Here is a 55,991-nt window from a genome sequence, read left to right as displayed (position 1 = left end):
GTGCCAGAGCTGTATTCATGCCATGTGCACCACAGGCCTTAAGGCAATTTAAAGCAGGACTGGGTGAGCATTGAGATGTTAATCATGCAGCAATTTATGGTATTAAAAAAAAAAAAGTAAAAACTTTTACGCAATTTGATACTTAGCGGAAATACCTTGCAAAAATATTCATAGCTGCTGAAACCTTTCACAAAAACAACCACCAATGTGTGTTTGTTTTACTGGGATTTTGTGCAACAGAGCAACACAAAATAGCAGTAGTTTGTGTCAACATCCAGTGCAAACAAATGACTTCAGGACTCACCTAGAGCTGCCATCTTGCAACTTTTAGACGCATCCTTACTCCAAAGGGATCAAATGGCTGAATTTCCTCACCAGCAGTCATTCACCTCTGAATAGGCCTGGTAACCAGCCATCCAGGTGTGTTGGAGAAGGGATGCTTCTCTAAGTTGCAGGATGGTGGCGGACTTGACTTCAGCACTCCTGCTCTCCACAGTTTGCAGCAAACCATGTAGAGGGCTTGGGGACGATTTTCTTTAAGAAAATGGAAACTTATTAGTTAATAAGATGACTGGTTATCCAAAGATTTGCGTCTGAGGCAGAGGTTGACCGTATTGGATGGACCATGGCCCTAAGAGTTCAGTCAGAGCTGCAATGTAATTACATCAACCATTGTTCATCTGTAAGAATGGCAAAAAGGGATGTTTACAGATCCTCTTCATCCATTATTACTGAACTATTTTTACCTTTGCATGTGCAGATATGGTAGATATGCTTAAAAAAAAAATACAGGCAGCTCTACCTCCAGCAAAGAATGTTCTGCGCATTCTGAATACAATTGCATGCCACACTTTTCAGATTTTAAATCGTAAAAACTAAAGATTTTACCATTTGCAAGCTACGATTTTTTACAACACAAAAATAGGCTATATCTTACAAAAAAAATGTTTATTATCTTTTAAAATGTTTGTACACTCGGTATGACAATGTGCTTACACAATACTTACAGTAGAGTAGGGTGGAACTTACTTTTGTACATAGAAAAATAATGAGGAAAAAAAGAAAACGGCACCAACAATAAACAGAAAGAAAACATGTTTACCTCCCTGGCCAGTGAAAACATAAAAAAATAAAGAAAAACTGAGTTAGACAGGCTGAAGTGGGAACTGCATCAGGAGGACTGAGCTGGTGAGGATGGGTGGGCTCACTGTGCTCGTGGGCCCTTCACTCCTGCCTACAGCTTTGGTAATTATTTTTACACATTATTTACACTTTATTCAAGAAATGATAGTCCTTTTACAAAGTGTTTGCTCATTTAAAACATTCCCAAAAACTATTATTCAATATATTCACATATAAAGCAATGTACATATGTTGGAACTTTGTTTAATGCAATTTAATGGGCTGTGAGGAAATCGTGATCTAATGCTAAGAGAACAAACTTTTACTGTCAACAGTAAAAAAAAAATTAAAAAAATATGGGAAATTAATGAGTTCATGGAGCAAAGTCGACCAAACCAGGGGTCTTCAGTATGAGAACTATCTATTAAAAATACCCAAAGCACACAACATTTTTAGCAAATGTTAAAACTGCAATGCTACAAACTTCATTTTTTAGTATTCCTGTAAGAAGACGGTTGGGGAAGGAGCTGGACGAAGATGGGGGAAATAAAAACTGTTCCTCAGTTTAAACAGAACACCAATCAACGACTTTCAACCCTGTTTCAGGTTTTAAATTGATAAAAGATCAAGTAACTTCCGAGGTCCAACTCCTTCCCCAACCTGCTCGTCCTTGGCTGATCCCTCAGTGGACTGCAAGTAAAAGTTAATTTCCCAGTGAGGGCACATTGCTAGGAATTTCCGTTAGGATGCCACTCAAACCTCGGCCTGTTGGTGCATTCTTAAAACAAAAAGGAGGCTGCAGGCTTTTCTGGTGAAGTGAGCAGGGTTCGGACAGTGTGAGCTTGGACCTCGGCAGCCCAGATAAAAGCAGCACCAGATATTTAGTCAGTGGAAGTGGGGCTGACAAGAAAGAGTCAGGACTCCTCTGTCACTGATCCATTTTCAAACAGCGGAAAGCTCCACTGACTCTTTTTATCTCACTAAATACTTCAGATTTGAGGGCTGAAAGATTTTAAAAAGAGAGGGATCATCTCAGGAACATTTAATAGCGTGGGGAAAGGGGGGAGAAAACAAACAAAAAAAAAAAAAACAACAAAAAACTAAAAGTGAGGCAGTCAGTGAACACAGTCTCTGTAGCACCCCCTCTTGTCTCATCGCATTCAAGCAAGCCACCTGAAAAGGCTTGGATCGTGGAGCCTTCTGTGCGTTTCACGAAGCCAGGAGAGATTCTTGGGCAGCAGTGCAAATTCTTTTACATAAATACAAAAAAAACAAAAAAAAGGAAAAAAAACTACTTCACTGTCCAGGACATACACAAAGGAGTGAAAGGGAAGGCAAAACTGTGCTTCTCCAGTGTGAGCGAGCGCAGAGGCAAACGAAAGATCCGCGGCTCGGTCCGGTCAGTACACGTCCGTGTCCTCTTTGGGCCTGTACACAGAGCCGAACCTCTGCATGTACGTCTTGATGTACTCCTTAGTTTTGTGCTTCACATTCTCATTGCACTCGAGGTCTTCGGGGTTCTTGCAAGCTTTCAGCTCCTTGTTCATGACTCCGTGAGTTAGCTGTGACGTAAAGCAGAGATAGAACCGTTACGAATGTCTTCTGAAACAGGAATGCAGTAAATCACGACACGTAAATTATGACACGCAATTATAATGCAGTGTGGTAAAGCGGTTCGATCGTTAATCTCCTTGTAGATAGTTTGCTCTTTATAATTGGAGAAGACCAAATTCCTTTTGGATAAGCCAAACTTATCCATGTACTGCAAGCGTTTCCTCAAAGTGCTGGTATGTGTGAGTGGCCCATCCATGCGACCGCAAGGAGCCACGCAACTATTTGAGGACACGAGTGATAAGAGCCCTTTAAGAGAGTTCAAAGATACAGGATGGCAACATGTTTTACGTGTGGAATGGCTTCTCTCAAGGATGTGACATCGAGGGAGGTCAGCTATTAAACTGTGAATGAGAGAAGACTTGGGAAATGTTATTAGAAGCTTAACTTTAATTATGTTGTGACTAAACAGAGGCTAATGAAAGGAAGACACTGAAACACTAACAGCACAGAAACACATTACTTTTCAGGATTAAACCATTCTTAAGCGTTTTGAGACAGCAAGTTATTGCGAGGCGATGTGGAAAATAATGGACAATTTTTTCCCCCCCAAATTTCAATCCTTTTTTTTTAATGCTAGTTTCTTTTCTTAAAAAATAAATTAAAAATTCCAAAAGTGGCTTATTTCAGTGATCCATCCCTTCTTTGAGATGTACCAGGGAGTATTAGGGCCAGGCTGTGAGAATTTTTGTTTAATTCTACATTATACAGTCATATTAGCAAACAAAGATGCAATTTTACCAGAAAAAAATGCCTTAAAATTAGAAGAGAAAAAGTTGTTTTAATGAGTAAAAAAAGATTAGTTATCTGATATGACCAGCTCAGGCCGTGTGAAATACACACAGCTGTTTGCGGGATCGTTTCAAAGTTACTGATAATAATATGATGCTGATGTATGTAATTATATGTAAAACTTATTCCAAAGTATAACTTCACAAGTTGCTCAATATTCCTCATCTGAACATCTTGCATTGGATTTCTCATAAAATAATTACTTCATTCTCTTAATATTATTACTTTATTCTCATATTTTAAAATAACATCTTAGCCAGACCCTAATACTTCGTCTTATAGATGACCTGAATTGTCAAACAAGATGGCGGCCCTAGGCATGCTGACATCACCCTGAACCATGAAACCCCAACGAATGAATTGGTGAAAAACAACCTACTCAGACCTAGGCAACATTTCAAACTTTTCCAGACTGCATTAGAACTCTGCCAAAACACTGGTTTGCTTCTGCTTACCTTTCTAGCCAGGTGTTTGAAATCCTCTGTGTTGCTGATGCGTCCAGATTTGCAGTCCGGCTTCCGGTACGGATTCAGGCATTGCACAATGAACTGGGACATCTGGTTAACACACAAAAGGAATATAAGAATATCAGTCGGAAGCGCTGTAGCGGTAATGACGAGAATGTTAGCAAGGAAACTGAGACTTGGACTCACCTCTTTGCGAAATGTCTCTTTACTTTTTTTAGCCAATTCACTGGAAGTGTCTGCTTCAGCCGTCTTTGTGGAGAACTGTGAAAATCACAATCAACGAGGTTGGTGAAATAACAAAACTGTAGTTTGTCACATTTCATTGTATAACTATATCCATCTAGAATATATTTTCAGTGTTTAATAAGCCAAACCAAACAGCTGTTTAGCACCATTTATAAGTCAAGGTTCTTTCAACAGCTGTTTTAGATCAGGGATATCCGTTCACAATGAACCATCTGTGGCTCCAGCCTTTAAAAACAATAGCTTATTGAAATCACTCTGAACAAAACACAATCTACCAGGAGATTGAAACAGGTTCAATCCACAGTAGATTCTACAGTCTACTTTATATTTTATAAACAAGAGTTAATGAGGAAGCTTAGCTCTTACAGGGGACATGCTTTATTAACAGAATCAGCAAAAATCAAAGGAGATAAACAGCGGGACAAAAGAATAAATAGAAAGATGGACGGATGATTAAGGAAAGAGAGAGAATAGATCCGAAAATAAAGATATCACATACTCTGTCATTTTTCCACTTGGGTTCAGATCCAAAAATATATTTAAATTAATTTTGAGACTATGTGGGAGCCCTAGCGGCCTTCGAGTCCTGAATCTACACAGCAACGCTGTCTGACTGTATCATGAAACACTGTTTATGTTTTCATTATGCTCTGCTGGTTTTCCTCAATTTCTGACTGTGCCATTTCAAATGAGACAAAAAGGACACGGCGGCAGCGTGCTTCCTCCAAACTATAAGGCAAGAGGCCGCAAATAAATGAGAGCGAGACTTTCCAGATGGTTTCCACTACTGCCGGAGACGGGATGAAAACAAAGAGGGAAAACAAACTGTGTAGCGGAAGAGGAGATAAGCTCAGCCGCCCCCTCCTCTCCCCGGTCGGCCTTGAGGCTAAGGGAGGAGGTGGAGTGAGTGGGCACACTTGGAATTTCAGTCTCCATGTTGGTTATGTGAGGGGAAACTCATCAGCAAGTTTATAACAGTCAACTGGGAATGATGTGGTGTAGAAGGTTTTTTTTTCCCCTCTTCCTGGAGAGAAACAGCTGAAAGTAATCGCTGGTGCTGCATCTTTAATCACAAACACTATAATCACGCTCTGTGGCACTTGAGCAGAAAGTTCCTGGGACCCAAATGGAAAAGTGAAGCAGCGTCGTCACAAGTAATGCGGCGGATTTACTCTGAAGCTCACAAAATACCTTAGAGGGGTTCTCATCGTAGGTCGGTGTTCCCAGGTCCATCTCAGATTCATGGTCAACACTTGTGTTGTCACTGCTGCCTTCCCAGGTGGGGGGATCCCACTGCGTTTGCCTGAAGGCAAAATAACATCAAGATCAAGATGTGTGACGGGACTTTTCTCAAGGAACACAGATGTGATACACACACACCCCCCCACACGCACACACATCGCTACACCTACCTTGTGACAACATGGTAGTAGTAGATCTTGCCTTCAGGGTCCCGGGCTGCTTTCCAGTTGGGAGGTAGGACGATTGTTTTGGGTTTTGGGGGAGAGGGAGGAGGCAGGTCTATCACATTGTTGGGTACAATCATCTCCTGGTGAACAGAAAAAAATACATATGAGGAGAAATGCATTGCCAAAATCTCTTTAAAGGCTCAATAAACAGATATTTATTGAGCCTTAAAAAAAGCAAGGAAACAGGGCAATTTTTGCCTACATCTATTGTTTATTTTAAAATGCACTAAAAAGAGCAGCTTTGTCCTTTAATAAATTCTTCTAATATATAAGAATCAACCCATCAGTTTAATGGGATTTCTATGTAAGGTTCAGAACGTGGGAATGTTTCTCATATGGACAAGATTTAAAACCTTATTTACATTGTTGAGGGTCTTTCAACCTGCCAGCATTGACAAGCAAAGTACTGCCTGGAGGTGGTCTCTCCTAGTTTTTACAAAGCAGACAACTGTTTTCATTCTTTTCTCCTCACACGGCTCTTTGTCTTTCTCCTTCTTCTGTTTACTGAAAGGCCATAGCAACAGCCGAATCAGAATAACCTTTTATTTAAACAACTAAATGACCGGGTCAGATCTCGGCCACAGATCTAGTCTCACAGCTGTATTTCTACTTTAGGAGGCTTTAACAATAATGTTGCAACATATGTTTTATTTGTTTGTGATTAACGCCAAGCACAGTTTAATAATACACCGCAGCCATGCAACGGAAACATGAAAAATATACGACAGATATTAAAATAATTCAAATAAAATAAAAAGCTTAATATTTGCACGATCTCTTCGAAAAGGAATGGTTGGTTATATACTGCCCCCATGTGGTTATACTAGATATAGGACTTTTAAACGTTTAATACTAAAAAGAGAAACTGATCAATTTAATTCAAAGTAATAAGTAATTTGTATTACTTTTACAATTGAGAATGTAGCATTAATTTATTTATTACATTCATTCTATGGGAATGAAACCAACAAAGCATGCATTTGGCAATAATTTTTAGATTAAATGGGACATGAACTAAGTTGGCCTAAAATATATACTTGCTCTTAAAAGCCACACTTATCTTCAAATGGTCTTATTATCATAGCATAACACACTGAAAGTATGAAAAATTTACATTTCTAAAAATGTGAATGTTTAGTTTTATAATTGAGTAATGTTGCAGGGTTTCCCCCAGAGAACTTGCTAAGCCTGGTGGTAGTGTCTATAAATTCAAAACTAAGCAGAGTCGTCGTGGTTACCTGCTGAACAGTTTGGGATGTGACGATGGTGGTGACTGTGCCTCCTTGCTGCACCACCACGCCCTGCTGATGACCCGGATACACCGGCTGGCCATGCAGGTAGCTGGCTGTGGGCTCAGTGTAAGCCTGGAAACACACAGCAGTCTGACTTGACTGACACTCACAACGTGTCAGACTAGGTGGACTGAGCTGGTGCATTCAACTAAAACTAAAACTGAGCTGTGCAACATATTCAGGGCTTAAACGATCATTCAAATTTATTGTGAGGAGTTGATAATTGAAATAATGGTCAAATAATTTAGTAATCTATTAATCGTTATAGTATACAGATTCAGAAAACGATCATTTGCTAAAAGACACATTCAGAGCAGCACTTACTTCAAAAATGTACAAAAAATGTATACATTTTGCATTCAAGCTGAAAAACCTCTGTAAATGTTTTACCCAGAACTCCTCAAGTGTCAGAGTTTTAGCTTCACCTGGTTCCAACTGTGTAAAATTAAATCTCCTAAGTAACTTTTGCTATCCAATTAGTTGGTTAATCTAAAAATTATTAAACGGATTAGCCTGATAGTCTTGATGCTAAGTCAAGCACAACATTATAAGCTTTTCACATGTTGATGTTAGAAGTTTTTTCTATCTGCAGAATGCGTCCTTTCCTACAAATGATCAAGCCTTCACTAAATGAATGTTGTTCTGTTGCATTTTAGGCAATAAAATGTTTATTATTTAAAAAAGGAATTGAATTGTTTACTTATTTTTATTTTTGTTTTTCTAATCTTGCATAAATAGGCTGAAGTAGTTAAATAAAAACGTGCAAAATGTGCCAATTTTTTATCCAATTAAACCTCAGAATGACAAACTAAAATAAGTGTTAGTTAAATAAATACATTAGAATCTCAACAAGCAAAAGGATTACAAAACTAAGCTAAAAAGCTTAGAATATTTTCAAGCTCCAGTTCTAGAAAAGAAAAAAAACCTTTTTAACATAGTTATCTGTTGCAGATTTACACATTTTGGAATAAGAAAATATGCTTTTATTAAGGCAAATCAGAAAATCTCAGTGAAGTCCTGATCAGAACAGGCTCAGCATTGGGAGTTGTACCTGTATGACTGGAGCGTTGGCCTGAGGGTAGGCGGTGGGGATGCTGTAGATGGTCTGGCATGGCTGGCCCTGGTAATAGATGGCCGTCTGCGTCTGCGGCGGCCCTGGAGCCGCAGCGTACTGCTGTGCCGGCTGCGTCTGCACCGTCACTGTCTGCTGGGTGGCGGGGTCCCACAGAGTGGCGTAGCTCTGCTGACTCTGTGCTTGAGGAGCCTGAGGGGCCTGCACAGAAAGCACAGCGACCCCTCCCTCCTGGGTCGCTACGGCTGGTTGCGTGTACGGCTGTGGGTTAGCTGTGGTGAGGTTGGTGGTGGTGATGTGCTGGGAGACGTTGGAGACAGGAGTGGCCTGGGATGTGGAGGACGGAGAGGGAAGGCTGAGGTCTGAGGCAGGAGTCTGTTCGTAGCTGAGGCCCGGGTCAACAGCAGGGGTGGGCAGGAGGACTTTGCCAGCATTGGGGTTGGTGGGATCCACAAAGGTCTGTATGGGGTACCCGGGGGGGTAGGTGATGAAGCCGGGGCTGGAGGCATAGACTAGAGGGTCATAAGTTAGAGTCTGGAGCTGCTGCTGCTGTTGTTGCTGCTGCTGCTGCTGCTGAAGTTGCTGTTGCTTCTGGGCTTCCTGCTGAGCAACTTCCTGTTCAAACAGCTTTCTGCGCTCCTCTGTGGACAGTTTGTTGCGCTCTTTTCCTCCAGCTCCTCTCTGTGTCTTGCTGCTCGGCGTGTCAAACCTTAAAAATTCAAGAAAAACAGATGCTGTAAAGGTGCATCTCAATAAAATAGAATACCGCTGCAAAATTATTTTATGTAAAGTGGAACTTCTATAGTACAGAAACTTATTGCACACAAAGTGATAAAGTTCAAGCATTTCTTGAAATCTTGATGACTATGGCTCACAGCTAATGAAAACCCTACATTCTGTTTCTCATACTTCAGAGTATTACTAAGTATTGATGGAGAAAGATCTTTGATATTTTTAGCGGAACACTGCTAAGTCACCGGCCCATTGAGGACAAAATAAAAATGAGTTTGACATCCTTGATCTACACCATCACAAACGTGATTTTTGAATACGCCAGCTATTTTCTCTGATTATAGTGTTCTGTAGTTGTTGTGCTTGCTTAGGTTTTATTCGATATTGTGAAATGTACGTCATTGTGTAATAAGTAGGAAGCTAGATATCATTTCCATATTCAAAATAATTATAAAAAGAAAAATGAGCATAATGGTTTACCACTCTTCATTGCGCCGGCTGCTCCTCTCGTACGGTAAGGGGGGCGGAGACTGCGAGTGTCTTCTCCGTCGCTCAGAATTGCGAGGGGTTTTGTCTGCGGTTCGGTCCCGGTCCCGGTCCCGGTCCCGATCCCGATCCCGGTCTCGGCTCCGCTCTCGGTCCCGGTCCCTGTCCCCGTCCCTGTCTCTGTCTCTGTCTCTGTCGTAGTCTCTCTCTCTGTCACGCTCCCTTTCCTTCTCTCGCTCTCTTTCCCGTTCTCGACTGCCAGAGGTGGCGCGTGGCGTCAAAGCCAAGTCACGATCACGGCTGCGATCTGCAAGGAAAGTTTTATGTATTAAATCAAACTCAAAAATTCAGTGCCAACAAACCAGAAACATATTGCAATATCTCCTACCTCTTGCTTCCTTTTCCACTTGAGTCTTCTTTGGTATCCTGTAGACCTCCTGAACAGACAAGTTCATTTGATCTCTCAGGATGCAACATTTAAACATTTACACATAGTTGCCCAGCTCGACTTGTGAAAGGGATTCGGTCTTCACTAACCTTCAGATCCTTCCAGCTCTCCAGAAGTCTGGCCGCCATGCCACTGATGTCCAAAACACTGAGGTGGGGCTCCTGACTCCTCTCGCTCTCCACGTCCGACACGCCTTCCTCTTCATCCTGAGATGGCGTTCCTATCACCGACGGTTCCACCTGCACTAACGTCCCCTCGGCGGGGACCGGAGCCTCTGGGGTCTCGGAGTTCGGTGGAGCTTCTGCGGCAGATTCGCCAAGCTGGGGCTCGGTGCTCACCTCCTCCTCCGCTTCCTTTCGCGTCTCCTTCGTCTCTGGCGGCTGTTCGGTTAGAACATCTACAGGAACCGTTTGGCCGGACTGACTCTCTGGCTCCTCCACTTTAACAGAGGACAGTTCTTCTGATTCCACCTTTTCTAGCACTTTTTCACTTTCTGGGTTTTCTGCACTCGCCTGCGCCTCACATAGAACATTTGGAGTCTCAGCTTCATTTGTCGGACCCTCTTTTGTCTCCTTAATCTTCGAATCTAACTCGGTTTCATCTTTCATGTCCACATCCTGGGGCTGCTGCTGCTGACTGCTTGAGCTCGTTTCCGACTCGTCCTGTCTTAACAACTCTTTCCCAAACCCCTCCACGGATTCTTTTGTCGGCTCCACACCTTCGCTCAGGTGTTCTTCCTTCAAGCTTGCTTCGTCATGAGGGTCGGCGTTGTGGTTTTCAGCTTCCTCCTCCTCGTCTTCATCCTCCTTCCCGTCGGATGCCTTGCTAGCGTCAGACAGAGCGCTGTCCAGACTGTTCTCACTGATGATCTTGAGGCGCCTGTAAACGGCAGGTTTGGACGTGTCGCCGTCCAGCTCCGGAGCCATTTTAGCAGAGGAGCCATCGGGAGTGTTGAGAGGGGTTTGGACCCGGGACGTGTTCTCGCTGGAGTAGCCATCCATCTCAGCCTGCTGAGGGAGTGTTTTGATCTGAGCCCACCGCTGGATGAGGGTCAGGACTTTGCTCTCTTCAAGCATATTCTTCGTCGAGATGGGGAGCACAGCCAGGGTCTTCATGATCTGCAAGAAGAGATTATAGGCATGCAGTTTAGATTCAGCAAGGGGTTCATGCCTGACCACCATTTACGATGAATCGCAAAAGTATTTATGCTATTTTGTGACAATATAAAGCTTTCATGCGTCTTAATGAGATTTTTTTTGTCGTAGAAAAATCAAACGTAGTGCTTAGTACAGTACTGGGAGGAACATGGCTTTTAATTATTTTTACAGAAAATGTGATGGGTGGTTTCAATCCCTCTGAGTCCATACTATGAAGAAAGTCTTGCTGAGGTTACAGCAAGAAGCTTTGTACAAGTAGGGATTGAAATTTTTGCCCAATCTTCGATAAAAAGTAGCTCAAGCTCCGTCAGGCTGGACAGACAGCATCTGTGAATTTTCGTATTCAGCTTCTGATTTTCAATTGGACGTAAATCTACATTAATATGCTTTGATTTAACCATGTGGGTCAAACTTAGGCCAAATTGGGGCTGGTGTGTAATTGAATATATGCAAAATATTCCAAATGTTTATTAGAGCTGGCCTGAAGGCGGGCAAAACATGCAGAGCAAATACTACAAATCCCAGAATGCAACTGGTCCATTGCGACCTTAATCCTCTGTTGACATTCAATAGGAATATTATGCAACTGCAAGTCACAATGGATCCTTTACACCAACGTGTTCTCTGTTTACTAACTTGGAGACTAGCAAAAGTTGGTTACAGTGGGGCTGAATAAAATGTAAGCCACCCTTTCAGGGGGGTTTTTTGTAAAACATTTTGAGGGCCATTTATTCCTTTTTTCTTTCACTTCAAAAATATTCACTATTTCACAATAAAACACATTAAAGTTGATGGTTATAATATGAGAAAATGGGTAAATGTTTTGATGTACAAACACTTCTGCAGGTTACAAAAACCTTAACAAAAATGTATAATAAATCTCACCTCTAACTGCAGTTTGTTGTTATTAGCGCTGTTGCCTTTAGCTTCAGAGAGCTCCACCATAAAGATCCACAACAAGGACAAGCCGTGATGATCTAAGAACTGCTTCAGGCACGATGGATTCTGGGTGTCCTGTGCAGCAACAAAACACATGAAACACACTGGAAGGATTTCAGGGATGGGCACAAACAGCCCAAATGAAGCAGCATTGATGGTTCGTACTTGTATGAGCTTAAGGCAGAGGAGCTTCTGCTCCATGGTTTCCACTCGGACCATCAGTCTGCACAGAGACACCACCTGCTTCTCGTCGTACAGGCCTTCTCCATTCTCCAGTAATGCCTCCAGCTCCTCATCCACCTGTGAAAAAACAAACAAACATGTGGATCCACTGAACTATTGCTAAAATATTTTTCTTGGAGTGAACACACATATCTCCAAAAGGTACTGATAAGGTATTATTGGAGAAATGCCGCTGTTGCCTGCAAAAATAGTCGTGGCGCTTTAAGACTGACCGTGGTGAGAGCGTTCTTTCGGCTGCGGTCTTTCTTCATCTTCCCTCCAGCCGCTCGAACACTAACTCTGTTCTCACCACCAAGGAAGCCTCTGCAGCTGGGGGCCCCACAGAAGCATTTCTGTGCTTCTTTCCTGCACAGCAAGAAAGAAGCAAAGGTGAAGTCCTCTTAAATACTCTCTCTATAATGATGACTTAAAGTCTGCCACAAATGCAATTCAGGATAAAGGACAACTGGAGGAAAGTCTTACCCATATCTCTGAAACTGGTAATCGAACGTCAGTTCAGTTCCCGCAGTGACGGCCGTGGTGGTGAAGAACCCAACTCTGAGCTGGCCATTGACAGTCCACTAGAGAAACGTTTTTAAAATGAATACATTTTGGACAGCTAAACTTTTAGAAATAAACTGCCCAGAGTTGTTTTTGCTTTTGCTTCAGTACCTTTTGGGTTTCACAGTTCGGCTCACAGCTGTGGTTCATGAATCGCGAGCAGTTACCCTTCAATGTTGCGTCAATGATCTGCAGAGACGCAGCACGGCAACAGGAAGGTTACCATTTCATTCATTTAAGTGGTCATTTAAAATCTGTTACAGCCTCGCTCACCTCATTATTCTTTAGTGCCATGAAGTAGTAGTGGATGTTCTTGTTGCGAGCATATTCTTTCACCCTTGATTTGAACCCTTTGTGGTCCAACACCTCGCCGCAGTACTCCAGGACAAATGTGTTTCTGAGATTACAAAAAACCCAGAATGTTATAGTTCTAGTTGACTACAACCTTAACAACCAACAGCAAAGCATCTCATTAAATTATGACTCAACAAGAAAACTATATATTTTTGATACTATGCAAAATGAGACAGAGTTAAAAGAAAAATCTTCAGAGCTAAACAAAAAAAAAAATCTTGCACAGAATAATAATATCAAATAAAGACAACAGCTAAAACTCTTACGGAGCCAAGTCTCTAGCGGCACGCAGTCCCCAGCCTTTGTCTTCAGTGAGGATGACCTCGAAGTCCGCATGCTGCTTCATCTGAAAACGACGGTTAGAGCAATATGCTCCATTCAAGCACCGTGACGAGCTGTGAAAAAAGAAAACAATAAAAGTGATGTGAACATATGCACATTACATACTTTGAGTTGTTGCTTATGCATTAGGCAGCCGCTTTTATCCAAAACGACGTACAAATGCAAATTTAACTACAATTCAGTGCGAAGGCCTTCAGTCACCAGATTTACTTTTTCTTTTCAAGGAAGACAAATACCACATATTTAATAAAATAATGATTTGATTTAGTATGATTTCAACCAGCTTAGCAGTAGTAGCATCCACAGCACTATGTAGCTTAACAATTACATTAAAAACGAATTACCTAAAAATATTGAGGCACAATATCTGGACTGAAACTAATACAAAAATAATTCAATGCACCAAAATTGTGAGATTTCTGCAAATCCTTAAAATTTTTTCCTCAAGATATTAAAAAATATATATATACAACTCATTTTGACTCACTGGAAGCAAAACAGAGATTTCAAATGGTTTAAGGATGTTAAATATGAGACCAGCTTAAACAGAACTGACCTATTTCCTCAGCGACTCGCTTCTTTCTGAGGATTTCAAGGTTTACAAAATGTTCACTTCTAAAGCAAAGTTCTTTTAACTGCAAAACAGTTTCTTTATGACTCACCATTCAATCATAAGGAGCCGATTTAAACAGTCTTCTCCACATGCCATCACTCCTTTTGCGCGGTCCTCTCGCGACAACACTGGACACTCACATTGCATCCTCTTGATATCTCGATGAGATTTGCTTTTCTTTCTACAAGAGATGTTGAAAAAGTCCATCAGTCAAACTTTAAATAATCACATTTTTAAAAATTATACTTTGACAATATAAAAGCTTGCTGGACAACTGTTTACCTCTCTGTTAGGTACTTGTTCTCCTCAATCAAGTCAAAGTAAGGGGGCATCTTTTTAATCTTGGCCAAGTCTTTCCATCTGCTGCCATCTTGAAAGTTGCGTAGAGTGAGCGATGGTCGGTCCACTTCGGCTTTTACTTCCTTAGAAACTGCAACATCTTCTTGACGCTCCCTTTTTCCAGATGGTCCAGCTTCTGCCTCGTTGTCCGAATCCGACTCAATTTCCGGACGCCTTTTCTTGGGCGGCCCTCTGCTTCTGTGGGGTCTATGATTGTCCTCTCTGGGTGGCTCAGGTAAAGCAGGGCCCCTGCTGTTGCTGCTAATTTCAGGACCTTGCACTGAGCTCGCTGACCCTGGAGTGTTTAGTGCTTTGTTATGACTCGATGACTTTTCCGCTCTGTAGTCATCATGGTCATTCGTGAGCGAGTCCGGGTGGATTTCACTCGAAGGTTCCTGATAATGTTCGTGTGTATGGAGGTAAGGTCTTTTGATAGTTTGCATGTTTGGCGATTGGTGCGTACCGGAGTGAATACTTTGCTCTGGCTCCTTGGAATTGGTTGCTGTTGCTTTAGTGTTTAACTGTGGTCCGTGGCTGCTATCAGGCTGCTGGCATGTGCTGGTAGGCTGCTCTGGTTGAGATAAATCCCAACCCAAGCTGAAACTCATCTTGTTGTTGATATTGTCAGAGAGAGTATTAGGTTGGAACTGCAAGTGCACCTGCTCGCCTTGACTGCTTATCTCATGTTGCTTCAAACTTTGCTCACATTGTCTGGAATTATCAAGCAAAGGGGTTGAATCTGTTGCACTTCGTTGGGCACCGGTATGATCGGCTCCAAAACGCTGACCGCTGATGGCGTTGGAACCTTCTGAGTGACTGGTGCTATCAATCATGTTGCTCTGGGACTGACAAAGCACGCCGATATGAGGCGACTCAACAAAGCTAGTTGTTGTGGTTTGTGTTTGTTGTGCGTTAACTTGGTTAGTTTTTCCCGAATGGGCGCTGGGCTGCTCTGAAATATGTAAAGGGGTACATGAAAAGGCTTGTCCATCCTCCACATCTTTTGTCAGGGAGGAATGCTTGGGGACTATTACCACAGAGTGAAACTGCTTTATGGCAGTGTCGCAATCCGAGTCATACGCGGAGTTGTCGCTGTCACTGCCATCACTGGGCGTTGCTAGCATATCCTGATTGATGGCTGTTCTTTTACTGGATTTATTTCTGTGTGTGCTCTCCTTTAATTTCCTCTCACAGGCATCAGAACTCTGGATGTTTCCTAACGTGGCTAAGTGAATCTGGGATAACTGATCGTTAATGTGTGAAGGCTCATCTGTGTATGGTTTATGAGTAATACGACTGAAATCACAGCGGTCAATGCTGGTGCTTGCTTGTGAAGGCTCACTTTGGTCTTCATGTTTAAAGGTCACTAAAGAGACGTCTTGCTCCATGTTGGAATGTTTAGCATCTCTGGACTGAATGTTACCTTTACTGTCCAGGTCATGTTGAGTACCGTCATTAGAGAATTCAATTCTTTTGACAGATACCACTTTTTTAGGGCTGAGATTACGTTCTGCACAAACATCCCTGTTTGAATTATCATTTTCACATGAGTCTTGCCCTACAATATCCCAGCGAGACTTTCTGGTAGTGCAGGTACTCTTTTTGGTGGCATCTTTACTTTGCTCTTCTTCCAAAAGCTGACTTTCAGCTTCTAGACAGGACATATCAGATTTTTGTGGGTCATACTGATTTTCGGCTACCAAAACGTCATTTGGTTCAACAATCTCCATATTAGTGTTTTGCTGGATCTCATCTGTGATGTTTGTTTCTGTAGCATTGAGAGAGGGTTTTGGCACTTTGCCATCTTTTTCACCGATAAAATCTTCGCTTTCACCTGAATTTAAAACAGCTGGAGTTGAGCTCACATCTGGCTCACTAGCCTTCACATTGCACACGTTTTCCAGAGTGATGTCTACAAGCTTTAGGTTTCTGATCAAGGTTGTAGATGAGGCATTTTCAGGTTCTAGTTCAAGTACTGGTTTTGTTGCTTGCTCTGTCTTTCCTAAACATTCTTGCAAAGTCTTTTCAGTAGATAAAACCATGTCCGTATCACCCTGACTGCCCTGTGCATCCTCACCTGGTTCTGAATCTGATTTTTCTCTTTCCATCTGAGGACTACATTCTGCTGTGGTTTCACATGATGGCGCTTTGGCAGGACTATGAAACATGTCATCTGACTGTCTGTGATGTCTAGGGGATTTTATGGAGGACCTAGAGGGAGTTACTTGCTTTGAATCTGGTCTACTGGTTTTCTCTTGAGAGTCTTTACTGTTCTCCAACAAACTTGTATTTATTTCAGAAGACTGAGTTTTTGTTTTGTGTTCTCCCTCAGAATCACCAGAGCTGTTTTTTCTGTTCTTGTCATGTGATTGGGACTTGCTACGATTACTGGAAGAAGATGATTTGGTACTGGTGTCAGACCTGTGATGACTGCTAGATTTGCGGGAACTGGAGTCCAAATCAGGAGAGCACCTATGTTGAGAATCAGAGTCTGAGGAACGCTTTGAAGTCCTTTCAGACTTTGATGACTGCGTCCTTTTGTCAGTCTCTGAGGGGTGGGGAGACTCTAAAGATTTTGAAGATTTCTCGGATCTCGAGTAGGAAGATGATTGTGATGCTTTATGCGAGCTTGAATAGTTAGATGACCTGCTGGACCCAGATGTTCTCGTCCTCGTTTTCCTGTGGTCGTCTTCAGAGTCAGAACTGTACCGAGTTCTTTCAGTCCGAGAGCGGGAGCGTCTTTTCTCCCTGCGTGGAGAACTCCTGTGGGATCGCCGATCAGATTCGTGATAGTACAATCTTTCCGAGCGAGAAGCTCTGTCACACCTGGACCTCTCGGATCTGGAGTGAGACGAACTTGTCCGAGAACCTCTTGATCTAGAACGTGATCTAGTCCTGGATCTCCTGCGATCCTTGTCCGAACGAGATGAGCGAGAGGAAGGCATCCTAGAATCACGATCAGATTTGGAGTAACTAGAAGACCGTTCTTGAGTCTCTGTGCGCTTGGAGGAATTTTTCTCCTTTTCCCCCACATGTGAATTAGAGGAAGACCTTTTTGTCTCTTTGATCAGGCTGTCAGAGCTTGTTTTGCTTTTTGAATCTTCTGATTTGCGGCTGGAAGACGCGTGGGTCAAGTCTCCATCAGATTCAGAGCAAGGAGGAGCACTGTCTGACTGTGACCTGGTTTTCCTTTTGTACACATTAGAATCCCGATCAGTACAACTGGAACCATCACCATCTATTCCGGACGAGGAAGCCGATTTCTTGAGGTTAGAATCTTCTTTTGTCTCAGAGGATTCATTGGTTACATTTTTAGGGGAGCTATCATTAATGATGTTCTCAGGCGGGGGAGCTGGAACTTCAGTGTCACTCTGAGAGTTAACCTCTGATTCAGAGACATGCACCTCCTCAGATGTAACAGGTGTCGGATTCTCTTCAGTAACAGAAATGCTAATAATTTGCTTCTTAAAATGCATCTTTCCTAAGTTTTTTTGGAGTCGAGTTGAGGGCGAGGCTGACGTTTGAGAACGTTTCTCTGGTGTAGATGACGGCACCAAGACTGTCTGCTTTTGCTCCGTTTTGTTTTCTGCATTCTTTCCCACTTTGTCCAAGATAGACTGAGATGAGGCATTGTGAGGTTCAGTGACAGTCGTATCAGGATTGGCAGATATGAAGAATGAACTTGGCAGCGGCTTTTTAGTCTGCGAGAAGCTGAAGGACACTTTCTGACGACCCTGATCTTCCAGGTTGACCCTCATCTTGGTTCCTTTTGGTAAAAGATGATTGGACAGCATGACTCGGGGAGACAAGCTTTTAATCAGAGCTGACGTGGATAGACCCTCCACCTTCACCTATAGGGAAAAGAATGCACACAAAAAAAGAAAAATCAATAATCAAGACGCTGAAATTCTCAAAACTGTAGAGTATTACCAGATTAACTTACAGAAGCAGCACTCCCTTCCTGTCTGTGTTTCATTGAGAACATAAAGAAACAAGAGAAAAGGCAAAAGTGGTATTACAGATTCCTTGATAAACCTTATGCATAAAAATGTTATCCAGTCCACAGTGATTGTACCATTTTACAAGATAACGCACTAATGGCAATATGCATCTGAACAAACTTTAGCATAACTGTTTTTTTGCAAAAACACTTTAAATTTCAAACATCATACCACTTTCTTAACTATAAGTATATTACATTAATAATTAGTTTTGGAGATCAGGTTTCAAAAATATACATAAAAATCCATTTTTGAACCCGATCTCTACTATATTTCCATTCACAAAGAAAAGGAGAAGTGACAGCCAACCAGCAAATATAGAGCAACTTTCAGCCCAGTGCAGCCACATAGTTTGGGATTCATGCTTTAGTTAACTTGAAGTCAACACATTTAATTCCTCTTTCAACACTGTAGTAAGAATATCAGACCAGAAGAGAAACTGAAGCACTTCCATGGTGAAAGTTTAACAGCAATTTCAGGTGTCCGATATATATTTTAATAACAAAAGTCCACATTTCCAGACACATTTTTCTAAGTTCATTTAGTCAATTTTTACAGAATAAATGTGTAAAATTATCAGGTTTTAAACATGAAAACTGGATGTACGGATGGCTTTGCAATGAAGTCTGAAAGATCAAATACTGTTCTCTGCTTTCCCAGGGCTGCATGGCACATAAATTCCAGATTGCGAAGGAACATTGAAATTTGCTTTGCAAGCTTTCACCAACGTTGACTGCCTTTAATTAAGTGTTAGTGCGTCTTTCTGTGTGTGATTGTTGCCTTCAGAAAGTTAATTTCCACTTGGTCAGATCTGGTTATTAAGAAAGCCAATGCAGAACATCTTAGCTCTTTACCTTCGAAAACTCCAACACTGCTTTTTCAGTTAGGCCATTGTTCGTCTGCAGTGAAGCACTGTCTTCAATTTCGCTGAATTTGGATTAATCTGAGCAGACAGTATATAATAATACACTTTAAAATTCATTCATGAAGAACAAAGACCTAATAATGAAACAAAATTAGGAGCTCCCAGGTTAATTGTTTAAATTAATTGTCCAAATCCTTTTCCACCAAATGGACTGAAAGAATGTAAATCCTGAACTTCTTTTCATTTATACGCTAATAAGCCCAGATGAAGCTTGGGGGTGTGACTCGATGTATTTGTAAGGTTTATGTAAATAAAAACACCAATCTAACATATTACCACAGCTAATTGTGAAAAGCTGAGAGTAGCAACTGATATTCCTAAGCAGCCAATGTGAATATATGATTTTTGTTCTATTGAGTGCTTTTCTTAGACCGGGCTTATGAATACTGAGTAATATTTGGGTCGTTTATTCCCTTGAGTTTTCTTTTTCCTTTTTTTCCCCCTCTGTCTGACCTTTAAAATGGGATGTTTCTGCAGGGACAATCTGTCACAATAAAAGACTTATAACAAGAAGGATTCAGTCAAGCTGACAGCAGATTGAATCTCATGCAGTTACAACATTATCTTCGACATAAACTATTTTTGCTTCAAGTAAGCAAATAGCCAAAACTGTTTGCTGACGGTTTTCAACTCCCACTGATTGAGGATAGATGACCTGCAGTATGTGCTTCAATTCAAGAACAAACTACAGCACAAGGGCTTTTTTCATGACCTGCAAACTCCTTTGTTGTTCTGTCTACAGGGAGAGAAATGTGTTTGACCAATCAGTAGCCTGCAGTGCTTTCTTGACATCGCCTCGGCTTATTTGGGAGCCAAACCGAAACACAGAGTACCACCTACAATGCAAAATATCACACTTGAGCAAAGACATGATGAACTGCCCAGAGTATTTGAAAAAAGCCTAGATATTATTACAAAATCTTGCACGTCACAGACTTTGAGGTGAACATTTTACCAGAGCAGAGTGCAACAGGGAACGTGCATAAACTATAGCACAAATATACACTGAAAGAACAGCTGCTGTGTAATACCTGAGCTCTGACTTCAGAAGAGTGTCCATGGAGAAACACGCCTATGGTTAGTAGGCCTGAGGAGGCTGCTGGCTGACAATAATCCAAATCAGAGCACCTCCAAAGTGACGCCACATCTGACAAGAAGAAACGCAATTTTGAAATGAAATAAGCTTCACTGGTCATAACAGCCAGAAGCTATTTTATGAAAAAGGGGGGGAAAAAAATTTAATTTCAGTTGAAATGACATCAGATTAACTTTTTGTGCAAAACAGATTTCACACTGCCTACACAATATTTATACACATTAGAGCTGGACAACAAAGCAATTACTATATTGCAGTGGATCAATATCAACGGAAGATATGATGACAGAATTTTCAATAATTTCACTGAACCCTCAGAAACGCATCCTGGAGGATGTAGACAGAGGAAAGGCTTTAGCTGCTAATCCTCTCATAGCCAGCGAAGCCAGCGATGGGTGGCATCAACTAACTCACTTACTCTTTGGTTACCTAGCAACAACCTGTTGAGTGACTTGCACAGTTTTAGCTTTTGCCACTATACCTCATAGCTACTTGAAAATAAAAAAGAACAGAGTGGAGTGAAAACTGTGAATGAAACAGGAAAGGTCACATCAGTAGTTGAAACGGTTACAAAGTCAGCCCTAAGACAAGTATCGTATTACTCTTGCAATATTATGCAATAAAATGTTCTAACTCACCCTTGAATGTTGAGGTACAATCTGGTTCTGAGAAATGTACATTTATACGGAACGATTAAGCAAAGCTCCAAGAAATTTCCTTACTTCATGTGTCCCCTCTATTTTTTGGTAATAATAAAAAACACAAAATGACATACAACATTTGTAAATCTCAGAAAAATAGTCAACAATTCAAGCTGCTCCTCTTACTAATTATCATAAGGTTTCTATCTAATGGGTCTGTTGACATTACAAAAGTCCTCACAGGGGTAGACTCTCGTCTTCCACTTTCTTCTACATATGATTCAAATAAAGAGAAGAATATCAGGTTGTTGCTCTCTCATTGCTGAAGCTTTTATTAGGCAGGTAACCACTTTCTATGAATTCATATGATGCGGCCTTGTTCTGATAAAAGGTTTCTTGATTGCTTCTTAAACAGTTGCTTAAAGAAATTACCCAGGGGCTGGTCCACACGATAATGCATTTTTCCAAAAACTGGAATGGAGAAGAGTTTCAGGGGAGTTTAAACGGGTGCCAGAGTGTAAATTCAACAACAACAACAAAAAAAACCCGCTGACAAATTAGTCCAACCTCTAACCTGACCTATAACCCAATTGGGTTACTAACCCAAAGCCTTGGCTAGGTCTGTGTACAGATATAATTATTTTTTAAAACGCTTCAGTGTGGATCCAGGTGTTTTCGAAAATGACAACCAGTTATAGAGAAAAAAAAGTTCCAGTAGAGGTGGAGCCTAATCTTTTTCAGATCAGCATATGTATCCTAACAGCATTTACTCTGCTAGGTCAGAATCAGTGCATAAGACTTAAAAAAAAAAAAACAGGAAGAACCAGACTGTTCCTGCAATGGAACATCGTTAATATTGTTCCAGTTGAGGAGTCCCTTTATAAAGAAACCCTTCTTTCATGATATGTTGGCCATCAATTAATGTTGTTCAGAGGTAGTAATGTCTTTAAGCAACAAATCATACTGTGCAGTTTTGGAACATAAAAGTCTCTTCTTAATAATATGAAGATTTAATAATTTTTTGACCCAATTGTTGGGAAATAAATCTTACTTGAAAATTATGCAATGTAGGAATATTTAAATATGTGAAATGAAAATTATGCACTAAGTATGCAGCACTACACCTTCTGCCATCTCTTACATATGTGGAAGCATGTGTTAGGTTTATCAGGAAGTGTTCCCTTTTTCAGCATGCTGGGCCAATAGTCTCCGATGCTGTAGGAGTATATAACACGAATCAGATAAGGGGCTGCATGCACGTTTATCTTTAAAAATAGTGACGATACACAAAAACGTTGGTTGACAAACGTGCATTTTATTACCAGAACTCTCGAAAACAAGCAAGTGGCTTTACACGGTTAAACTTATTCCTTATAAAATGTATTTCTACATTGATATCCTAGTCGACAAAAATTGTTTTTACAACAATACTTGAAATCTAATGGCAGCATGGCCTGGACAGGAGGAGTGGATCCAGCCAAAACATGGCCTTTAAAAGGAGAGACGTTTCCGATGAGATAACGAGCTGCGAAATAATTAGTCATGTCAGAAGCAAGTTTCTAGCCTTCCTAAATGCCACACATGGTAGTTACAGTATAGACAGATAATTAAGTTAGCTATTAACTTCTGACTGTATTTAAATAAATTCATCTAAACAAGCTTGGCTAGCTTAAGTAAACTAGCATAGCAGCCTCACGGGAGCCATGTTTGAAGAATGTGTTAGCGCATGTTGTGACCCCTTTATTATCATGCATCGTGATAATACTTCCATTTAAATGATTGTGTAGTTGTAAACAAATTGTGTGGGAGGTTCACTTACTCAGATCTGCTGACTCTATAAACATTCACCAAAAGCTCAGCTCGACGACACCTCCTCGCTAACACTAGCAATGCTGGCTAGATCTAGCACCGCAAATAGCATTAGCACTCAGTGTGCTAACAGACCGTTTTGTGTCGTTTTCGTCAATATTTGAAATTAAATTGTCATATTACGAACCGGCAGATGTGTTTTTCCCTCACTCACTGCAAGTCACAGCCTACACAATGTGAAGTTGCATTTGGACATTTTAATATAAAGGTATAACCGACACTCGTATGAATGTTCACCCGGCTTAGCTCACATGCTAGCCACGGATGTTTTGTTGTGTATCCACAGTTTGATCAAAAAACGAACCCAACTAAACTTAACAAGGTGTATACGATACTCACTTCTCGAAGTTTGCACGGTCACAAGGTTCCCCCATCCTCAAAATAATTGGTGATCTCCCCCTTGTGAAGCATCAAGCAGCAACGCATGCAGGCGTTAAATCCATACGGAGTTGTCGGAAATGACCGTCGGATCAGAGGCTCCTACGCTGCTGCTGCTGCGCCCCAGCTTCAGCTTCAGCACAGCTGAATGTTGGTTCAATCGAGCTAGCATGTGCTCGGATTGCTACACAGTTGTCTAAGTTGAACGAGGAAATACATAAGCACAAAGGTTTCATTTTGGTTATTCGTGTTTTCATACAGATTCATTAGGGTGACCTTAAATGCGTTTCTGTCGCTTTTATTAAGAAAACCGATCCTCACAGATGTTCGCAGACTCTTGGCTGATGCCTTTAATGTCACATGATTAGAAGCGGGGCGCGAATCCGGGAGAAAAACAGAGACCGAAGATGGTACCAAACATTTTTAGTCTTTTCTGGAACCAACCATAGTAACGTCCTTAGTTAGTGGGCATCTTGCTCGCTCTTACTCTCTTTATTGCACAGAAAAGCAGCTAAAATGAGGCCGATTTTTTTTTTTTACCACAAACTAGATGAATAATACGGAGCCCTAGGTCGGCACTATTCACACACCGACGTACTCCAGCGACGAACCGAATGGGTGGAGTTTATTCATCAAATAAAGATAGAGGGTGTCTGACTCTAAAAATGCTAAATGACCCGCCATATAGCGCACAGATAAAAAAAAAAGCTTGTTTTGATTAAATGCAACTGGTGATACATCATTGATATTCAGTCAGTAAGATTATAATTTGTCTAAAATAATTTGCCCTAGTTAAAAATTCTTCTGTCGGTGCATAGAAAAAAATCAGTCCAGTGAGCCACAGTTAGGAGACTCCTGACTGAGGATAAGGAGCTCCACTATCCAGGGTTATTTTAGAATAGGGCCACCGGTCTATATCACTAAAATGAATTAAGGTGATTAAGACAACTGGATGATTCCCATGTATCTCCCTTTGAAGGATTTCCAGGCTTGCCCCACTGGAGATCTGCTAGGAAGACAAGAACAACGAGAACATGCTATTTATCCTTTGGGGCCTGGGAACACCTAGGGACCCTCAGAATGAATGGGAGAGAATGAATTGGGGGAGGGTCTAGATTTCCTGGACTTGAAACTTTGCAACTCAATGGATGGATTTACTAGCAGGACTTGGCACCTACCACATTGCCAAAAGTTCCCATGGCAGTTTCAAATGATTGTTAATGGTTGATTGGTTGGAAAACACACTTGAAATAAAGCCCACAGAGAATCTGGTATGAGGTACTTTTAAGAACAGGGTGAGAGAGACCACATTGCTTTAATGGAGGCCCATTAAAGCAACTTGTTGCACAACCTCATTGCTTCCATGCCATGCCACACTGACATGGAAGTTAATACTCCTTCAGCATTAACTAATACTGAAGGAGTATTATTGGATATTTTTCTTTGCAATACACAGACATAGTTTTCAGTGAGAATGGATTTCTGTGTTAGAAGCTATTTCTATTGGTTTGATTTAATATTCAAATTTTTTGAGAGAGTGAATTTGGAGTTTTTGTTAGTAGGAAATCTCATATATCAATAAATAGCAGAAATAAACTTTTGAAATATATCACTGTGTTTGTGGTGGACCATTGTAACTTATGAGTTTTACGTTTTCAAACAAATTACTGAAATAAACTACCTTTGTAACTCAAAACAATTAAATGTATTTAGAAGTAAAATTAAGCCAATAAGGAAGGAATCATCTTCAAGTTATATATGGAGGTCCTTGCAAGAAATGTCAAGTGTTTTAAAACCAAATTTGAATCCATTTATGAGAAATTATTTAAAACATATGATCTTTCATATGGAAAATAATTATCCAGTGTCAGAATCTTCTGATAAAATCTGCCCAGGCGGCCCTCACATGGATAAAAGCCATCAAACAAAATAAGCCTCCAAAATCAAATCACTTGAAAAGAACTCTAAAGTTTATTTTTTTAACATTGTGGTTAAGGTTGCAAACATATAATAAAAGTAGATTAATCATTCTACAGCCAATTCAAACATTGCCTGTTTTTAAATAATTTGGTCAGAAACATGTTTGAGCAACTCCATATAAAATCATGTTTCTTTACTTTCATGTTAAATTAAGGTGAGTTGAGCAAAAATTATGAAATGGTGAGTAAATGGTCTATAAATCAATGCTTTGTTAGTAGTAAAAAAATATGTGATTTTTATTCAATTCTTAAAGGTCAAAAGAAGGAAAAAAACATAAAAAATCAACTTTAAAGAACGATCATAGACAACAACATTAATTGTTTTCTACTGTTCGGATATTTTTTTAATTTTGCTTTTATTTAATCAGGTGAATTAATAAAAACTAATTCTTATTTACAATACGGACCTGTCCGAGAGGAAGGTCAAGCAGCACAAACATTAATAAACACAAACACTGATGACATCATCACACAAAACCAGACAGACAAGAGCATACGATAAAATCAACAATATATTTTTTAGATGGAGCATGTGCAGGTTTCAGACAGCATCTTCTTTAAAGTACCTTTAAAAGTTTCTAATTATGCGAAGGTGCTCAGCTTTAATAATTTAACTGACCTCCACCTAAGGTCGTGACACTTTGCATGCCGGTGCAGCAGGTGGCGGTGTGTCATTTTCAATACTGCTACATTCGCCTCCCTCTTTGTCCACGACAGAAGAGAAAGCTTCCACATATCTCGGAGCAAGGCGAGCGACTTTTGGCCGACGATCCACCTTAATATATCTACCATATTCCTCTTGACTCTCGGTTTTGTGAGGGCTGTGGTTGTTATTTGTGTAAGTTTAACTGCTGTTTAAGCTGGTTTTGTGGCATGTTTTCGTCATTGGTGTGGCGCAGCGATGACAGTCAGAGGAGCCGAAGCTGCAGGCGGTCAGGCCTAGCTGAGAAGCGAGCTAACGTTAGCGTACTTTCATATTTTCCTCAACTTTAAATTCCTCCTCGGGTTTTTTTTTAAGAGTGTGAAACTGTTCTCGGATTGTTTTATCGTCATCTTGTTCTGATATGTCCTGCTACGGCGTGCATTTACTTTTCCATCTTGTTCTGCGGGCTTTCTTCCGTACAGCTTTGGCTTTATGACGGATAGCCAACATATGGAGATGCAACATCTGATTTCGTGTGTTGGCATTGGTTGATGAGTGCGTTGCATTTTTACGCACTGCAGGGTGAAATGTGCCATTCTCAAGTTTTCTTGTAATATTGGACCATGAACTGGCTGTATACGTCCATCCGCACGGTGCAAACCGAACACGCACATTGTTAGATGAATGATGACGCGGTGGTTCGCTAACTGGGGTTTGAACCATTAACCTGAATCTTTCATATTTGGAACTTTATTGAACAACCATTTTCAGACGATGCACCTGCTCTTCTGAATAAAATTGATATAACCTGCTTTCATTTGATACACGCACAATGGTTCAGTTAGTGGCGAGTTTCATCAAATCTTAGAATATAAGGAATATTCTGGGAATCCAGCAAAGTTTCTTGTTGGTGAATGGAGAACTTTGATACCACTGGTGTTAAATCCAAAGCAAGGGAATGGAGGAGCCTGGAAAATGGATAGATTATTCTTTTATTGACTTGAAAGAAATCTCTGGTAAATGAAATTGGAAACGGAGGGAGCGGAATGTACACCATGGAAATGCCAGAAATGACAACTGCAAAACTTTAATTACCTGCTTTATAAACCAGCAATTATCTGATTAAAAAAAGAATTGGATGGCTGAGTTATTTAGCCTGTGGCATGGGATATTACCTGATAAGCTATGCAATAATGTAACTTACTGGAGATCCAGTAAGTTGTATAAACATGCACCAATTATTCGACTATTACTAGAATTGGCATGTCTCAGATGGATGCGAGTTCTTATTTTTAGTAACTGCAACTTTGTTTAAAATTACTCAGTTGAATTTTTGTTTTCCATTTTCCAATTTTTTCCCCCCACCAATATATGATCTTGTCACCAGGTCTATCAGGTTTATATTTTTTGTGGCACAGTTTCACTTGATCTCTATCAAGCTATTCATAAATTATTGAGGTTTAATGACCATGAAATTTGTCATTTAGCTAAATGACGTGTGCTACATGTAAATGTGAATCAAATGGACATTTTAGATGGTTAATCTCACCACAACATGGTGTTGATCCAGTAATTTAATGAGTTATCAATTTAATTTTGAGCTAAAATTAACTTTCAATTAATGATTTACTTGGTTCTCACAAGGGTAATTATTAAAGATCCACTTACAACCCGGTGTAGTTTAATCAGTCAATAAATGCCTTATAATTCTGCATTATCTTACAGTAAGGACCACAAAATTTGTTAAAGCACTTGTGCTTAATTTTTTCTCTAATTGTAAATTTTGTCCATCTTTACATCTGAGGCAGTACTAAAATGATTTAATCAATGATGAGATTATCAGCTTTTTAATATAGCATGCATAATATTTTCTGGATGCTATGCGCATTTTGTGTGAAACAACCAGGATGCCTTAGATACCCTGTTTTTATGCCCATTTAGATCCTGAACATAAAAGCCTGACATAATGACCTTCCTAATCACTGTAATAGCACGTGTTCTCTCTGAATGGACCTTTTTTGTTGTGTCAAACCTGCTGAAACAAAGAGACTGGCCTGTTGAACTTGCATTGTACTACACCTCTCTGGGAAAATAACACTGGCGAGAGCGCACATGGAATCTATAAAGTAATGTCTCTGTAGTCTGAGATAAAGTAGGTAAAGCTAAAAATATATTTTCAGAGTCGTGATTGCAGTCATTTTAAGACATAAAGCAACAAAGTTCTTTCATTTCTGTAGATTTGTTTTAGTAAGTAAGGATTTAGTCAACTTTTAGGATTTTATATATTTGTAAGAGGAAATTCTGTCATGATGCAGTTTAAAATGTGGGGAAAAAAAGTATTGGGTTAAATGTTGCTTCACCAAAAACAATTGGTTTGGGAAAAATGGCCTGGTCGACCAAATTGGTGCATGTTTAGTGTTTTGCTTTGGAGTTTTGGGTATGTTTTTGTTAACCTGAATGAAGAGAGGCTAGTTTTCAGATTGACCAGTGTCACAAAAGCCTTTTTTCTGAGCTACAATGGGACTGGCATAGCGCGTTTGTTTGGTTTGGTGGAGATGGCGTCTTTGAGTGCCTAAAGGACTAGATGAAGCGTTTCCTCTGGAGTTCTTGTGGATAACCAACTAGTCTAATAACTGATGAAATACAATGTATTTGAAACCCATGCAGAATTTTGGGACTGGACCTATAATGGAACAAAGAGTCTCATTGTGGAAGTCCCCTCTGTTGAGTCAATTTTTTGGTCATGTAAGGAAAAGTACTCTTTGACATATGTAAAATATTTCATGTGGATCTCTTCAACCCTTCACTTCTCAGCCGTGTTTGTTTTTCAGGTGGCTTTTGTGGGCATAAGGAAAAACGTTTTTTTCAACTCGTGCATTTCTTTCCATATTCATTTAGCCTTTATGATCAGCTGAATGTGGGAATATTTTTACAGAGTTGGTGAGGCTCTGAAGGCAGTAATGATATTCTGTACCCCTCTGTCTACAGGTGCCGTTGTTTGTTCTTCATCATGGCGGTCGTCATCCGTTTACAGGGACTGAGTGTCACGGCAGGTTCTGTGGATATTCGCAGGTTCTTCACGGGCCTTCATATTCCAGATGGAGGCGTGCATATAATTGGTGGAGAACTAGATGAAGCTTTCATTATCTTTGCTTCAGATGAAGATGCCAGAAGAGCCATGGCACGGTCAGGGGGATTCATAAATGGGTCACCTGTAAGATTGCTACTAAGCAGCAAGCAAGAGATGCAGAATGTACTTGAAAGAACAACGCAAAAGGTGGAGCTGGATGAGATTAGGCGGTCTGAGGGCGATGGAAGAACCGCTCAAAGATCCATGGACCCTGAGGTGGGCAGAAGATCAAGTAGCCGATCTGGTTACAGCCCTCCTCCCCATCACCAACGACTGGCAGACACTGATGACCCCTATGTTGTGTTTCTCAACGGTTTGCCTTTCTCTGTGACTGAGAGAGAAATACGTGAATTTTTTCATGGTTTACTCATTGATGAAATTGTTGTGTGTAAGAAGGATACAGGGCAAAACAATGGAAAAGGCTTTGCCAGATTTGCAACAAAGGAGGATGCATTGGAAGCCTTAAAGAGGGATGGGAAATATATTGGGTCAAGGTATATCGATGTTCGCACAACAACAGCCGACTATTGGATACGAGCTGGTGGTAGCATGCCAGCAGCTGTCAAGACAATTGAGAACTTTGAAAGGGGAAGAGCACCTGTTCGCAGTCAGAGAAACCCCCAGTATGAAGCAAGGTCTCGATCACCTGTGTCCCAGAGACCTGTTGCTCCTACAGATGAAGAATACTGTGTGCTGTTGGACAATCTGTCTTTTGCAGTGGAAAAAGGTGACTTGAAGCACCTTTTTCAGAACTCAAAGCTTGAGAATGACCAGATTCTGTTTCTCACTGATGATTATGGCAGAAGAACCAGGTCGGCCTTTGTACTCTTCAAGAACATACGTGACTATTGTGATGCTATAAGTCAGGAGAAAAGACATTTTCACAACCGATGGATTCATGTCCGGCCTGTCTCAAGAGAGAACATGCTCAGGCTTCTGGAATCTCAGAATGACCCTACTGGGTCTCCAGGAAGCTCTGAAAGGCATCAGGAAAGATCCTCGTCTTTCTCAACAGATCCTTATGACTCTGAGAAAATCTGTGCGTTTGTGAGAAATCTGCCATTTGATGTGAGAAAGGTTGAGATAATTGACTTTTTTCATGGGTTTAATGTCACAGAGGACAGGGTACGGGTTCTGCATGATCATAAAGGTAATGGGGTCGGACAGGCTCTGGTTCTCTTTGGGTCTGAGGCAGAGGCCATGGAGGCACTTTCTCTCAATGGACGGCGGTTTCTGGGGTCTGAAGTTGGAGTGAAGTGTGTTACACGTGCTCAGATGGATCAGTTGACTGCTGAGCCACCATCAATGCAAGAGGTCTTGCCAAAAGAGGGGCACTTCTCAGGCAGGAACAATGAGCCTTTCTGTGGACCTAGTAATGACACTTCCTTCCTTGATACAAGGAAACCCAGGGATGGTAATTTGTCTATTAAAGAGGAACGCATCCATGGAGGTCAGGACTATGGATATCGTGGGGTAAGACCTCGTTCTCCGCGGGATAGGGGCAATGGAGGACATGGGAGGTTTGGTCCACCTGGTCAACGCTGTGATGGTCCCACCTGTGTGCAGTTAATTAACTTACCATTCCAAATTAGAAGTGAGGAAGTCTATGATTTCTGTTATGGATATCGCATCATACCTGGATCTGTCTCACTTCAGTATGAGCCCAGCGGAAAACCGAAAGGCTCTGCCACTTTGGTGTTTGAGTCTCGTCAGGAAGCTTTAACTGCAATTGAGGAACTGAACGGGAGGCCGATTGGTCCAAGAAAAATACAGCTTTTACTTGTTTGAAATACATTTGTGCGTTCACATTTAAGACACAGTAACAGGCACAACTTTCAGTTTGTTTATTTGGAAAGCTGGCAATGTGGTATATAGCTCTTGTATGATTTCTTTTTCTTAAGTGCATTTTTATGTTTACTAGGAAGTATTTGTTGAGTTTATTTTGGGTTTTCTATTGAATGGTTGGTGCTTTTCTTTTCAAAAAGTACTTCAGTAAGTTTTGAAACACAATTTGTAACATGTACATGTCATACATTGTTTTTAAAATTAAAAACAATTGATTCAGTTGTTTGTCATTTTCTTCCAACTCTGTTTCCTTGAAGATAAAAATCTAAATAAATGTTACCTAGAGGTAGCTCAATGACAAATTTAAGATTGCTTTTGTCTAGTTTGCTAGTAGACCAATTAGATCAGGTTAGGATATCTATTTTGGTGTTAGTTGAATGAGGGCATTGTCTTCTGCAGTCTCCTTTACATCACTTTAATGTATGTTTTTGGATAGTTTTAAGAGACACTTATTTCTAGCCAAGTTGGTCTCAAACTGCCTGAGTTGAGTAAATGTATTACACAAGTGCATTTTTCTCAAAGTAAAAAAAGCATGGACAAATAGAAAAACTATTACGGTCACAATTGCATGGCTGGAAAAGTGTAATATGAAAATATTATTTATGATACAAAGAAAAATTAAGGAAGTTGGACATACATTTTTTAACAAAAGAATTCAATAAACATTTTTTTCCAAAATCTGAATTTTCTTTCATTTTTTTAAATAGCCTGTTGGGGCCCAAATGTTTAAAATAACTGAAATGAGTGTAAGGATCTCTCGGAGTGGCCGCTTGGCTTTCTCTAAAAATGTGCTCTTGATCTTAAACTGGGAAATGTTATGTTGTGAAGGTAAATATTTACTTTCTATGAACAAATAGAAACACGTTTGTTGTAGTGCTCTTTAGAGAGCAAAGATTTCTAGCATCTGAGCTAGTAAATGTTAAAAATATTCTCGAGAGCTACCGACTAAGGATGAATTGTAGGCTTGCTGTGATTCATTCAGTACATTTAGGTAAACATGGGGTTATCATTGTCACCAAAACATACACTATATGTGCTAATTATTTAGTGACACTTAAAAACCTCAGAAAAACAAATCGGTTTCACCTACTTTCACAACTTGAACTAAAACACCAGTGACTATTTTTCAACTCGGAGCCCAGCTCAGCGCGTTCTGTCCACTTTTTGCTTCTCGGCTGTATGAAATTTCGATTTTACAAGACACCTCGAACGCACCAGACGTTAAACTTTTATTGCGAAAGTCAGAAACCGGAAGCGCAATTTGTCCCTGAGTACCATGGAGGCATGACGCCGGTGAGCTGAGTAGGCACTTTAAGCAGAAGAAAAGAGGAAAGCCACGCCAGGAAAGATCCACAACGCTAGAGGTAAATGTTTGAAATTTGTTATCTTGTTTATAGTGCAAAACAACCAGTTCTTATTTTATTTCTTCTCCAGTGCAGTCCGGTTTCTCAATTTAAAAAAAATTCTACGAAACTAATTCGAAATCCTGAAATGATTTAACAAGAACTGAGTTACAAACTTTTCAGGCTATGAAACATAAATTTGTTTTTCTCCATTTGGAAACAATCCCGAGTTTGACCGTTGAATTCGCATCGATGCCCAAACGTTGAAGTCAACTGCTAGCAGGGACGTTTTGCCGTTATTTTGCTGTCGCTGATTCAGTTTTTAAGCGTGTTTCTGCCATGCAAAACTGTGATAATAGTTGTTTTTAGAAATTTATTTTTACTTCGATATCCACTGTTTTGCACTTATTTCAAACGCATGGTTTTATCGTTTGGCCGTGTATGCAGAAATTTGCAGTAACTTTATGTTGCATTTAAGTACACGTTGCAAACTGCATAATATGTACTAAAATAGCTGGAAAAATGCACATTACTCATGATGACCATCACAACAGCCTTGTTCAGCAGAGGATTTGTGTGACAACTTACAACAGATTATAGATATTTTAAAACACATCTACAGTATGTCCTCTCCTTGCCAATGTTAAAATGTTTTAAAATAAGGAAATAAAATTGTTACAACAGTAACAATTTGTTTTAATTCACAGATCTTATGCATGTTTTGACAATTTTCAAGTGGTTTAAAATAATACTAGATATTTGGATTGTTTCGATTATTTTGTTATAACCATTAAAATGCATCACGCAGTGAAGAAATATTTCCCCCCTTAACAATGTTTTTTGTTTCTGCCTTTGTGATATTTGCATATTTCAGATCAGCAGATAATTAGAAGAAATAAGTTAATAGGGGGGGAATTGCTAGTCAGACCTGTGTGGAAAAACCAACTGACCTGTGCGAAATCATGAATTGGCTGTTATTAATCTCATTTTAATAACAGGCCAAAGTAAAATTCACTAATCACTGCCTATTCATGTAAAATGAAGAAAACTGAAAAACCAACACATCATGCTGTGATTTAAAGATATTAAAGAATAAAAAATAAACCAGGAAACACAAATGTCCATCTCACAGCTGCCACAAAAACATTTCTTATGGTCCCTAAAATGTTTAAGAAAATTTTCTAGCCAACTTGGCCTGGATGGCTTTTCTCTTATCTGCAAAAGATGAATGGTCTTCAATAGATTTGTTAACCTATTTTTGCACTACTCAGTGCAGTAATTATAAACAAGTTGTTTTTTTAACATAGAAAGTTTTAAACATCTGAAACTTACTGACACCAGAATGGAGGTATCAAGTCGAAGAGTCCTACTGAGGCACCTGGAGCCAGCGAGGCCCCTGCGCCGCTGCGTCCATGTTAATGTTGGTGAGTTTTAAGGTGTCAGCCTGAAAATCAGAGTGTTTGCCTTAATTTACGAGTTGTCACTTTATTCATAGAGCCACAAATAAATGCTGCAGCAGGTGAACAGCCCTTGATGGAGCAGGAGGTGAGACAATCATTGTGTAATGTTGCAACTTATGTCAGGATTGATGTAAAACTAGAATGTGTTAAAATGCATATAAAAGTTGTTCCTTTTTTTTAACTATTTTTGTCACTTACCTATGGTCTACTTGACATTTCAAAGGTATTCCTAATAGACACCCTGTTTACTCATTAAAATGAAAAATTCTCTTGACTCCCTAACCTTTGCACTCGACAGAGTACTGTTGGCATAGAGCAGTTCTTGAAGATTTTCAATCTTCATAAACAGAAAAAAGGTAAGAAACAAAGTGCTAATGCATTTCAGCTCTCACACAGTGCTCCCTCCTGCTGCGACATTTATTTGAGACATTTAAAGAGAAGATGTCTGAATATTAGATTTTGTTTTCATTTGTCTTAGTAGAAAGAATAAGTTACACAAGAGATTTTTTAATTGGTTTGGCCGGCTGCCCCGAAGCCAAGAAGAGGCCAGAATACCTACCGGACCACCCCATTGTGTTACCTGAGGCAGTAAGTTGACGAGCTCGAGTGTAAAGCTTGATGCTTGTCCTGTCGTTAATCGCAGGTTTCAGATCTTTTATACATTATTTTGACAGAGGGATCCAGGCCAGCAAGAGCTGGGAGTAACACAGTGGAATGGTGTAAAAGAAGATGTATGAGTAAGTAAGAGTTGGAGGATTAGAATATGGATAATGTTTAGGTTAATTTTGATGGCAAATTTTCACTTAATGTAAATTGGTCTGACCAAAGCAGCCAAGATGGTGACACAAACCATTTCATGGAATTGCAGGGTGCAATATTAAATTCTTTGCAAAACATTCATACCTCTTTAATGTTTAAATACTTTATCACCTTATCACCTGAAGTTACAATGTATTTATTTGGATTTTATTTGATGCACATCTCAGGTGGGGGAATCTGAAGTCTCAATAAATTAAAAACAAAATCTCCCTCCAATCCAATCATTTTCTCAATTATGTACTGCATTGTGCAGCTATGTCACATCAAATCTGATTCAGGCTACCAATGTATTGATAAGGCGTTGTTATAAAATCAGCATGGGTAACACTAGTATTATAATGTTTGTTGGCTGTTATTTATTGGATTTATTGCATTGCCTGTCATTTTGCAAATCGCATGGTTTTCTAAAATAGTGCAATATTCTGGGCACAGTCTGGAATATTGTCAACATGCTGTGTGCCTGGTTATGACTTAAGGTCTTTCTGTTTTGAATCCAGTCTAGAAATGTTAGGAGATTCTCATCCAGAAAAGCACATAGTTGCTCATTTAAATATGAAGCTAAAGCCCTAATCAAACTTGAATTATGTGCTCATAATTCAGTCAGTGTTTGTCAATTATATTAACATGTACCTTATCAGCATTCTATATGTCCCATTTATTTGGAAATAGAGTAGAGATGTAATTCTTATCAACTCCAGAAGGGACACCATTTGCTTTCATCTAGAAGGGCAGCAAGATAATTGCTCCATTAGTTTTATATGATAAGCTACACCACACTCGAATCTCTGAGTCCTCCTACAATTAGTTTGTTTTTTTTCATGACACTATTGTAGTGTCATGAAAGCAGCAATGCTACACATTGAAGTATTGGCATTTAAAGGGCCAGTGGATAATGTGGACAAAATTGATCTAAATTCAGAGAAAGAACAGAAGCTCTGGCAGATGTCTGAAAGACAAAGGGTTAAATAAATGTGCTTTCTCCATTAGGCTTAGATTCTGTGAGGAACCAATTGGGTTTGCAGATAATTATTGTAACACTGTTTTAGAGTTTGGCCAGCACTTTTTTTCCATGATCATTTTACTGTCCAGTGATTAAAAAAAAACTTTTCAAATTTCTCTTTTGTTAGGATGCCAGCAAGGCCTCCCACGTCTTGAGAAACTTGCACAAGTGATGTTTACAGCAAATAGGTTTTGCACCGTGTTGATTGCTTCTCTGCTTTAATTTATTTTAACCTATAACATTACTGTTTGCATGTAACTTTCACATTTTTTTGACGCCTTTTTGCTGTGTGAAATGTTTGTTTTATCTTGTCTGTTTCAAAAAAGGCTTGAAACAGCAAGGCAAATTTGCCAATATTTCTTTCTGACCTGATGTAAAGTGTAGCTTTTGAACTTCATGTAATTCAGCAGAAAATATTGGATTAAGTAATTCGTTGATATTGTCTTTATGTATGACACATGCAAAAATACTGTTGTTTGCATTAAAAAACAAACAAAAAAAATCCCCTAAAGCGTGCAGAATCAATTATTTGTCTGTAGTTATGTACACCAATGATTTTGCATGCATCAAAGTTTTTCCCTTTTGCTTTTGAAATTCTAATAGACTGTTCTCTGAGGTTTTTGTGTATTACGAAAACAAACAACCACTAGGTTTGTTTTAACTAGGGCTTAAAACAATCATAAGGCAAGTTGAATAACTGATTCTTTAAGGGTGGCTGTTGGTGAATATGAGGAGTATTTTGTTTAGGGACATTATTACAAAGTCTAATCAAAATATGTATTGGAATCCCTTTGTTTGTGGGATGTTTATGGTGTTATTCAGTTTTATTTCTCAAAAACACAATCGACTTGCACCACGAATTATGTTTGGTAATTGTAAACAAATTCACATACTCATTAGAACTCTTACAGTCTTTTTTGGGTCTTTTCCACTTTGCAGATTCCTGTAATAGCGCGATATTGCGCATCTGTAGTTAGTCACCTCTGTACGTGACACAGAGCCAGTACTACCCAGCCAATGAGAGAACTGTTTAAGGTGACGTGTCTCGTACGTAATCACCAGTATTTCATGTCAACTGCGGCGGCGTCAGATGTTCCGAGAGAAATTAATTTCTAAATATCGGAGGAAACAGCTGTGAAGATAAGCCGTTCAAGGTGCAATACCTATTAGTTGATTATTTGGGACTTGTCATCGTCCAACCGTTCAGTTAGTTCACCCTGAAGGTAAATATGGAGTTTATTCTTTCTTTTCACCCTCTGCGATGAATTGCTGTGTGTGCGGGATGTCTAATCTTTACTGCAGGGACGGTTGTGTTATTAAAAAAATACAACTTTTCGCAACCAACCTTCTGTGACTTAATTTAAAACAAGCAGCTGGTTCGAACTTATAACACGTTCCTGACAGGTTTTGTTAAAGTAAGGTGTCTTCTGATTTTTTTTCCCCCTTCCGGTAGCTGAACATTACTGTATGAACTCAGCTTTTTTCCCCCATGGACATGGATAAGAAGGAAAAGCAAAACGAGAAGTGCAGCAGGTGAGAATTTACCCTTAATATTTGCTAGCATTTATTTTTTTGATTTTTGGTTTAAGCAGAAGCTCACTGCAACAAATCATGATGTAAGTTGGGTAACTGCTGGGTGTGACAGGAGATAAGGACTATGAGCTTTACCACAAAGTAAGGACGGTTTTCTCTCTCTCTCTTTTTTAAGCAAGTGCTACTGTAATAAACAGTAGTTTAGCTACACTATAAGCACATTCACACAGATTAACTCCTCTGTTTATTTTGATTCTAATGTAGCTCTTCTAACAACAAAGTTAGACTATTTTACATTTTCACCTTCCTGGTCTGTTGCTTAGGAATTACAGGTTACTTATTGTGTAACATTAGTTCTGAAGCTGTGGTACATTCAGTACCTTTTGTTCTATGAGTGATTTTGGTCTGAACTATAAATGGGAAAACCTTTCCTTCAGATACTACTCAAAAGAGAAGTGCAGTGGTGAACTTTTCAAGATTATCACGTGCAGATCCTGAAGCAGAAGGTTTTGAATCAAGAACGAGTAATACTTGCAGTCTAACACTGATCAGGCATGGTATTAAAATACAATACTGTGTTGGTGTTGTGGCTGCCATTGTGTCTTGCAGGAAAGTGTTAGCCACAGATCTTCTTTAGTAACAATAAATGGAAAAAGACAAATTGCTGTGCCCTTTGAAAATGCTTTGATTTCTTTAAGTCTTTATACACATATTTAATTTAGAGTTAAACCCACTGAGCTTTTAGGAACGGATTTAATGTACGAATACATAAACAGTGATATTGGTTTAGTCTGATTTGAATAAACTGAATGTTTAATATCTGCCCTCTCTCTCCCTCTTATAGTCCTGTTTATGTGCACAACCCACATCTGGATGCTCTGAAAGATGACATCCTCTATCACTTCAGTCTAGGAACTGGAAGTCATAACCTACCAGCCATGTTTGGTGATGTCAAAGTAAAGAATTTTAATACCTTTTTTTACAAGAAAAAGCGTTACTCACATGACCTAATTTTATGGTTGCAGTGCTTTAAACTTTTCCTCTACACTGAAATAAAGTTGGTTTCACTGACGTGGTCAGTGTTATGATTCACTGTGATCCTTGACGTGTAAATCAATGTTTTGTTTTTGGTAAATTAGCTTATTTTTAAATCGCAATATTATGTAATGTCTCAACATTATCTGATGATAATTTTTGATTTTTGTCAAAAATCTTCTGTGTGTAAATGCATCCTGTAGTTTGTGTGTGTCGGAGGGAGTCCATGGAGGATGAAGTCATTCACTGAGTTTATTGCAGCTGAGCTCGCAATGGAAGACCCCAAATCTGGGTATCCCAACATCTGCGCTGGGACAGATCGTTACGCCATGTACAAAGTTGGCCCTGTTCTCTCTGTCAGTGTATGTACAAACACGGCTCAGCATAACTTGTTTCCGTCGCCCGTCTAGTTTATGTTTAACTAACTTTTGTGTGACATGTTTGTGCTTGACTTTCACAGCATGGTATGGGCATTCCATCTATTGCGATAATGTTGCACGAACTCATAAAGCTCCTTCATCATGCCCATTGTACTGATGTTACAATCATACGCATAGGAACATCAGGAGGAATAGGTACATTAGTTTTTTGTTTGTTTGTTTTTTTTTAATGTGACCTCTTAGGAACTTTACCAACTACACAAGAATGTCAAGCATAGCAGTGGCTCCTATGTTTTCCAAACATAGGAGCTACATTAAACATAATCATATGTTTGTTTGTTTTTTTAAAATCTGTTTTAAGTAAAATTGAGTAAAATTAGTAACTGAAATCTTTTTCTTTCGATAAGTGATGCAACTGGGTAGAATGTGGAGCTGGTGGGAGTGGCTTGTTTAAAATAAGATGACAGTTGGTGATGAGAAAAACAGGAAAGGGAAAAAAAGAAGAGAAAAATGTTCATTTTGAAACTTTAGTCTCACCATTTTGACATTTTTCGTGTTCTGATTGTTTTCAGAGCTGACAATATGAAAAACTTTTGTAATAATTACCTACAATGTTGAATATAAGATATTAGGTTTGGACACATTTGCTGACAAATTGCTTTAAGGGTATAGTAAGTATTTAAAAAGGGAGATATTTGTTTTGTTTTGAGGAAGATCAACACATTTGACAAAGGTGGTCAGGAAGAGTTCAACTTTAGTGCAGTGTCGGGCTGCTTAATTCACTGTTTGTATTTTTGTAGTTAGGGGATTATGAACTTTTAATTATTTAAAAATTAAACAAGGTATTACTCATTGTTTCGGTACTTAATTATTTTTTATGACACAGTCAGCATGGAAACCTAAAGATTTAAAAGTAGCATTTTTCTCTAGATATTTAGAAAAACACAAAATGGGATTGTCAAATCAGGGTTTTGTGTAGTGTAGACCGGAATCCCGGAATCAAAACCATAAAATCACTCAAAATATATTCCATATTTTAGACCACTCAATGTTAAAGGTCAGCAGACAGACAGATTAAGTAACAGTTTATTTTTCTCACTTGCAAATTTGTTTTGTTTTTCAGGACTTGAGCCTGGCACGGTTGTTGTTACCAGTCAGTCAGTGGATGCCACATTCCTGCCTAAGTTTGAGCAGGTGATCCTGGGAAAGACGGTGGTGCGCAGCACTGATCTGGACCAAAGCCTGGCCCAGGAGCTGTTGCAGTGCAGCAAAGGGCTTAACCAGTTTGAGACAGTCATCGGTAACACCATGTGCACGCTGGATTTTTATGAAGGTGTGTACTCTAATGTACTAATGGTTTAACATATTCTTTCTCTTGCAGTACACTTACAGCGTTTACATTTCTTTCCCTTGTCTCTGTCACATAAAATCCAAAGGTCAAGCCCGCCTGGATGGCGCCTTCTGCTCCTACACAGAGGCAGAAAAACAGGAATACCTCCTAAAGGCCAAAGAGGCGGGAGTCTGCAACATTGAGATGGAATCATCCGTTTTTGCTGCTATGTGCAAACTGAGTGGTCTGCAAGGTAAAAACGCACGACAATACTATCATAACATAACTGCCAAAAGTGTCACCGACTCAAAGCAACATTTTATGTGATCCTCTGTTAACTGTCTTGCACGTTCTTGTATTTTTTTGTGCAGCGGCTGTTGTCTGTGTCACACTGTTGGATCGGCTGAAAGGAGATCAGCTAAGCAGCTCTCATGAAGTTCTTAACAATTATCAGCTTCGTCCTCAAATACTGGTTGGCTCTTACATTAAGAAGCAGCTAAAGGCCAAAGCGGAGAACAGATGAATGTTAAGAGTGAACATTTTGTCTGAGTATCATATAGGTTATAAATGACCAAGCACTGAAAATGATCCACAACAGTAGATTTAAGCTGCTGTTGTAGTTGATATGTCTTCACATAAATCAGTTTTTCAAGGGGCAATATTATGTATTTTCCACTATGTGCCATTTTATATCACCAGCAACCCTTAGTTATAAATTTTGTATATGTCAAGCATGGCTTAAAAGAAATATGACTTTGCAAATTAACACCTTGAAATTGTCTCTTTTAAGAGAAGTTTCTACTCTCTCCGGCATTCTGCCGTCAGCACGTCATGACAACAACTTCTCCCCATTAAGGCTTTAATGACATTTTTACTAGCGTTTCACTCAATAGTAGTTTTTCTGATGAACTCAGCGTCTTCCAGAGACCCGACATTTAGGCAACCCCAAATGGCTGCCGTTCGAGGATTTCTCAAACATGTATGAAAGAATCAAACCAACACTTATGGTTTATTTTTGATGATATCATTATGGCATGAGATAAAGCTCAAAGTCAATTTATACATAATACAGCCCCTTTTAAATTATGCCTTGTATTCATACATTGTTGGTGGTTTAGGAATAAGGGACAAACATGCACTCTTTTACTTTTTACCCTTTGTCTTACGTTTGAATTTAATTTAACTGAACATTTGAATGGATTTAGAATTTTAATTATCTTTGATTTAAGGCACTTTTGTATATTTAAGTTCCTGATCCTTAAAACTTAAACTCCACCTGTGCTATAACATAATATCTTTTAATGGTTTTACCTAAATACTCCTTCCTTAAGTGTCAAAGTCCTGATACAGATATCAAATATTTTGTCTCATTTCATGTTGTTTCATTTAAATGAAACAAATCCCTTGTACCTCATTTAGACTGTTTATTGTTCATAATCTGTGGCTGTGTTATATATATATACTGTATATATACAGTATATATACTGTATATATGCTGTATATATATATCTATATATATATATATATATATATATATATATATATATATATATACAGTACAGACCAAAAGTTGGGACACACCTTTTAATTCAATGTGTTTTCTGTATTTTCATGACTATTGACATTGTAGATTCACACTGAAGGCATCAAAACTATGAATAACACATGTGGAAATATGCACTAAACAAAAAAGTGTAAAACAACTGAAAATACCCCTTATATTCTAGTTTCTTCAAAGTAGCAACCTTTTGCTGTGATTACTGCTTTGCACACACTCTGCATTTTCTTGATGAGCTTCAAGAGGTAGTCACCTGAAATGGTTTTCACTTCATAGGTGTGTCCTGTCAGGTTAATAAGTGGGATTTCTTGCCTTATAAATAGTCATGAAAATAAAGAAAACCCATTGAATTAGAAGGTGTGTCCAAACTTTTGGTCTGTACTGTACTGTATGTATATATATATATATATAAGGCACTGAGTCAGCGAATAGACCACTTTACACTGATGTAACTTTTCATGACTTGAAATAACTACTAGTGCTAAAAAACTGCATGTAATATTTTTTTTATACATATACATGTGTATATAAATTAAAGCAGTTGTCCTTGCAGTGTGTCAGTACTTGTGTGTTCTTGATATGTGTCACGATATGTTTGTTGCTACATCAGTTAAAAGTATTGGCAGGTAATTAAAGATCAGTGCTCCAGAGCATGATTTTATCAGATCATTGGCATTTTTCCTTTATATCACTCAAAATACATCTTATCTTTGAAGATCACCCACTTTATGTAAATTATTCCCATGAATAATAAGCCATGGGTAGCATCTTTCCATTTAAGATTAATTGGGTAGTCTTATACACATTAAATGCAGTTTCCAACAGTAGAAATGATGTGATCACTGCTGAGGAACGTATACTGCACCAGTAAGGCTATGCTCTTAATTTACTTCCAATTAGTGTCATGAAATTTTTTTAGCTGCTATAAAAAATATGCACATATCAAGCTTGACTTAAAAGAAAAGTGTAAGTCGTTCTTCATTTACTTCCATTTAAAGTGCTGTGGAAAAATCTTAATTTTTTAACTTCTTTTTCTCATGTTATAAAACTCAAATTTCATTGCATCTTGACTTCATGTGATAAATCAATATTAAGAAAGCTGATCAATCCATCGTCTGAAAATGAAGAGACTTTCACATCTGTAAACTTACCAAGACGTGTCTAGCCTACACCTGTAGGTCGAACAAGGAGAACATTCATCAAAGAAGCAACCAATAAGGTTACCCATGGCACTCATTGTTACTTTGGAAGAGGTACACAGATTCACAGGTCAGGTGGGACAACATGGTGGCATGCAAGTCTCTGTGAACAATTCCGATTTGGATCAAGTTTGGAAGCACTTCATTCTTGATTCATTGACTCAAGCTCGTTAGGATGAAGGCTGCAGCTCATGGTGGATGCTGGTACCCGCCGTGCGCGTCATAGGCAAGAGGAGGGTCTGAATGCGCGTTCCTCCGCGCGTTCCTCTTGCTCCCCGCTTCCCAGTCCAAGCCTGGTCTTTTCGCTGACTCAGTGCCTTAAGCAGCATCAAGGTTCATCGGAACAGAGCTTCAGCATCCTCTGCGGAGAAATACATCGGCCATGGCTAAAACTGTAACCGGTAAGTGTGTTAAGACTCGTCCTTTCTGATAAGACGGGAGGATGGATGGATAGATGGATGGATGGGTGGATGGATTGATGGATGGATAGACTCATGACAGGTGCATCCTTTCCGTTACCAGAAAGGTGCAGCATACGGTCTGGCGTTATATTGTGAAGGATTAAAAAAACCAAACATTTTAAGCACTGATCTCTTCTACTGAACGCGAGTGTGTTGTCTCAGTTGAAATCTGCAAAATGCAAGAATGGGCTTACAAGGCCAGAATCCTTCTTTGTCTGAAACGTTTATTTGATTGTTGCATTGTTAATATTTTTATTTCACATAATGCAGCATAGTGAAAATACTATGATCGGAATTCTTAAAACAGCTTTATTCGCAGTGCTGCACCTGCGCCGCTTCATGCCACAGCGGCCCCCCAACATGCAGCATAATGCAGACGGACCCCACCCAAGATGCTAAGCGGCCGATCATTGAGCCGACAGCAAAACAGTCATATTTATCCCGCATTGGCTTCTTTCTACGTGACTTTTACTATGTCCAAGCTTGCATAGAGATGCTAATCTTCAAGTGTTGTGTTTATGTAGTTATTATTATTATTATTTTTTTTAACGTGATGAGAACTGAGCCTTTTCATTCTTTAGCTTGTCTTATTACCTCAAAGTCCAGGATAGATCTCCAGCTGTGGCATGTATTGCAATTCATCTAGCAAGAAAGGAACGGTTTATATATTCATTAATGATAATAGTTGGGGATTTAAAGTAAAACGCTAAAACAGCTTTTATTATTGGGTATATATTTCCCACTACACTAGTTTGCCATAGAGACAAATTGCTCAGCAGTTTTTGTTTTACATCAGGGTATTAAAACAATGCCCTGATTTAATCATTCAATTTTGATTGTTTTGTGTGTGTTTGCATGCCTTGTTATGGAGAGCATCCTAAAGCAGATAAGTGTATTGTAAGGTGGGAGGCAGGCCAGCCCTGCAGCAAAAGAGCTGCTTCACACACCGGCCTTTGGAACAGAAGGCTCAGCGGCCCTGTTGTCCTCTCTTAAGACCTATGTGGGCACTTTCACAAAAATGTAAAGAAGGAAAACAAATGGAGTGCAGATCATCAATCAGCCGATTCTTGCTGCCTTGATATTAAAATAAGCTTGCGGGAGGCTTTGGCACAAAAATTTTACAAGGAAACTGGATGAACTTACATGCAGGCCCGTTTTGTTAGAATCAAATGTGATTTTATGGTTATGCCTAGTTTCTTTTAAAAAAGAAATGTATGGTGACCACATCAGAATGGATAAATCAATTACTCTTCAATTATTAATGGAGGAACACAATGCTTCCATACCTTTAAGACTTTAAATGCATTATTGATTCTGTAATAGTGAAATGATAAAATACCTTGCAAAATTATTCATACCCCTTGAACTTTCACCTATTCTCTTCCATTATGAACACATTTTTTAAATTGCTTATTCCGGTATTACATTATACAGGAACATAAAGTATTATGAAGTAGAAGGAAAAGAATACACTCATTTTATGAGAAAAATAAATTTTAAGAGTGTGTTGTGAAATTGTGTTCAATGTCATTTAATTTGATAGCCCCAAATTATAATAATAGTAAAGAAAAGAAAATCACTATATTAGGAAATGGTGTCCACCTTTATGTTATTTAATATCAGTATGAATTTAGCTGTTTTGTGAAGAATTCAGAGATTGTTTTAGAGAACATTAGTAAATGACATCATGCTGATGAAGGAATACAGCAGACATGACATGGATAATATTGTGGTGAAGTTTAAAGTAGAGTCAGGTTAGAAAACCATAACCCAAACCTTAAACTTCAACAGGTCTGTTCAATTTCTCATCTGGAGAATAGAAAAGGTATGTTAAAAATGCAAATCTGCCAAGATATGACTGTCCATCTAAACTGACAAGTCAGGTAAAGATTAATTGAAAAAACTTAGAGGAGATGATGAAATCCTTAGCTCAGGTGGAAGAATCCATTGACAGTACAACTGCACTGCACTCAACAAATCTGGCTTATAAGCAAAAGTAGTAATAGCCATAAAATCCCTTTTTCAGTTTGCCACAAAACCATCCAAGGCACAGTCAGCATCTAGAGGAAAGTCAAATCATGTGATGTTTTTCTTTCACTTCATGATTATATTGCATTGAATCCCAATAAAATGCACTAAGATTACTTTTAGCCAACAAGTATGACAGAAAACAATGCAGACTACCCTAAATACTGTACACCAATGCTGAAGCATAATGGTGTTAACATCATGCCAAGGGGATTTTTTTCTTTGGAAAGAAAAGATAAGCTGGTCAAAGTTGGTATGAAGATGGATGGAGCTAAATACATTCTTCCCATCCATGAATTAAATCTGTGAGAGACTGCTAAAATGTTGTGACTTAGTCCGAGGCTTACCTTGCCGGTAGGATAGCAACCTTAAATGAACAACCAGCGCAACAGTGAAACAGCTTATTTCAGACTCTTGGGGACTAAGCACAAGGGTGCATTTGTGCATGACATCCAAATAGATTACATGTTGGGACTCTACCATGACAAAATGTGAGAAAATTCAAGGGCTATAAATGCTTTATTAACATTATATGGTTTATTGAGCAACCTCCATTTGCCAACTATTTGTTTTAATTTCAGGACTCAATTACTGAGTAAGTACCTTTGTTGTATATTGTTTGACCTGATTAGATTTTTTAAAAATTTCCCAACAGCATACAAAGAGAAGATGAAGGAGTTGTCCGTCCTCTCCCTTATCTGTTCCTGCTTCTACCCCGAGACTCGCAACAAACTCGTTTGTGAGTTTGAAGGTATGAAGGATCTGAAAAATTGATTTTCTTTACAACCAAACAAATGGTCCCTAAAGGATGTTTTCTCTTCCCTGGAAGAAGAGGCATTAATCAACTGGTATGTTAATGGATTTTTTTAACACTCTCATTGTATTTGTCTGATTTACAGACATGGAAGTTAAAGCTATAGACAAACGGGCCTCAGGGCAAGCCTTTGAGGTAATTCTCAAGCCCCAGTCTCCGGTGTCAGACATTGCCCACAACCTTCCCTCTCCCCCAAAGAGGGATCTCTCCCTGGAGGAGATTGAGAAGAAACTGGAGGCAGCTGAAGAGCGAAGGAAGGTATTTTCTTTCTGACCAACAGCTTTGTGTTCTAAATAGTAGAGGCTTTTCAAAATTACATGGATGTGTATTTTAGTACCAAGAGTCTCAGGTGCTGAAGGCGTTGGCGGAAAAGCGGGAGCATGAAAGGGACGTGTTGCTAAAGGCCATGGAGGAGAACAGCAACTTTAGCAAGATGGCCGAGGAAAAGCTCCAGATGAAGATGGAACAGATTAAGGAGAATCGCGAGGCCCAGCTGGCAGCCATGATGGAGCGCCTACAGGAGAAGGTCAGAGTTGCAAAAAAATCAGGCATTTATCAGTGGGAATCAGTGTTGCAGTTTGAGTTTTAGAATTTTCAAACTAATTATTGTCACTATGTGTGTCACTGTGTTCAGGAGAAGCATGCCGCAGCTGTGCGCAGGAACAAAGAACTGCTGAGGGAAGAGCAGCTAGCATGAGCTTCACACAATTCCTGTGGTCCGTCTGTCGAACCATCCATCCATCCATCCCTGCCCCGCCTTCAACCTCTCCAAAACAGACACTCTGCCCTGAAGGCTGAGAGGCTCAAGAAACTCACCACCACAGCACTGCACACCTTGTCACAACTATCCACAACCATCAGTATTATCAATAATACAGACATCTATGACACTCCTTTTACAACTAAATAGATTTGTTGATTTAGCAAAAGTGCAACCATATTACTTTTATTTTGTAAATACTATCTATCTATCTATCTATCTATCTATCTATCTATCTAGCTAGCTAGCTAGCTATCTAGATACCACATAGAAACTAGATAGACAGATAGCGGGTTAGCTATCTGTTTAGCTAGCTAGCCAGATAGCTTCCTGTCTCTCTCTCTGTATCTCCCTCTCTCTGTGTCTAGCTGTCTTGCTAACTAGCTAGATAAAAAGACTGAAAGCTAGTTAGCTAAATTTCTTGATAGCCAACATTTTATTTGTTTATCTAGCTAGCTAGCTTGCTATCTTTTTGTTAGTGACTGTTTATGTTCTTCAAGTTTTACACCACAACTCTTATCATTTGAAAGGCCTGAGTGTTGGGAGTTGGCAGAAGATGGAGGATTTTCAGTGTTTTCTGATGATGTCATGACGATGACGACGACGATGTTGATAAAATATTTGTATGTTTCGTGAAGAGTAACAGACGATATGTACGCTGCAAATCTGGTTTGTGTATATCGCATCTGTTATCTCCCCCATGCCGCCTACTCATGCTCAGCACCCATAGATTCAGACCACTTCCTCTGAGATGAATTGTATTGTTGTTAGGAATGTATTTGCCTAAAGGGAGTAACTATACATCTGCATATTCACACCTTTTTTCAACCAGTCATTTGCCAAATAAATAGCTCTCCTAGGATCTCTGGAGATGAGTCTCAAAAAAATGAATGAATGTTATGAGACCAAACTGGTATCATACAGTGTCTTGGACAGTGGAATGTGCTGTTGCTCTCATCTTGATATTTGATAGTGTGAACCTAAAATATGTCTGTGTGGGCGACTAGGCATCATTAGCATCTTTTCTCCTTAGAGGTTTAGGTAGATAATGGATGCAAGAAGCTTTACATACAGCACACTGAAGTAGTCTCTTTTTAACCTTCAGAATACCACTGATATCTGCCTGCGTAGTCTGCTGCTTGTGTTTTTTTCCTCTTCATATTTTTCTCTGTGAAAGCTTTGCTGAATAAAGGTTTGGGAGTTCTGTGAACATGGCATGCACCATCTATTACGTTTCTGTAATAAAACACAAGGGGAATTGTAAACTGCCAAATAAAAGAACCAGTTATCTACACACCATGAGAACTGCAGTCTGCAAAAACCCATTTTTCATTTCATTACATTTAGTCTAAGTAATAGATTTCCAGTAAACCATATGAATGTTTTCATTGGTAAGACTAATATAAACAGAGAGGACAAACCAATGTAGCTGTACATCATGCTTGGAATTTGGGTTTTCTATTTATAGAAACCAAGGTTTTATTTCTAAAGGTTTTACAACCAAAGACACTGATTAACTCTATTAAACTAATTGGTTTTATGATCAGCCAAAAACAATTCAAAATAGATCTGAATGATGAGTTCCTAACATTCCTATTGAACACATTTCATCACAAACATAAAGAAAGATTGTTAATTGCAAATTAATTATAAGAAAAACTTTACATTGTCTATATAGTACAGAAAAACAATCAATGAAAGATAAAGACACACTTGTTTTTAAAATGTTTATTATTATTATTATTATCAATAATAATAATAATAATAATAATAATAATAATAATAATAATAATAATAATAACAACAGAATAGCAATAATAATAATAATAATAATAATAGATTAACCTGAAACCCTTGAACTAGCCCTGGCTTGCACAACTTTTTCATGTTTCCACAAAAAGTGTCACTTGTTCAAAATCTATTAGTGTAAGAGTGATCTTCTACCAACAGGTGGCAGCATCCGACTTAAATCTCAATTTGCAAAGCAGGTCACTGTTTTGTTTAAAAAAGAAGGAAACAAATAAACACTTAGGCTTTCGTTGTGACCTTGTTTTCAAACTATAGATTTGCCTATCAGAAGATGGTAAATTAAACAACCTTAATATATTTTAGATGAGTGGGTGGCTTTAGTCCGCAGACAACAAATTAAGAACACATTTTACCCCTTGGGAGCTCTAGAAGGATACAACTGCCTCACTAAAACAATGAACCTCTAAAAATCTTAACTTATAGAAACCAAACAAGAAACAACCCATTTGAGTCAAGATGCGATTTATGAGACCATCTGCTTCTGCGTTGGTGATACTTAATAACTCTTTCTCCACCAATGTCCCCATCCTGTTCACACTATTGTCTCCATTCCAGACCAGCCCAGGCTGGTGAGGTCAGGGTAACATTGTAAAGGATTTCCTCTGGCTCTTAATGATTTCCTGGGTATTCATAAGGGCAACAATGCATTTGGATTCTGTTACACAAACCTGGCACATGGCAAAGGACCTGCTTTCCAGTTAATAACCTGGATCTTATTAACTTATAATGAACTTCCATGGTGCTGCTGCTATAATGCACCTGCAGCATAAATACTGATTAGAGAAGAAGCCTATAATCAGTTAATCGCATTTTGTCAAAGGAATAAGTTTATTCAAAAGTGTTGAGGATTAAATAAAACAGAAAAATGCCAGAAATGTGTTTTGGACCCACTTTATTTGTAAAAACAAAAAAATTATAACCAATACATAAACAATCATTTTTAAGTTTCAAGACACGTGTTTTCCAAATGTAGTCCATACAACATTAAATTTATGTTTTTTCACATAGTTGCAATATTGCTAAATAAAACAGAACAAATTAAACAACTTTAAAATGTAGACATCTGTAGCCAACTGGGCCAGACTAACTAGGGCAGTATCGTAAGTTGTTGTTCACCTCAAATTTTTATTTTTCAGTGAATGGAGATTTGGCAAACACCTGTTTTGCAGGTATTCAAATGAAAATTATAAGCCAAGATTTTCATGTTAAACATCACTATACAACTATTTGTAAATGATGATGTCATAGGCCCATTTTTTTTATCTAGCTAACCCCAAACACTTCAGGTGCAAAAACAGCAAACCTTAAGCACATCTTCCAGCCTTCCTTTGTTTTTGGTGTATTTCAGTGGCTTGGTTAAAAAGCCAAGTCATAGTTATAATGTTTTTGTCTCATTGTTACCAGTAGATGACAAAGTTATTATTTGTTCAAAAGAAACGTTAGTTTCTTTTTATTTAGTGGTTTGGGCAAACAGCTTTTGTGATATTTACTTATAACTTGCATAGGTAAAAGAAAATTGAGTGGGCACCAAAACTCTAGCCCAGGGGCCCATATCCTCCTATGTCCAGCCTTGGTGGTCGCCAGTTTACACAGTTTTTTAATTGTATCTGTACATTTCCTCTACAATCATTCTATCATGGCTCATATTTTTACTTCAGTCCTCAACCTGGAGGTGAAAAAACTATCTAAATTAAGCTTTTTATTCACCAAATAGTGAATAAAAACATATTCACCTTTTAAGTAAATAAAATTCTAAAAGGGCATTATGTCCACCTGCAACTTCTCAAACTTATTTCTAAGCAAAATAAAATTATTTTGATTCATTTTCCTTTAGTTTATTGAAATATGAACAGTTGAAGCAGGATTTGTCGGTGATGGTGGGCACAGCTCAGCTGTTGCCTTGAGTCCAGTGCTCAGCGTCAGAACGCCCCAATCTCCATGCCCCACGGCCTGTAAGGCTTTGACATGGTGGAGGTGGGACTCACTGTACCGATGGCCGTTGGGGAGATGAGAGGAAAGGCCCCAAAGGAGAGGGGGAAGGCCGAAAGCGAGGAGAGAGACGAGACGAGAGGTGGGGACAACTTAGATGTCGGCACAGGTAGACTGAGGGGTAAGGAGCCATTAGGAGGCACCCTGAGAGACTCTGTGGGGGATAGCATACTGAGTCTGGATGTTCCAGAAACCTCACCGGATGAGGAGGATGAAGAAGAAGAGGAGCAGGAGGACGGTGGACTGCTGTTTGTTCTGGGCGCAGGTGTCCTGCCCTGAGGGTGCTGGAGAAGAAGATGGTGGGGGAGAGGGGATGGGGCTGTTCCATACGCCGAGCCCCAAGCAAAGTGTTCCAGTCCAGTGTGCACCTCCCTCTGAGAGGCGTAGTTGCTGAGGTGGGACACCAAGCGGATCCGCAGGGAGTCTGTACTCTCCCGGCCCTCAATGATGCTCAGGTAACGGGCCGTCTCTGCCAGACACTCCCTGAAGCCCAAACTGCGGTAATCCTTAGCAAGAGCATGAGCCTCAAAGTAACCTGTGAGGGAAGACAACAGGAACCTGTCAGGTAAGACAACAGGAATATCCAACCTGAAGCAGAAAGTTCTGGTTTGCCTTATAACGTCAGAGGGTTATTCACCTTTTCCTCCAGATGCATGAAGCATCTTCAGGTGGTCCACTGTCATCTGCAGAATTTCAGCCTTTTCCAATTTAGCTGATCCCTGAAAAGCAGAAAGATGAATATTGTTACTTTACACAAATTTTAATTGAATTTGGCTATAATCTGCATTAAAAAAACCCAAAACCATCTGTTTGGGTTCAGGATGTAATGAGGGGAAGAGTAATTCACCTGCTTCTCAAAAGCACTTGGTACCAGTCTTCTCAGTTCTGACAGGCTACTATTGATCCGGTCACGTCTCCTTTTCTCTATTATCTATTTATAAGCATTTCAATATAAAGACATATAAATATTTTATCAGAAAACAGATGAAAATATAAATATATAAGATAAATTAAAAACAGATACAATAATAATTGAGAATAGAGGAAGAAAAGAACTGAGGTTTTAAAAAGTGTTTGCATACCCCTCTGCGCCTTTTTCTTGCTTGAACTTGTGTAGTGGTGGTGGAGGGTGACATCGATCCTGGAGAGTCAGCTTGACTGAAAAGAAAATATGTCTCAATTGTTTTTTATTTTTTTTAATGATTGTAAAACATGACATGACTTGTAGGCACAATATATCTTTAATCTAGAAATGACATAAAATATAATATATAAAATGTAAATTCTAAGATATAACATATAATCTATCATGTAGTTATTGAAAAAAAAAAAAAATCCTACCCATTTTCGTCGCCACTGTCCTTCTCCACCTCCACGTTGTCATCCAGCTCGCTGTCTGATGAGCTGTAATTGAGGCTTCGCTTCATTCTGATGTCCGGGCTCACACGGATGAAGGTGGTTTTAGTTTCACAGAGAGCTCCAGCTGCGCAGGGTCCGAGCAACAGTTTGAACATCAGATCTGCTTCTGCTGGGATTACTTTCACACCGCGGGAAGGGGGCGGGGCCTAATGAGTGAGGTGGGAGTGGTCCGAACTGGACCCGTTGGGCGAGCTCGAACTAAGCTGACACCTAAATGACGTGTTCATTTAAGAAATATATGCATGACTGGAAAGGTTGGAAGAAAGTAGCATTTGTTCTTTAATTTCTTTTAGCAGCAAACAGATGAGCCTCAGTGAAAGACTTCTTGTTAAAGTTTCTTTTTCAGCTTCTTTTGTTGTTAGATTTTCAAAACTCTGAAGCTGAATCTTTGATCTTTTCTTTATGACAATAGTTTTTACATTTTTTTTTTAAACAAGCACATTTATTTCTTTAAAGTATTCTGTTCGGTTGCATATATACCTATACCTGAGTATATTTTAGTAACTGTATTTTTTTTTCATTGTGAATTTGTCCTTACTGCACAGTCTCTTATTTTTCTTTTTTCTTTTTCTTTTATTTTTATTATTTTTCTCACTTACCTTAACTTGCTGCTCTATTCTATTCTATTCCAAACAGAAGCAGTAATCCATCAGTGGAAATCCCACCACCTCCCCTAACCCTCCACCCCGGCTGCTGTCTCATAGACCACTACCTTGTTGAGACACAGCTGTTTCTGCTCCATCAGGTCAGTTGTTAAGTTCATGCACTGGGGCGAGACAAGTGCAGATGAGATCTTGATTCCCGTGAACAACTGCTGCAACACCAACAATTCCTGCTCTTAGCAGGTCGTAGATATTTCCATAACATCAGGTACAACATGAAGTGAGAGCGATGATGAGCATCGCACATCTCTCATATCATTTGAAGATAGCATAATACAAAGACAGTCATTATTTAAAAAAATAAAAACTTTGTCAGAGTAAACATCTGAAAACTACATTTCATAATGTACAGAACCACTATAATATTCTCTTAGTTTTAAGCTGCTTTAGTTTTAAGTCATGCAGTTACACTGATCAGAAATGTTTACTAGACTCAGTTATTCTGTACATGTTGCAAATGTAAGATTGGTAACAGTGCACCACAATATAGGCTTCCTCCTTCCCACTGTAGTAAAATTTTCCTGAGTTTCTGAACTCAGGCGTGAACCTGCAAACACCACAGACTGCAATGAAGGGTGGATACTGATTATTCATTATTATTTGTCAGTGCGATCTTTTCATTTGAACATGGAAAATCAAGTCTTGCAAAGATAATAGCTTACAAATGGTATTAAAATGAGGAAACAAATAAAGAACAATGAATGAACTGTAACAAGGGCGAGCGTATATTTGGATTGCTTATATCTATTAACATGCTCTACATATTTTTATATAACAAATGTCATTACTAAGATTATAAAATAATTTCTCTGCTGGGATGAATAAAGTAATTCTATTCTATATTCTATATTACTATAATAATGTTTTGTTCCATCCATCCATCCATTTTCTGTTCACCCTTGTCCCTAATGGGGTCGGGAGGGTTGCTGGTGCCTATCTCCAGCTACGTTCCGGGCGAGAGGCGGGGAACACCCCGAACAGGTCGCCAGTCTGTCGCATAATGTTTTGTTCACCAACCTTAATTTTTGTTGCCCACTGGTTAGATGGGTGGATTCATGGGTGGATGGACACATTAAAAAAGTTGGTGCTGCTCAATCATTTGTCACATTGACAGGCAACTTAAAAAAGATAGATCTGGAAATAATACAAAAATTCATACAGACCCTAACTGGAAGATACTTCAAAATTATATATTTTATACTAATAAAATATATAAAGTAGCACTCAGCTATCTCAAACATCAAAGATCTTGTTGAGTTTGAGAAACCAAGTCAGACAAACTATCCCTTTTTATCAGATCTTGTATCATCTCACATACATGACATTTGTTGACTGACAGATAACAACTTAAAGATGTTTTGAATCACTTTAATATTGTTTATCATCTTATTATAGTAACAGGTTTCCACTGTGACAGGATTTTTCAGGTGGTTTCCATTATGCATACTCAAACCGTTCACACCTCACTGTCAAGGTCCTCTACATTAGCACCAGCATTCCTTTGGCTCCTTAAGGTTACTAATTATGATTTAGCTTCGCCAAAACCTTGACCTTTCAGTTCTGGCATCAAAACCGTTTCTTTAGGACGGTGGGGGTGAACATTATAAATGGTCCAATTCTGTTTGAACCTGTTCAGTTTCAGCTCATTTGTTTATGACTGCCACATTTCTCTAGATTATCTTTAAGTTGAACAACCTCAGCAGCATGCCAGCACGGCCGGTGACCGCTGCACTTCATTTAGCACTAGCTCGTAGATGAAACTGCTCTCAAACCAACCATGTGCCAGGAAGCTAAAAGGTATAAGCAAGCATTTGTTTGAAACTGGCGTGTGCCCAGCTGCCTTCCTCAATCTCCCCTCAGGTTTCCCTGGGTGACTCTTTTTTTGTGTGGGAGAGTGCGGCCCGAGTGTGCGCCGGGGTGTGTTTGCGTGTGTTTGCGTGAATGAGAGTGTGTGGGCGTGTTCAGGAGGTGCTGTTTCCCACAACCCTGATCTAATTCCGTGGTAACTCAATCTCCGTGTGAGCTCTTCCCGGCGAGTGTTCTCCCACCCGTCGACAGTCTCTCCCTGGCTGGCTGAGTGTGTCTGACGGAGGTCTAGCCCTCACTTCCCCCACCTCTTTCCCTTCCCTCCCCCTTGTCCTACACACCCTCCCATCAGGATTGATTTACTATGTCAACCGTCGTGGCAGTCGGCAGCAGCGACGCTCACAGCCGGGCCTGCATCCTGTGTGCACACCATCTTGACATCTTATACCTGCCACTCAACAACTGCTGCAGTGGAGTTTGTGTTTTGTGGGTGCTGTGGGGAGGGAGGCCGACAGGAAGGCACTTGAGCATGTGAGATAATTTCCTTGTTCATGTTTTATTCAACTGGGGAATGGTGCAGGGGACTTGGCGAAGGAAAAAGCCTGAACTTTGTTGCACGCAAGAGGTATGATATTATGTAAGGAAGGGAAAATGCCACCCAAGTTGGACTTAAATAAGCCGTCCTACTTGGGGAAATGTCTCCAAGACAGCCTCTGTACAACAATGTTATCCTATGGGCCACAGTTTCCTGCCTGTCCCGTCTTATTCCAGTCAGCACCCAGGTTCTATATCGGGCAGAGAACAGACCAGGCCTGAGATCCATTCCCACTGTTCAACCACAATACACCCGCCTTCTCATTCTTTACTTTCCTGCCTTTGTTGGCATCCTTTCTATTTGTGCTTTTTGGATAGGTAAAGCCAAGAAGGATATGTTGACTTCCTTGTTTCTTTGTTTAGCATGGGGTTTTGTTTCTTGTTTCATTCAGTTTTTTTCCTATGATTTGAACACTGCCACTAATCTCTCTGCTTAAGCCACAAGATGAAAAATCTTATTATTTTTTTTGACAAACAAGAATAGCTGAATGGAATATATGCCAGTCTTTTTACCCCACAAAGGTACACAGGCCTTATAATTAGCTACTTGGTGCCATTCAGCTTTTTTCAAGCTCACAATGGTGGGAAGGCAGATCACAAGACTGATTTCTAAATAAGCGCAGCAGGAGACAGCGCATGATGTCTTTCCAGAGAAAGGAGCGCAGAGAAGACAGCTTACATTTAAGGCCATGCATTGTGTTCCCACTGGAAGAACATAGTTTGCATATCAATAGAGTATCAATAAGGTATATGGGTATTTTTATAACTTTGCTCATTTAGAAACTGCAATTTTTAAACATTTTTTTCTCCATAATAGATCAAGCTCCTTTTGACTGGTTAGAGTGTATGAATGATCTCAGTCATTTCACTGTAGCAAGTATTTGTATGTTTCTTGCTGGGAGATGAAGACATTTAGATAGCATGATGCTGCCACCGCCACATTTCACTACAGGGATGTTATGTTCAGAGTAATGTGCAGTGTTAGTTTTTTATCACTCGCTACCAAAATCTACCAAAACATTCAATGTCAGACTCATTTAACGGGAACGCCTTTTCCTACTTGTTTTGTGAGTCCTCTATGAGAACTAGTGGCAAACTTTAAATGGCACTTTTTATGACCTTTTTTCAACAATGTCTTTTTACCACTTCCAGAAAAGCCAGATTCATGGAATGCATGACTAATAACTATCCTGTTGATGTACACTCTGTTGAATAATGACA

General features: G+C 39.4%; 6 protein-coding genes across 12 annotated transcripts; 4 read left to right on the top strand and 2 right to left on the bottom strand.

Annotated features, from left to right (window-relative positions):
- Positions 1 to 931: 931 nt before the first annotated feature.
- Positions 932 to 23,467, bottom strand: setd2 (SET domain containing 2, histone lysine methyltransferase). 5 transcript variants are annotated; one of them, XM_028012974.1, is made up of 22 exons: positions 23,136 to 23,467; positions 20,222 to 20,337; positions 18,208 to 18,229; positions 14,208 to 18,115; positions 13,975 to 14,106; positions 13,237 to 13,365; positions 12,890 to 13,013; positions 12,728 to 12,805; positions 12,539 to 12,636; positions 12,289 to 12,421; positions 11,999 to 12,133; positions 11,780 to 11,908; positions 9,827 to 10,855; positions 9,678 to 9,726; positions 9,284 to 9,596; positions 8,051 to 8,780; positions 6,946 to 7,071; positions 5,651 to 5,787; positions 5,430 to 5,541; positions 4,179 to 4,253; positions 3,981 to 4,082; positions 932 to 2,684 (listed from the first exon to the last, which is right to left on the bottom strand). In XM_028012974.1, exons 2-22 carry the CDS (start codon positions 20,248 to 20,250, stop codon positions 2,523 to 2,525), a joined length of 7,752 nt encoding a protein of 2,583 aa, XP_027868775.1. In that variant the 5' UTR covers positions 20,251 to 20,337; positions 23,136 to 23,467; the 3' UTR covers positions 932 to 2,522. The 5 variants fall into 5 exon arrangements, with proteins under 5 accessions (XP_027868775.1, XP_027868776.1, XP_027868774.1 ...); XM_028012975.1 differs by lacking the exon at positions 23,136 to 23,467 and adding an exon at positions 19,120 to 19,208 and having other exon boundaries at positions 20,222 to 20,334; XM_028012973.1 differs by lacking the exon at positions 20,222 to 20,337.
- Positions 23,468 to 25,851: 2,384 nt separating this feature from the next.
- rbm12bb (RNA binding motif protein 12Bb) lies at positions 25,852 to 31,301 on the top strand. Its single transcript, XM_028012978.1, has 2 exons — positions 25,852 to 25,991; positions 28,785 to 31,301. The coding sequence occupies exon 2, from the start codon at positions 28,807 to 28,809 to the stop codon at positions 30,712 to 30,714; it is 1,908 nt and encodes a 635-aa protein (XP_027868779.1). The 5' UTR covers positions 25,852 to 25,991; positions 28,785 to 28,806; the 3' UTR covers positions 30,715 to 31,301.
- A 239-nt stretch (positions 31,302 to 31,540) lies between these two features.
- On the top strand, positions 31,541 to 35,894 carry gra (granulito). Of its 2 annotated transcripts, none has more exons than XM_028012983.1 (7): positions 31,541 to 32,135; positions 33,422 to 33,538; positions 33,610 to 33,659; positions 33,873 to 33,930; positions 34,053 to 34,162; positions 34,249 to 34,311; positions 35,521 to 35,894. In XM_028012983.1, exons 2-6 carry the CDS (start codon positions 33,457 to 33,459, stop codon positions 34,309 to 34,311), a joined length of 363 nt encoding a protein of 120 aa, XP_027868784.1. In that variant the 5' UTR covers positions 31,541 to 32,135; positions 33,422 to 33,456; the 3' UTR covers positions 35,521 to 35,894. The 2 variants fall into 2 exon arrangements, with proteins under 2 accessions (XP_027868784.1, XP_027868783.1); XM_028012982.1 differs by having other exon boundaries at positions 31,747 to 32,135; positions 33,456 to 33,538.
- Positions 35,895 to 36,445: 551 nt separating this feature from the next.
- upp1 (uridine phosphorylase 1) lies at positions 36,446 to 41,071 on the top strand. 2 transcript variants are annotated; one of them, XM_028012979.1, is made up of 8 exons: positions 36,446 to 36,616; positions 36,847 to 36,926; positions 37,771 to 37,882; positions 38,165 to 38,323; positions 38,422 to 38,536; positions 39,465 to 39,674; positions 39,778 to 39,924; positions 40,043 to 41,071. In XM_028012979.1, the coding sequence occupies exons 2-8, from the start codon at positions 36,883 to 36,885 to the stop codon at positions 40,192 to 40,194; spliced, it is 939 nt and encodes a 312-aa protein (XP_027868780.1). In that variant the 5' UTR covers positions 36,446 to 36,616; positions 36,847 to 36,882; the 3' UTR covers positions 40,195 to 41,071. The 2 variants fall into 2 exon arrangements, with proteins under 2 accessions (XP_027868780.1, XP_027868781.1); XM_028012980.1 differs by lacking the exons at positions 36,446 to 36,616; positions 36,847 to 36,926; positions 37,771 to 37,882 and adding an exon at positions 37,889 to 38,056.
- Positions 41,072 to 42,647: 1,576 nt separating this feature from the next.
- stmn2a (stathmin 2a) lies at positions 42,648 to 47,787 on the top strand. Its single transcript, XM_028012981.1, has 5 exons — positions 42,648 to 42,829; positions 45,573 to 45,668; positions 45,817 to 45,989; positions 46,066 to 46,257; positions 46,366 to 47,787. Exons 1-5 carry the CDS (start codon positions 42,811 to 42,813, stop codon positions 46,426 to 46,428), a joined length of 543 nt encoding a protein of 180 aa, XP_027868782.1. The 5' UTR covers positions 42,648 to 42,810; the 3' UTR covers positions 46,429 to 47,787.
- Positions 47,788 to 49,561: 1,774 nt separating this feature from the next.
- LOC114142409 (hairy/enhancer-of-split related with YRPW motif protein 1-like) lies at positions 49,562 to 51,816 on the bottom strand. The gene is made up of 5 exons (XM_028013689.1): positions 51,631 to 51,816; positions 51,372 to 51,447; positions 51,137 to 51,220; positions 50,927 to 51,008; positions 49,562 to 50,824 (listed from the first exon to the last, which is right to left on the bottom strand). Exons 1-5 carry the CDS (start codon positions 51,801 to 51,803, stop codon positions 50,220 to 50,222), a joined length of 1,020 nt encoding a protein of 339 aa, XP_027869490.1. The 5' UTR covers positions 51,804 to 51,816; the 3' UTR covers positions 49,562 to 50,219.
- Positions 51,817 to 55,991: the final 4,175 nt, after the last annotated feature.

This window comes from Xiphophorus couchianus, chromosome 3 (assembly GCF_001444195.1).
Source record: "Xiphophorus couchianus chromosome 3, X_couchianus-1.0, whole genome shotgun sequence".
Lineage (NCBI taxonomy): Eukaryota > Metazoa > Chordata > Actinopteri > Cyprinodontiformes > Poeciliidae > Xiphophorus > Xiphophorus couchianus.
Note: the sequence above shows the minus strand (reverse complement) of the source record. Positions and strands in the feature narration are given on the sequence as shown.

Bases quoted from the DNA above. Each gene is read 5' to 3' on its own strand.
- setd2 (XM_028012973.1), bottom strand. From the start codon at position 23,170: ATGGGGGAACCTTGTGACCGTGCAAACTTCGAGAA. The intron at 14,107-14,207 runs GTAAACAGTTGT...CATCTCTTGTAG, and splicing joins AACAAGTACCTAACAGAGAG to AAAGAAAAGCAAATCTCATC. The intron at 2,685-3,980 runs GTAAGCAGAAGC...TTTACGTCACAG, and splicing joins TCAAACACCTGGCTAGAAAG to CTAACTCACGGAGTCATGAA.
- rbm12bb (XM_028012978.1), top strand. From the start codon at position 28,807: ATGGCGGTCGTCATCCGTTTACAGGGACTGAGTGTCACGGCAGGTTCT.
- gra (XM_028012983.1), top strand. From the start codon at position 33,457: ATGGAGGTATCAAGTCGAAGAGTCCTACTGAGGCACCTGGAGCCAGCG. The intron at 33,539-33,609 runs GTGAGTTTTAAG...CTTTATTCATAG, and splicing joins CTGCGTCCATGTTAATGTTG to AGCCACAAATAAATGCTGCA. The intron at 33,660-33,872 runs GTGAGACAATCA...TGCACTCGACAG, and splicing joins AGCCCTTGATGGAGCAGGAG to AGTACTGTTGGCATAGAGCA.
- upp1 (XM_028012979.1), top strand. From the start codon at position 36,883: ATGGACATGGATAAGAAGGAAAAGCAAAACGAGAAGTGCAGCAG. The intron at 36,927-37,770 runs GTGAGAATTTAC...TCCCTCTTATAG, and splicing joins CAAAACGAGAAGTGCAGCAG to TCCTGTTTATGTGCACAACC. The intron at 38,324-38,421 runs GTATGTACAAAC...TGACTTTCACAG, and splicing joins GCCCTGTTCTCTCTGTCAGT to CATGGTATGGGCATTCCATC.
- stmn2a (XM_028012981.1), top strand. The intron at 45,669-45,816 runs GTATGAAGGATC...TCTGATTTACAG, and splicing joins ACTCGTTTGTGAGTTTGAAG to ACATGGAAGTTAAAGCTATA. The intron at 46,258-46,365 runs GTCAGAGTTGCA...CACTGTGTTCAG, and splicing joins TGGAGCGCCTACAGGAGAAG to GAGAAGCATGCCGCAGCTGT.
- LOC114142409 (XM_028013689.1), bottom strand. From the start codon at position 51,803: ATGTTCAAACTGTTGCTCGGACCCTGCGCAGCTGGAGCTCTCTGTGAA. The intron at 51,221-51,371 runs GTATGCAAACAC...GCTTATAAATAG, and splicing joins CAAGAAAAAGGCGCAGAGGG to ATAATAGAGAAAAGGAGACG. The intron at 50,825-50,926 runs GTGAATAACCCT...CTTCCCTCACAG, and splicing joins TCATGCATCTGGAGGAAAAG to GTTACTTTGAGGCTCATGCT.